General features: G+C 36.1%; 6 protein-coding genes and 1 long non-coding RNA gene across 9 annotated transcripts; 4 read left to right on the top strand and 3 right to left on the bottom strand.

The window, feature by feature from the left end:
- The first annotated feature begins 17,568 nt into the window (after positions 1 to 17,568).
- LOC116181839 lies at positions 17,569 to 18,816 on the top strand. The gene has a single exon (XM_031502266.1). It carries the CDS (start codon positions 17,569 to 17,571, stop codon positions 18,814 to 18,816), a length of 1,248 nt encoding a protein of 415 aa, XP_031358126.1.
- A 4,451-nt stretch (positions 18,817 to 23,267) lies between these two features.
- On the bottom strand, positions 23,268 to 24,908 carry LOC116181838. The gene has a single exon (XM_031502265.1). It carries the CDS (start codon positions 24,906 to 24,908, stop codon positions 23,268 to 23,270), a length of 1,641 nt encoding a protein of 546 aa, XP_031358125.1.
- Positions 24,909 to 27,205: 2,297 nt separating this feature from the next.
- Positions 27,206 to 28,285, top strand: LOC116181841. The gene is made up of 4 exons (XM_031502269.1): positions 27,206 to 27,558; positions 27,620 to 27,700; positions 27,776 to 27,847; positions 27,910 to 28,285. The coding sequence occupies exons 1-4, from the start codon at positions 27,227 to 27,229 to the stop codon at positions 28,220 to 28,222; spliced, it is 798 nt and encodes a 265-aa protein (XP_031358129.1). The 5' UTR covers positions 27,206 to 27,226; the 3' UTR covers positions 28,223 to 28,285.
- A 12,258-nt stretch (positions 28,286 to 40,543) lies between these two features.
- On the bottom strand, positions 40,544 to 41,480 carry LOC116181842. Its single transcript, XR_004147356.1, has 3 exons — positions 41,359 to 41,480; positions 41,061 to 41,166; positions 40,544 to 40,951 (listed from the first exon to the last, which is right to left on the bottom strand). It is a non-coding gene; the product is annotated as an uncharacterized LOC116181842 (long non-coding RNA).
- Positions 41,481 to 50,766: 9,286 nt separating this feature from the next.
- On the top strand, positions 50,767 to 53,662 carry LOC116181837. Its single transcript, XM_031502263.1, has 2 exons — positions 50,767 to 51,972; positions 52,065 to 53,662. Exons 1-2 carry the CDS (start codon positions 51,789 to 51,791, stop codon positions 53,660 to 53,662), a joined length of 1,782 nt encoding a protein of 593 aa, XP_031358123.1. The 5' UTR covers positions 50,767 to 51,788.
- A 4,274-nt stretch (positions 53,663 to 57,936) lies between these two features.
- On the bottom strand, positions 57,937 to 60,575 carry LOC116181843. Its single transcript, XM_031502271.1, has 2 exons — positions 59,890 to 60,575; positions 57,937 to 59,699 (listed from the first exon to the last, which is right to left on the bottom strand). The coding sequence occupies exons 1-2, from the start codon at positions 60,235 to 60,237 to the stop codon at positions 58,260 to 58,262; spliced, it is 1,788 nt and encodes a 595-aa protein (XP_031358131.1). The 5' UTR covers positions 60,238 to 60,575; the 3' UTR covers positions 57,937 to 58,259.
- Positions 60,576 to 69,849: 9,274 nt separating this feature from the next.
- LOC116181840 lies at positions 69,850 to 71,884 on the top strand. 3 transcript variants are annotated; one of them, XM_031502268.1, is made up of 5 exons: positions 69,850 to 70,154; positions 70,651 to 70,767; positions 70,819 to 70,980; positions 71,042 to 71,612; positions 71,673 to 71,884. In XM_031502268.1, the coding sequence occupies exons 1-4, from the start codon at positions 70,039 to 70,041 to the stop codon at positions 71,133 to 71,135; spliced, it is 489 nt and encodes a 162-aa protein (XP_031358128.1). In that variant the 5' UTR covers positions 69,850 to 70,038; the 3' UTR covers positions 71,136 to 71,612; positions 71,673 to 71,884. The 3 variants fall into 3 exon arrangements, 2 of the variants coding, with proteins under 2 accessions (XP_031358128.1, XP_031358127.1); XM_031502267.1 differs by having other exon boundaries at positions 69,855 to 70,154; positions 70,819 to 70,989; XR_004147355.1 differs by lacking the exon at positions 69,850 to 70,154 and adding an exon at positions 70,281 to 70,608 and having other exon boundaries at positions 70,819 to 70,989.
- The last annotated feature ends 205 nt before the right edge of the window (positions 71,885 to 72,089 follow it).

Below are 72,089 nucleotides of genomic sequence, written 5' to 3'. Positions count from 1 at the left end.
TGTAGGGTTTGGAGGTTCGCCCTCTCCCTCCGTTGACGGGACGGGCGAAATCTGTTTAAATTCTGAAAGCGTCGAAAGTTACTTGTTCCCTTCCCTTCTTTTTTATCTTTATTGTTGGCTGCCAAGGCCGGCGATTTAAACCCGGAAGTGGAAGCAATTGGTTTCATATCATTGCTGGCAGTTTGAACGGTTTTGGCTGCTTTGATCTTGTCGCATATATTTGGCCCAAAAAGAAGGTCCGTGGGAAGACACGTTTCGAGTAATTCTTTGGTCTTTCAGTACAGTTTAAGTAAAAGCTTAGGCTAAGTCAAGGCTTAAACCATATGGCGCGTATTTCAGTACCTAAGCTTCCACTTAAGTCAAGTAAAAACAGGGTTTACTTAAGCGGTCGACTAGCCACGGTTTAAGTGTTAAGTAATGGTTTAAGGTGTTTATATCTAACCTAAAATTTGGAAAAATTAATATTTAATCGTTCCATCCCCGTCAATTTATTTACAATGGGTGTTATTGATGTTCATGTTTATCCATCCAGTGATGAAGATGATGGAGAAATTGTAAATTTTGTTGAACATCTTGGGAGAAGAAGAAAACCTAGAGTCTTCAGAAACAGGATAATTTTGTGGTGTGGGACGAGCATGAATTTTATCAGCGTTTCAGGATATCGAAACGTTTAGCAAATATTGTTCTTGAGCTAGTTCAAAATGATATTGTATAACGTGAGGTTAGTTCGGCGCTGTAAAACTCAAACCCCGCCGCATAAACGGCCAGCTAGCTCAGATTCTTAATTAAAAGAAGGGCTCGAGATGAGAATCTTCCACAGCGGTTTGTTCGTTTGGGCATATAACATAAGTTTTTGATCTTTGGTAGTCACTAGAGATGATTAGTTGAGCGCCACCCAATTTTGCACAAATTCTGACCTCTCCTGTATAGAAATTGGGAAAACACAAGAGAGCCAAATAATAAATTCACTACGAGCAATTCTGATTTATTAATCCTGACAAAACGGTGCAGGATCGGCAAATAAAATGTATCTTCAATACGACAATAACAAATACTTTAAATGACAAAAATAATCCCCAAATAAATTCCTGAACACTTCCCTAATAATTACGTTACCAGACCCCTACAACAATGATCGAGCAAAAATGTAGTTAAGATTTCAATGGATTCAAAGATTGAATTAAGTTAACCCGAATAACAACTCATATAGGCAACACTGGGTACAAGTAAATTAAAAATCTTACCTTGAACACATACGCTGTCTTCTCCGAAAAAGAGCTCTCCTTCGAAGTTCCAGTTCTGTAACACAAAAACAAACCCCAAGCTACAACGCTCGGAACGATTATATGAGCCGGAAGGGCCAAAAAAAATAGCTTACTCGTAGCCGGCTCGTTTACCCATACGTTAAATACAGGTGCGTTGCTCTTGAAGAGAGCCACGACCTCAAACACTAGATGCGAACAAAATACAAAGCTCCAATCATAAATCGTCGGAAGGTTACACTAGATTAACGGTATTGAAGCAAATAAAAAAAGGTTGGGTCAAAGATCGTATCTTCCGAAAATTCCACAATCAGCTGGTCGCTCCCGGTATCGTTTAGGTGTTAGCGCTTATCTACTCGGTGGTACGCCGGATAGCTGCCGGCAATCAACAGGTGTTCGTACTCCGGAATATTCGCAAGATGCAAATTCATTTACATACAAGGATTCGTCTGTACAAGGATTGACCTACTACATGGATTGACCGGTACAAGAATTCATCTACTACATGGATTGATCGGTACAAGAATTCATCTACTACATGGATTGACCGGTACCATCTACTACATGGACCCCTAAAAGTAATGAAGATGTAACACTCCCTTAACGAGATTTTTAATAACATACCTGAAATCGTCAGGAGGGTAATGAAAAATACTTAAATCAATGAAATAGGGAAATTATCCAACCTCAAATTGTGAATCTGAAAGAATTTTAGATAACATAACGTAAAAGAAAGCCAACGCCATTTCACTTACATGTAGGTAGGGCGATGAACTTCTACCAGATATAGCCTCGCAATGGAGAAAACGGCTTCTGAGTTACTCTACTCGACAACGCCAATAAAAAGGTAAAATTGCCAGAGATTTTACGTGAATGATGGCAAATATTACCCACTGGTTTAAGAAGAATTCACAATGCCACGCTCTACAAGTACAACCTCGTTGGCTTTAAAACGGAAATGAAGTGAAAAATTAACGCGATTCTGCGCGAGGAAAGAAACACGCGTACAAGTGACGCCATCTCACCTATATCCTGCCTAACCTAGCAAGCGGTAATTTTGAAATTTGAATATGAATAAACTAAACTGTTACAATTGTAACAAGAACGAGATGGTAATATTTGTAGAGGTACTTATGGTAATTAAAAACTTTACAAATATACGTTTCAGGAATCATGCAGTACAACCCGTAACTGCATTGTTGCTAACACTTCGGTTCTTGGCAAGTGGTAGCATGCTGATTGTTGCTGGGGACTTTGTTGGTGTCCATAAATCGTCAGTGAGTAAATATATGTGGAAAGTATTGCGTGCAATTGCATCGCTACGTCTCAGATACGTGTATTTCCCAAATACAGAGGAAGAAGTGAGACAAATAAAAACTGATTTTTATGCGATAGCTCGCTTTCCAAAAGTCGTTGGGGCACTTGATTGTACACATGTGAAGATAATTTCACCTGGTAATAATTAGCTTTTGAGTGGATATAAAATAATAATAACATAATAGGAGGAGAGCAAGCTGAAATGTATCGGAATAGAAAGGGATTCTTCTCCTATAATGTTCAGGCCATATGCGATGCAAGATTAAAAATACGAGATGTGGTAGCTCGTTGGCCAGGTTCTGTTCATCATGCCACAATTTTTTCCCAATCGGCAATAAAGAATAGGCTCCAAAATAATCCAGGAGCCCTTGCTGACAGTGTACTTGTGGCAGATAGTGGATATGCAAATACAAATTATTGTACTTTTTACAAAACTACAAAACCCCACAACTGCAGCAGAAAATTTATTTAACGAATCATTGATTCGCACAAGAAATGCTGTGGAACGTTGCTATGGCGTGTGGAAACGACGGTTTCCAATTCTAGCACTAGGAATTAGATTAAATTTAGTTAAAGTGCAGTATGTAATAGTGGCAACAGCAGTTCTACATAACATGGCTGTTGATGAAAATTTATTGGAACCACCACTACTGAATGAAGAAGAAAATCAAGCAATACACTGAGAGAAATAATTATTTGCCATAAATATAAATACATTTCCATCAAATATACTCCCTATTTAAATATGGGACAAATATTGTAATTTATTTACGTTTAATAAACAAATATGTGCGAAAATAGTTATTTATATAACAAGAGCGCGAAGTTCAATTTCGCGCATTGAGACTGAAGGTGTTTTGACGAGGCGAAGCCGAGTTAAAATATCAGTCAAATGCGCGAAATAACTTCGCGCTAGCGTTATATACAATATTTTTTCTACAACTGAACCGATTGTTAATTAAATTTGCTGTTTAAGTTCAACTTTGTCACGTGCGCGAAATACTTTTTTTCACTGTTGACGATTTCGCGCACGTTGTCAAGAGCAACCTTACTTATTAATTAACCGTTTAAAAATCTAGTACTTCGCGTTTCGAAATCCGTCAGAAAATGACAGGTTTTTATGACAGTTGTAGAAAAAATATATTTGTGTTAAATACTCGCACCTATCAGAAAATCACTACACTTATCAGAGCAACACAAAACAATACAACTGAGTAAGTTAATATAATTACCGCAAATAAAAATTATATAACCTCACATATTTTTTTACTAGTGAGTAGTTATTAAAACATTACTTGCAAGTAACAAACATGCTTATTTTCAATATTCTGATTTCAATGCTTATTATTCTTACTATTTGCAGCAGATCACACAGATATTTGAGGTAATTATGAGGTATACTTAAGGTAAGTATTTGCTTTTGGTTGCGTCTATAATCCATAACGACTGTTGTAGATAAATGCGAATAGCTATACTAAATAGCCAGTAGTATTTGTCACAAGCCAATGAGGCATTTAGGAATAGAATACTATTCTACTTGTTCTTAATAATATTGTATAATGGCAATTAGCTATGGTATATTAAGTAATAGTTTACGCAGACTAGGTAAAATATTTACCATCTTTTTTCTGCAACATTAATTAATAAACCAAAACATGTTTTTATATGTCATCAAATAGGAAACTTATTGCCGATAAAATAATATTTAATTTGGACAGCAAATTCAACATAAAACTTCACTAAAATTGAGTTTTATGTTGTTTCTATTATATGTTTAGGATACGCAAAAAAAAACTAATATTGGTTCGGGAAAAATACGTATACAGGGTGTTTTTTTGGGAGCTTTAGTTAAAAGTTTCTGGGAAAGTAAAATAGGTAGGTTTTTGAAAATTTGTACTTAGGAGTTACTCTGAAGGCTGAATCGATGTAAAATATTTTCAAAATGGCCGCACTTCCGGAAACACCGGAAGTAGATAGTAACTTCGTTATTTTAAATGGCAACCCCTATTTTTTATTGCATTTTTCGATTCTATGTGAAATTTCAGTTCTTTTGATACCCATATGTCGATACCTGCCATTTATGGTTTTTAAGTTATTTTGACTGTAAGAAAAAAAATGGCGGATGCAGATGGTACCTTGATAATTGATTACTTGAAAACGGTTGTAGTCATGGCAACCTATTTTTATCAGTGCATAGAGAATGAATAGGGCTTTCTTTTAGTGCACTTAAAAAAAAGTTAAGTTGCGTACGACCGCCCCTATGAATATCCAAATTTATGAAACTTCAAAGACTAAAAACTCAGTTTTTTTTAATGGAATGACCCTGTTCTGACTATTCCATGAGATAGAGAATCGAAATTGGCATATTTTGACTATACATGTTCCTATAGCTATCTTTAACAGTTTCTGACTTATTCCCATTTTATTGAATTGACACTATTTTTTTCGGATTTTCTTTTTAGTAGTCGGCCATGATTCTATAACAATTGAATTTTAAACAAATCTAGTGACACTAATCCACCACCCACTGTTATAGGTTAACATAAGTTTTTCAAAAATCGAAAAATGACTCGCAGTGGTTTCACCTATTTTGGAATTTAATTGTTATTTATGGTGAAATGGGCAGAATCGCGGCGCGTGCTTTCCGTACATTCACTCAAAAACTGGAACGAAATTGTATGAATTTTGGAAATTTTGTACCCCTAATGCACTACAAACGGTTGAAGCACAAGTGATACAAAGCTCTACAAGAGAATATTTAAGAAAATGAATTGAATTGCAAATGCAAGATTAACATATTAAATTCAATGCAAAATATAAAAAAACTTCGTTGAAACATTTTTGGTATGGAATTGTTGCTAGAACAGATATCACATTACCTCTCTTAATTTCCAGACTTGTTTAAGAAATTCAGTTGAACGACTCTGTTCAGATTTTTCAAAAATTTTCCGTCCTATATCCTTAATAAATGAGTTATTTATTAATGAATTATTTAGACTAGAACTAGAATCAATGGTATTAAAGAATCCATTCCTTGATTTGTTTAAAATTCGATTGTTATAAAATCATGGCCAACTACTAAAAAGAAAATGCGAAAAAAATGGTATCAATTCCGAGATCAATTCAATGAAATGGGAATAAATCAGAAACTGTTAAAGATAGCTATAGGAACATGTATAGTCAAAATATGCCAATTTCGATTCTCTATCTCATGCAATATTAAGAACATGGTCATTCCATTTAAAAAAACTGAGTTTATAGACTTTGAAGTTTCTTAAATTTGGATCTCCATAGGTGCGGTTGTATGCAACTTAACTTTGTTTTAAGTGCACTAAAAGAAAGCCCTATTCATTCTCTATTCACTGATAAAAATAGGTTGCCATGACTAGAACCGTTTTCAAGTAATCAATTATCAAGGTACCATCTGCATCCGCCATTTTTTTTCTTAAAGTCAAAATAACTTAAAAACCATAAATGGCAGATATCGACATATGGGTATCAAAAGAACTAAAATTTCACGTAGAATCCAAAAATGCAATAAAAAATAGGGGTTGCCATTTAAAATAACGAAGTTACTATCTACTTCCGGTGTTTCCGGAAGTGCGGCCATTTTGAAAATATTTTACATCGATTCGGCCTTCAGAGTAACTCTTAAGTACAAATTTTCAAAAACCTACCTATTTTACTTTCCCAGAAACTTTTAACTAAAGCTCCCAAAAAAACACCCTGTATAATATCTCACAATTGTTACATACAAACGACTGACAAAAATTTATAAAAAAAAATAATAAAATGTAAAGAAACTAAAATGTTATTATTGGTTATAACAAAATTAATACGTATTATATAAAAGTTAACATAATTTAAATTTTAATGGTAAGTAACTATATTCTATAAGTAACACAAATGTAATATAATAAATCTAGAAATAATGTGTAAACAAACTAAACTATTTTGTTTTATATAAGTACTGTTAAATTTTAAAATATATAAGTAGGTACGCAAAACTACCAAATCTATAATTCTAAAGTCAAAGACGGCGTAATTAATCTATAAAAACATACTACAATTCCTAACATTTTTTCTAATCACTTATGATTTAAAATATGGCTACGTACTTTTTTCCCATGAAAAGTGTTTCTACTAAATGTGAACAGTATATCACATCATTAATATGTATGATTTTTTCTGTATCTAAATGAATAACTTCATATGCATACAAGTGCCTGTTAAAATCAAGTGACTTTACCTCTTTATACACCAAACAAAAGTTACCTTCCTGATTTTCTAATATATGTGTAACAATGCCAAATATAGGTTTAGATGAAGATTCTATTGATATTAGCATATTAATTTTAAAATCTACATTATTAATAGAAACTTTATTATGCAAAAAAATGTTTTCTAAGAAGTTATTAAAATTACCATTTGATACTATAGTTATATGATAAAAGTTAGGAATTATTGAATGAACGTTTGGTGGAGTACATGTCGTTTTTTTGCTTATTTTTCGATTAAAACCATTATTGTCTACAAACCTATACGATAGTTTTAATTGATGTTTAATAGCCAATGTTTTTGTCAAATTAATTCTTGATGAAACAACATTGGCCGATTTTTTAGCTTCCCGGTGCTTTGACTCATATTTTAAAGAATTAAAATAATGCACTGGTTCCACTTTGCTGATGACATATGGGTAATGAGTCAATATATGATGTTTAGGTTTTAATACTAATGAAAATAACTCCATATATAATGTATGATGTTCTTTTATTAACTTTGTAAGTTTTTCACAATCGTCTGAAGTAATTGATCGACGTAGCACAATGTCCAACACATCCCTAAGTAGCATGTATACATTCCAGACACTATTTTCCACAGGAATTTAGTCTCCAATCATGAGCCCAAAATATAACACAAAACATTTCATTTCAGCACATGACATTTTCATTTTTTTATTTTTTACGTTAGCTAAAGTAAAAAGAGGGGGTTTATTAACATTCTGAACACCATAATTAAAATATTTAACTCTTGAATTTAAAACGCTTATAGAAAACAGCTTTTGCACCACAATATATTGATAAAGTATCTCTGCCATATCAAAGGCCGCAATACCCTCAAAGATATCATGACTTAAATCTACTCCAAAATTTTCTGTGACATGATATGCTTTTAACGTGTTCCAGATACAATTTTCTTTGATGCCAGTTGAAGATATGTTGTCAATTAACAAATCCTTTGCGTAGTTATCTTTGTTACGAAGAGTAATGTCGTTATGAACAACCATTGTTGAAGCTTCATCTCTAGAACTTTTGCAAAATCTACAATAGTATGACGCTCTAAAACTTTCAGTGAACCCTAATAAAGTGTGTATTCCTAAATTATCCCCTAAAAACGAAGCGACAAGGAAGTATATTTGAAACTCTTGTTCCAATATGTTGACTGTTATACCCTTTAGTAGATAACATTTTCAAATCGTCTCGCAAATTTGAAAATATCATTTTAGTACCATATCGTTTTAAATCAGAACTATGAAATAATAATACCAAAAAAATATTTTCTAACTGTGACTGAAATTCATCTGGAAGTACAAGTACAGAAGAATATACAGCACCTAACTTATGTATTCCACTGTGGGATCCCAAGGGATTTCCAGTTTCGTATTCATCATAATATATACAAATTGGTAAAACTATATCAGATGATTTGTATTCACTTCTAATTTTTGTTTTCCAAAAATCAGTTTGAATAACATTACAAACTTTATTTTGAGAGTGTATAAGCTTTATATTTTTTAAAGTTTCTTGTAAAACGTTAGGTAACTGAAAGAGCATTTTAAAAGTTGATCCAAGTGGTATACGTTGATAAACATATTTTTGGGGCAGGATTGTTCCGTTCTTAGAGACTTTGTCTAAACCATACCCAATAACATGTTCAACAGGCAATACAAGATTGCCTACTTCCTGTAAATATTTAAAATTACAGTATTCACTTTGAAATTTAAGTAAAAAAGATTCTAACTCATTAAAATACTTATCAAGACTGGAGCCTATAATTTCAAATGTATTCAAATGACATTTAAGTACGTTTAATGGTTCTAATAATAAATTAGATATGCTTTTAACAATAACTTGAACATCTTTGCGTGAAAATGTAGAATCTGCATAAAATTGAGATAAAAATCGTAGCATGTTTTGATTTAATTTTTCCTGGAATATAACAAAACTATCAACTTCCACTTTTTCATCTTGCTTATTATTTAGTTCGCATATATTTTCAGTGGTATTATCATCTGAACATGTTGCAGTCACGTTTGAGGACACTTTTCGTGCTAAAGTTGGTAGTTTGGTTGAATATAAGTGTTCTCTTGTAACGTGTTTTTTAAATGAATTTAAGTTAGAATAATTTCTACTGCAATTACCGCAGCTATAATGACTACTTTCATTACAGTTATGAAAAACCTTTAAATGCAAAATAAGACTTTTCAGATTTGAAAATTTTTTATTACAGTGACAACAGAAAAGCATGATTTGTGGCAAATAATGGTTTTAAACAAAACGACGATATGTACGAATATGCAAATAAAAAGCAATCTTTTTCTTTGATTTTAAAACTAATTATCAGACTTTGATAAATGGTAAGTAATGTCTGTGATTACAGAGGAAGTACCACTAGATTTTGTGGTCAATTTTGTTTTGAACACCATTTCTTGAAGAAATTCCCATACCTGTTTACTTTCCACAGGATATTCTAAATTCATTCCGTGATATATTTTATAAAGTAGTTCAAGACACCGAACAGGGCCACCATCAACCTTGTACTGTACTTCGTTTAGAACAATATAATATTCAAACTGTTTTGAACCCACGGCACCAACCACCACACCAACTGGTTGAAATGGAAGCTTGTATTTTTCTAGCTTGCTACGAATGTGTTCAATTTTTTGTTCCAATTCTCCAAAGTTCTAAAATTGAAACGAATCATAAAATCACAAATATAAATAAAGAAGATGAATTTGCTCACCTCTACATGAAAAAAAAAACTTTCTTGCACCTCCACCCTTGTGGGACGGTAACTACCTGTACTTCCTTTCTTAACTGTTGTTGGTGAAAATAGGGTACTCAAGCATAACAACACTTCACAATCTTGATCTAAAGTTACAAAATTTATTATTATCATATAACTCCCTTCGTATTACCATTAAATTGTATCACTGAAACTCTTCTCTCTTTGAATTCAGTAGCAACTGCATTGCGCACTTGAGGCCATGTTGTTGATATTATGTCGGTTTTATCTTTTATCAGGATACATTCGATTGAAATCTGCTTCAATCTAATAACAAATAATTTAATTTTTAATTAGTTACAACTTCAGTTACTAACCAATTCTAAACCGTACTGACATTTTAATGCAGGAAATTTTTCAAAAACTGTGTCTAACGGTTCCTTTAAGTACTTTGCTCGTTTTGGAAAAGACTGCTCCCATAAGGAAAATACCTTGGATATAGGTTCAACATTTTTAGAAATAAAATTTAAATCATCGTCATCGCTGGCGCTGCTAGTAGTTGCAATTTCTACTTCACTGTCACATGAAAGTCTTTTTTCACTGCATACCAATCGTAAAGCGGCTTTCACATTAACATAACGAGAGTATAACATTCCTCGTGCAGGTTGCCTACGTAAACCTTGCTTTGGTGCACTGTAAGGTGTGTAGTATGTTCCTATTTCTTCTTGAGGGAAAAGCCTAACTATTTCTTCTGCAGCCTGTAAAAATTCACTTGCACGAATTCTGTAAATAATTAAAACAATATTTAAATCTCTTATCAGTAATTACTTACTCTTTTTTTCCACTCGCTTCAGCATTTGATATAAAGTAATTGATTACAATTTTTGAAATTTTGTGTCGTAGGTCATTAGATAATTTTCCTTTTTTTAATAATGCAATTTTTCCTTCAGGATTAGCTTTTAAAATTCCTTCTAAACCCTACAAATTTGAAGTTATTACAACATAAAAAAATTCACAAAGAATAATGTAATACAAACCTGATCGCCAAAAATACTTTTCAAGCTTGGAACTGGAGGACTTACTGAAATTGATTGATTCAGTGCCTGCTCCAATATATGAGTAAGCTCATCGTCAGGTTGATATGTCGTAACGTTGGACTCTGACAGTGTTACGGTTGAAGTAGAAGCTAGAGATATGGCATCCTCCTGGTAAAAACAATATTGGTAATATATTTGAATATACTTGTACTCAAAGGTATAATATCTAATTATAAGTATAGACTGTGTGCACGTAAGTTGGCGCCGTTTAAAAATGACATGCAGCGCACGAGGTGGCCAATTCCAGAATGATTGACCCGTTTTTGAATTGTCATTGTAGAAGTGTCAGTGTGATTTGTATTGCAATTGAAAAAGTAATCAGAGCAAAGTAAAAATTGAAATAAACGAACATACTACGAATGCATCTTCGCAAACATCAACTGGCACAAAAAAGCCTTCTATACGAATGTAATATATAATAAATCGAAGTATCACATAAATTCAATTACAAAATGAAATAATCAATAACTACACTTTCGTAAGTAATGAATTGCAACTAAAGAAAAGTGTTATAAGTGTTTAAATAATGTATATAAATAATGATTTAATGCAATTAAGAACATGAGAATTAAATATCGTACAATGTGTTTTTATCTTGCAAAAGTGATTTGACAACTTGTAGTTAAATGTGACTTTCATTATAAATTTACTGCGTTATCTATTAATAAATTATTTTAGTTTCATAATTAACATATCCTCCTATAGTTTGTTTTAGTTTTACTGAATAACATAATTTATAAAAAATAAAAAATTGAAAAGTAAGTAAAAAAGTATTTATGGTGTTTAGTTATACCAAGTATTATTTAAATGAATTAGTTTCTATTCTTTAATCATTTAGTGTAAAATTAGTCACTTACTTTCGTGAACTGTTTATTATAAGAGGGTTATTTGCAGAGTTTGTCAAATAACGCAACATTCAATTTTAGACTAATTCTCGATATGTTCCTCAAATCATCGAACATGCTTTACCGCTAAGGATGTTCGTTTGGTATTTGCCCTATTTACTTGTACACTGAACACAATTGAATATGTAACTTTATCTAAACCCGTACAAATATTCATATCATATTTTAGTAAGTAATGAAATTAAAAATTGTTCAACAAGGGATTTAAAAACGTCCAAAAACACAAAAAATTTAAAATAACTCATTAACCACACGCAAATTTGACGGGTCAACGTTTCCGTGTTCTGCCGCGAGAAGCGCCACATGGCTTCGTGCACACAGTCTATAACACAGCCGTGAAATTTTACATCAACAAACCTGAGAGATTTCAAGATGTGTAATGGAATTCAATCTTTTCCAGTCCTCAAATTTTCTTAGAAAAATTAGTCTGGGTCCAGCTTTAATAATGATTTCCTTTACAGTTGCGACATCTAGTAATTTAAAGCTTTCATCGTCAATGCCCTCATCTAAATAAAAATGATATATAACAGTAAACTATAATGCGAAATCAAAAGTGGGGTTTATTTACATATCTACTTTAAAATGACAAGTATGATTTTTATTAGCTACTGAATTCAAATTTAAAAATAATAATAGTTATTTGTGTACCCCAGGCCGTAAAAGTGATCTTTTTTGGCCGAAGCTGCTGTTTGTGGCCGAGGCCGCAATTCAGATGAGGCCTAACAAATCACTTTTGGCCAAGGTGCACACAACATTTTTTAGGCGATCATCAAAAAAGAATTCAAAAATTTGCTCATAAACATATTTTTTCTGAAAATCATAGTTATCTTAGACAATTAAAAACAAAGCATTTCCTGTCATATGTAATTATAATTAGCATCTTTGCGTGTGTTTTTTGCGTATCAAAATGGGTGATAGCGACAGTTCAGATACCCCAAATGAAATTTTGGAAGCTGCAAGCGTTGCGACCCTAAGTCATAGACTCATATATGATATAAGAGCAGGCGTTTGAGAGTAAAAGTACAATCGCAACTTCCTCCGTTGTACAAAATTTTAATAATGCAATAGGTCTTTCGTAACTGTGGCTTCCAAGACCTTATAGTTAACATGCTGTACAATTATTAGAAACCTGATTACCTACTTTGATGGTAGGTATAGGCAGCTACTTGTGTTCTCGGTTAATTGCTGGTGATTATTCGTATAATAATGTAAGCAATAACATCTTCCTCATGTTTTGGTTCAACACTTCAAAAAGGTCTGGCAAGCAGCAAAGATTGAAACGTCAAACTATAATTTTAAATGTGAACATTGTGATTATGCAAAATAGTGTGAAACATTCCTACAAGTCCGAAAATGGAAAAAACGCACGTGGATGGCCCAATCCTTGATGGGGCTAGACCAGATAGACGCTTTGTATCAAACAGATTACTGCTTCTCACACATCAGTTTCAAATAAGTAGGTACAGTTTGACAGATGTGTACAATAAAGTAAAGTTTGACAGAAGCGTACAATAAAGTTAAACTTTATGGCCGCAAAAGCGACTACAAAATCAACGTTTTTGTGATGATAGCCTAAAAAAATTTTTTTAATGTATAATTGGTCTAACAAATTAATTTGAATATTTTCGATAAGAATAAATAGAAATATAAAATACCAAGTACTAACCAATGAATTTTTGTAAAGGGTGTCCCAAAATTAACGCAAGATTTGAATTTGCCGCCATTTGTGCGGTAGGTATATCAGCAAATCTAGAAAGCAAAATATGCGAAAAATTGTGATAACTGTTAACGTTCCTGCCCCAGTTTAATTTACATAAGTAACAACAGTAGTAAGGTAGGGCCGATTCTAAATATGACCTTGAGCTGTGAAGGTCATTGAGCGTTATGGGTCATTAACCTTATTGTCCGGGGGAATGACCTTTTCTATTTAAAGGTCGTTCACCTTCAAGCCCCTGACCTTTTGATAAAAGGTTATTGACCTCGTTGTCTGTGCTTAAACCCTTTAGCTTAATGGTTTTGATCTCCGCTAATGGAATAGTGGGGCGCAGTAATTATATAGCCCGCTTGTCGTGTATATCAAATAATCATGGCATGGCTAGCGTATGCTGAGCAATCGTGGAGCAAGGCGAGAGATTTTGTAACAGCGGTAGAACGGCTTAAGCAAAAATTTTCGGCGTTAGCCGAACATGAAGCAATATATGGTAATGGTGAATATAGTGAGCAGGAGTGTCTGGCCATCGCCAAAAAATATGAGTTGGGCGAAGAGATATCTGAGAGTTATTTAAACAGTAAAATATGTGAGAAATGTGTAGTACGTAGATTGATAGAGGCCCAGTTAGAACAATTTATTAGTGAGTTAAGTGACTGGACTGAAAATGAAGAAGAGAGTTACAATTGACGAATCACGGAATGAAGTGTACATAATGGTAGCGTGGTCGTTTGCTTACGGTAAAGCACGAAGAGGTTCGTGGGAAACAGACGCGCTCGATAGATTTCGTTTCCGAAATAAAATCGAACAACTTAGTCGAGTTTTGTGTTCGGTATTAGAGAAAAGGCATCGGGACAAAGTCTATCGTGAACGATTCGCCTCCCCTCCACAACGTCAGCAATATAAGTGTAACTGCAGTAGTGCTTAAAATCATTCCGACACCGTACGCGAACTGGTTAAAATGGATCTTGATACACTGAACAATACCACTTTCTGTAAGCCGTTCAAAAATGTAAAAGACCTGGAGGTGGGGGAGAAATATCGAATCATCGGCATCGACACAATCAACACAAAATATGGTGACCGGGTAGTCGTGGAGACTGGAAACTTTAAATCTGTGCTTCCCTTACGTTTCTACAACTACTTTAAGGAGGATAATCGTTTACAAACATTCAAAGACTCCTTAGCCAATAAAGAGGTTTATATAACAAGTGCTGGATCTGCAGGGCAAACGACTAACTTAAAGTTTATGATGTAAATAAAAGATTTGTGTATTAGAAATGTAAATAAACATGATATATAAAATGGTTTTCATTTCATAAATATACTGTCCATCATAAAAAATACCTCAGTTTCATCGTGATCCTCAAGGTGTACTGTTCCTATGGACATGGATTCTAAAAATAGCTGCAATAATAACTACCTTACGTGTTCGTGTTGGTGTTGTAGTCACAGTGCTACACCTTCACCTCCCCAAGTAGATCATATGCATAATAAAGCGATCGAAGAACGCTTAATCGATTGTACCTCATACGATCTCTTGAATGGTCAATACATTGAAATCGGATATAGTACACATCTTAACCTTACACCAGTTTTAAGAATCGCAAGCTCTTCCGGCGGTGCTATAGTGATGGTGAAGGAAGATTGGGAAACGCTTCTCAAGTGGCAAGCATACCTTGAAATGAAATTTCTTCGATCTCATGAAGTTGAAAGTCGTATTAATTGGTCGAATGTCAAAGAAGAAGAAGATATCGAATATGATCAAAGTGAGGAATCGCTTAATATCAATATCACAGTTTACTACAATTGGGAATCGGTAAAGGATGCCGAGAAGATGTTGAAAAGTGTAACAATTAAACGTGGCAACCACTTTTGCACAATGAATAAGAACGACATTGAAGAATTTTTCAACTTAAAAGATATAATCAATTATCGACTAGAATTATTGGAAACTTACGCGCTGCCCTGTTTCTATCAAAACATCATTGAAGAGGTGAATAACTACCGACACTTTCGGAGAATGGAATTTGGCGACGATGGGGACAACGATGACATCTATCGCGATATTGAGAATGTGTTAAATTATAAGTACAATGTAAATTCACACAATACAGTTTGCATGATGGAAATCCTACACTATCGACCTACTTATTTAATGTATCACATATATCAACCTCAATAAAGTTTGTTATTTTATTAGAGTGTTTTCATTTGATGGACGATTACCTATAAATACGCCAACTAATTGCCACACTCCAACAATGTTGAATCGGAAGCGGAAGTGTACGGGTGGGTCTGGCTTGGTTAATACTCTCATAAACAAACTTCCAGTTGAATTACATATTCCCGGCTATCAGTATTGCGGACCTGGTACTAAATTAGACAAAAGGCTAAGGCGAGGAGATCCCGGTATAAACCCACTAGACGCTCAGTGTAGGGAGCACGACATTAGCTATAGGGATAACCAAGACTTGGAAAATCGACATCAAGCTGATCGGGTTTTAGAACGCAAAGCTTGGGAACGGTTAAAAGCTTCCGACGCAAAGTTTGGGGAAAAAGCAGCGGCTCTCACAGTAGGCACAATCATGAAGGTGAAACGAAAGTTAGGGATGGGAGTTAAGGGGAAAAAAAGCAGTTTATTGAACCTGCGTAGAACGATTTCTAAGAAAATGAGGAAAAGTGGGAATACCGCTGACGTAATAAAGTCAGCTGTTACGGCCGCAAATTTGGCCGTTAGAAGATTAGGGGGTAGACGAAATGTGAGCTTACCTAGAATTATTCCCATACCAAAAGAGGGCGGCTTTTTACCATTTCTGATACCCTTGTTCGCAGGTTTATCAGCAGTAGGGGCATTGGCAGGTGGTGCCGCAGGCATTGCTAAAGCAGTGAATGCTTCTCGTGATGCCCGTAAAATGCTGGATGAAACCTCGCGTCATAACCGTACGATGGAATCGATAGCTATAGGAAATAAAAGCGGCGGGGCGCTGTACTTGAAACCTTACAAATCTGGGGGTAGTCTGGCTTTGCATTAAAAAAAAAAAACTTCAAAAATTGCCGAACAGGCCGTTGACCGATGTAGATCTACGTAAGCATGCAAAAGGGTGGGTGCCATACTTTAGGGACGTGTTTATGCGAGATCATATGCCTACAGCGCCATGGAAAAATGAAGCCGGTGTTATTAATTTAGATAGCCAAAGTGGGCGTGGCACTCATTGGGTCTCTTACAAAAAACGCGGCGGGCGAGTTTGGTACTATGATAGTTTCGGTAATATTTCACCACCACGAGAAGTGATCGAGTATTTCCGCGACTGTAAGATCTATTATAATTACGGGCAAGAGCAACAATTCGGAACAACGAATTGCGGCCATCTGTGCTTAAAATTTCTGTATAAATAACACGCATATTATCTCGGTGTCTGTAGTCACAATGTCGACAACCTTCAGCATAGAGGGCGTTGGAAATACAGCTAGTCATGATTTTTATCCACCCATAGAACTTGCTTCGGAGAAATTGTACGTAATCGGAGTGGTCGGTTTCTATGGCTGTAACAGTATTAGAAATATTCACGCGGGAAACGATAAATTCTATTATAGAAGAGGTGATAATTCACACGGAATAGCAATTCCGCACGGTGCATACGAGTTGGAAGAACTAAGCGCGTATATAAAAGCTCGCATTCCAACAAATCGCTTTAGTTTACGTGCAAATAACAATACGCTCAAGTGCGAACTTAGCTGCGACTTTGATATAGATTTTACTCCAAGAGACTGCATAGGGCGCATGCTCGGTTTCGAATCGAAGATATTAGAAGCGAACGTTCTACATACATCTGCTTTAGATATACAATTCATTAAACATACCAACATTCACATAGAGTGCAATCTCATCACGGGATCCTATCGAAACGGAAATCCCGCTAAAGTCCTTTACGAAATAGACGTTTCTGTTCCACCAGGTTACCGCTTAGATAAAATTCCCAGTAATACTCAATATTTGGAAGTAAATACCAGTAGAATTAGTAATATAACCATAAAGTTGACAAATCAAAAGGGGGAACCAATCGATTTCGGGGAAAGTGAGCCATTTACAGTACGATTAGAGTTAAAAGAATATGGGGTTACGTATTAATCAAGGTCCAGTGCCATCCTTCCTCAACACATAAATAAACGAAGCAACCGGAAATCGAGTTATTCTCAATCGGGACAGGGCCCGGGCACACTAACGCCAGCAGAAAAATATTTCTTGGAATCCATTGGACTGAAAGTGGGAAATGTCGGCGGCTGCAGACTCGTTAAACGTCTTTCAAAGCGCACGTTTTGATGAGACCGTAATCAAGTCCGATATTCACACCTATCTCCCATACGGAGGATCTTCGAACTTTGGACTTTCCAGTGAAATCCGTATATTAATTCAAAATCAAGAACTGATAACCGCCACATACGATAGCTTCTTGTACATAGAGGGAAAAATTGAATGGAGTCAGTCGCAAGGAGAGGGTGCCATTGCAAAAACGTGCACCCTAACAAACAATTTCGCGCCATTTCTCTTTGAAGAAATTCGCTACGAGTTGGGAGGACAAAAAGTGGACGTGTCTAGGAATCCTGGAATTACATCCTCACTCAAAGGATACGTATCGTATACGTTTACCGAAAGCAAAGGTATGCAGCATTTGGGATGGTCACCCACAAACGAATCCGTTCAAGTAGATTACAACAAGAGCAACAAAGAAAAACATTTCGCTGTCTGTATACCGCTCAAACATTTATTCGGAAGCATGGAGGATTACCGCCAAGTTATCGTGAACATGCGACAAGAATTGGTGCTAATCCGTTCTAGAAGCGGCTCCGATTGTTACATGGGAACCGCCGACGATGCAGTAATAACGTTATCAAAAATTCAATGGAAAGTTCCGCACGTGACGGTTAGCGACAGTGCCAAAATTGGCCTTTACGAACGGATCAATAAGGGTGCAACAATTACAATACCTTTTCGGCAGTGGGAACTGTACGAATTACCCGCATTGAAACAGGCACAGTCGGATGTATGGCCAATCAAGACCTCAACTCAATTAGAAAAACCGCGATGGGCAATTGTGGCATTACAACGTAGCGGGAAGAAGTTTTCGCACGAGGCGAGAGTGGGCGATTTCGATAACGTGAAAATTCGAAATCTAAAACTGCATCTCAACTCTGAAAGTTATCCGTACGAAGCGATGCATTTAGATTTTAATGCAAACAAGTACATAACGGCATACCAAAACTATGTAAACTTTCGACGAGATTATTATGCCAAGGATGAGCAAGACGCTCTGTTTGACTATTTGTATTTTAAAAGTTGCCCAATCTTTGTGCTGGACTGTTCGAAACAAAACGAATCTCTGAAGCATTCGACTGTAGATGTTAAGCTGGAAATGGAGTCGATGGAGGCCTTCGAGGCGGGAACGGTTGCTTATTGCCTGATCCTGCACGACGCACTAGTTCAATACAATCCTCTGACCGGGGAAGTGAAAAAACTATAAGTTGTATTTTTTTTAATGTATAAATAAAATGTAATGATGAAAATGCTGGTAGTTTTATTACAACCGTCTAAAATGAAGGTGGTGACGCAGGAGCATAAGCTGCCCATTCAAAATCTAGATACTTTTATAACGTCAAATGTGAAGCACAAAAAACATGGCGAGTTACTTCCAAATAGCATAAGATGCTTAATCTGTGGACCTTCAAATTGCGGTAAAACAAATACGATGCTCAGTCTGCTTACTGAGCTCAACGGTCTACGCTTTAAACACGTGTACGTCTATTCTAAATCGCTGAATCAGGACAAATATAGGCTTTTGGGGGAAATTCTGAAGCCGATGAAGGATATTGGCTTCTTCACATTTAGCGAGAATGCTGACATCATGGAACCAAATGCGGCTAACCCTAATTCAGTTTTTATATTTGATGATATCGCTTGTGAAAAACAGGATAACATTAGAGCGTACTTTTCAATGGGGAGGCATAACGCCGTCGACTGTTTCTACTTGGGTCAGACGTATTCTAAAATTCCTAAACAATTGATTCGAGATAATGCTAACTTAATTGTCTTATTCGAACAGGACGATTTGAATTTGCGACACATTTATGAAGATCACGTCGCTCCCATCATAACAATGCAGCTCTTCCGAGAGATGTGCTCGGAAAGTTGGCGAATTCCATATGGCTTTATGGTGATAAATAAGGATGCGGATGTGCCAAACGGTCGTTTCAGGAAAGGTTTCGATCACTATATAATACCATGAGAACGTGTTTATTATTCAGTTGGAAATAAACAGCTATCAAGGCAACAGCTTCCAAAAAATAAACAGCTTATTGAGAAACAGACCCCTGTTCCAGTGTATCTGTTCTCTTGTTTTTTATCTGTTTACCTGTTCCGTTGATCATGGATAATAAGGAGATGGCCTTGAAACGACGAATAGTTCAGGCTCGTAAAGCGATACAGCAAAAGTACAATCGTCTCAAAACGGATCGTTTTATTAAAGAAGTGGAGTTTGTACGAACGTATAAACCACTAATTCAACCGCTTTCACAGATCGTAAAGAAAATCGAACCGCTGTCATCATCATCGCTTATTGAGACGAAAAAGGAGGAGCCAGAGGACGAAGTATTTACATCACCCTCTAAAAAACCTCATTCTCCTGCAAAAAGAAAGTCACCACAACAACGTACGACCCCTGCAATACCTTATTACTCGCGACTGAGACGAAGGCCCTCTTCCCTTACCGAGATCAGTCCGCTGGCTAGACTTCCCTACTTTCAAAAATATCCACCAACCGATATTAGTCCCATGGTTAGACCTTTTCACCCCACGGCTACTCCATCATTGAGACAGCCGCCATCATTTCTACAGAGTACAGTAATAGGAGAACATCAACCGGAGGAAGAAGAAGAAGAGTCCTCTATCGCATCATCATCATCTGTATCATTACTTGATACGCAAGCCTCGCGAGAGTTTTTGGAACAATACAAACACCTACCGCGTATATACGTCGAGCGCATGATAAGAGATACGAGTAATGCAATTGACACGACCTTTGGAATTCATTATAATGTTGAGACGGATAAGTGGACGATGGGCAACACACCTGTGATAATTGATGGTGACGATTTGATGATTAACGGCGTTCAATATAAGGGTACAGCAGGCCTATACGAACTTATCATCATGAATGAACCGGATGAATCGCTAGTATCCAAGCAGGATAGAAGTAACTATAAGCAGATAATAATAGCAACTCATGTCGCACGGCGCAATTACGACCCCACCGAACAGATTCGTGGTAATAAGAGCAAAAAGTATACGCTCATAATAAAGCCTCTACTAAAGGAGGAGGAAGCGGCGAATAGGGGGCGTGCGAAATCGGGTAGCGGTATTACTCTATTCAAGGAACTCGACCGACCGATCGAATACAAATACTGGAATAGCGTGCATGAACTGATTAGGGATTTAGAGGTTTTATGGGGTGAAAAAATGGCAGGAAACACTGGAGTAAATAATGACGTAATATCAATCGTGGAAGAGATGTACGAGGAGGGTTACATAGAAAAGCCCACGCAGCGATTTTTACGTCAATTAGTATAAATACTCCTTTTCCCTCTTTTTTGGTTACATTCGCCATGGATAAATTCGGACGTTCGCATACCCATGCCCAATTTGGAAAACTGCTAAAGACAAAATTTTCCATTACTGATGATACTATAAATGTGAAACGTAAAAGACTAAGTAACGTTGAGGATCCTATTGAGCGCCATGATGCTCTAACCTTACAACACTATCGATCAACAAGACTGGATCTGAATGGAAATCGGTTGATGAATGTGGCCGATCCAGTAGACGATGGCGATGCCATAAATAAAGGATACTTTATATATTATATGCAGATCGCTAAAGCACCTGTAGATGGTCTTCGCAATTACGTGGAAGTACTAGAGAAAGATTTGAAAGCTGTCAAAGAAACCTTGCATAACCTAATAGAGGATGCAGCAGGTGGTAAACGAGCTACATAAAGCGGCACGCAAAAACTTCCCACGTAGACATACCATCATTAAGGGATTTGATGATCTTTGGCAAGCTGATTTGGCCGAATTTATACCTTACGCTAAACAAAATCGCGGTCATAAATACATATTGGTGGTTATCGACTGTTACTCCAAATATCTATGGACGAAAGGGTTGAAAACCAAAACTGGTGAAGAAGTAACAAAAGCCATACAGGATATTTTCAAGACTACCAAACGTAGACCGAAAAATCTACAGACCGATGCTGGGAAAGAATTTTATAACAAGCCATTTGACAAAGTGATGACTCTACTACATATTAATCACTATTCCACGTACAGTACAAAAAAGGCTGCCATAGCCGAAAGAGTAATTAGAACGATCAAAAACTCTTTGTACAAACAATTTAGTCTACGTGGAAAGTATCAATGGATAGATGTAATAGAATCAATCACGAACGAGTACAATAATCGTAAACATCGAACAACAGGAATGAAACCGATCGAAGTCAAGGCCGATACACAGCTGAAGGTCTACAGCCACATCAAGCTCTTCAACAAAAAATATCGTTTTAATGCTGGTGATGTAGTACGAATTAGTAAATTTAAATCCATATTTGCGAAGGGCTACACACCCAACTGGTCTAGCGAACTATTCAAAATCGTAAAAGTACGAATAACCAATCCGGTCACGTATTTGTTGGAAGACATGAAAGGTAAACCGATATTGGGCGGATTTTACGAGCAAGAGCTGCAAAAGGCCAAGTATTCAGATGTATATTTGGTTGAAAAGATACTGCGATGGAAGAAAGACAAAGTTTACGTCAAGTGGTGGGGATTAGAAGAAAAATCTTGGATTGATAAAAATAATATAATGTAATAAATATTGTTTTATAAATAAAACACAATAAACGATTTTGATCTTTTTATTTTCTCTACTTTTACCATACAACGTATTGATATTTTTTTCTAGTAAAACAATCTCTATTAATTAGCCTTTCGAGTATCTCTAATGTTTTTTCGTAATCACTTAGCAGCGTTGAGGGCCATATGCAGCTATCGGGACCACATCTCCAGCCAAGAAGGGCATTCGAATCTTGCGTGCCAATTCTAATATTATCCAGTAACAATTCGTAAATCTTTTTATGACGAGGGTCTTGGCGTGAATTAAACTCGTACTTAATATTCGACTCTTTGCAAACATCAATAAATGTTTCCAAAGCATTACAGTTTGCATATTGTGCAGCTGTACATATGGCATCGTTAGTTACATACAAAATATCCTTATAGGTACTACTAATAACATTATTTACACTATTGGCTTCTAAATCTCCTATAAACATTTTAAAATACAACGGTGCAGTAGAAGCAGTAGTAGCAGCGGTAGTAAAACGATCCCAGTTTACATGCGCATAATATTTCATCAAATTGTCCAGTTCAATCTTTTTATGCACTAATAATTTAATAATTTCCTTGCACACATTTTTAGATTTACCGCACCAAATAAAACAATCATCCGGAATAACAATATTTTGTAAAATGTTATTGATCAGGAAGTAGATGTCGATAGAGAAAGTAGTCGTGTTGAACACAACATATTTCAAATGTTCAACATATGTGGCGTGGGACGCCCGACAGACATCTTGTTCCAATTTTCGATCGTTACTTCCACTACTACCATTGCTCATCTTGATTGTACCCCTGAAAATATACACACACAAAATGAAAATACAAGCATGGCGAAGAGGAATTTATACAGATTCATTAAGTGGGAGGGGGGATGTTATATCCCCAAGGACGAGTATTGATACGATCTAAACAAATTACTCGTTTATCGTCGTGCGGGCTCAGCACCACTTTGTTCTGCTTGATGGTGAATACTGCATGCTCTTGTGATCTTATTAAATGCTGAGGTCGTTTTACAATCTCGTCGTTAAAGAGGCAATTTTTGTAATCTTCTATAGTTATTTCTCGAATACTGGCCGAGGTTGCGCCTTTGGTTGGTTTTTAATACTTTACCGTCTACTTGGTAAGCGTACATCTTGGCTCGCAGGCCCACAAACTCCAACATTATCTTACCATTATTCTGATCTTTCATCAGACCCGGGACTTTTTTGTTAAGGAGAGGTATGCCGTAAACGTTATCTGGATTATAACCTGATGTATCAAATTTGTCACAATTGGTTTTTATGGATTGATAAATGTCGGGAACTGAAAAAGAGTATATCAAACTGTCCGTGTCGGTGTATAAGAGCTTTGCACGTTCCTTGAACTCCTCCAAAACAAAATTATAGTGAAAGCCATAAAGAAAAGTTTTTGAAACGTCTAATACCGCTAAACCTGCATAAATGGGTTTGTTAAGCAACACCTCTAAACGGTTCATTTCTATGTTTGCAATATCTTGGTTGTCACCAAAAACGGTACAACTGTTAAAATTTGGTTTGGAGATATACGCACGGGCGCCGTAACGGCCTTCCCATGCCGTCACCAAATGTACATCTTTATATTTTCTGACGTTTTCCATCAATTTCCCAAACACGTTATTTACCATTTGCTTATAAAAGTTTATTTCAAAGTCATTTTGAGATTGTTGCCTCATTTGGGTATTAAGGTCGATATACTTTTTTAGCCAGGGCGATTGCCGAAAACGTAACACACGGTTAATTTTAACAAGTCGCAATCCATGTTTTATATACAACTTTAAATTTCGATAGTGCAACACATAGTTTTGTTTTGGGTATAAAGTAAGCATTAATTTTTTTATTTTAGAAGCAGGGGGGGTCATGTGTTCGGGTGCCAGGGGTAGATCGGAGTGGCTGTCGTGCAATTCTCTGGGATAATCAAGATCACAATCCAAAATGTATCCGATATCATCATCATCAGGATGGTTTACAATATCTAACGTATCAAAATGATCTAAAAAGCAGAACTCTCCATACGGCAAAAATTCGCACATTGTAGCCCCATAAAGAGCATTGACGTCAAAATAAACTAAATAGATCGATTCAAGGTCGGGACGGTAGCCTTCGTTCATATATTTGTTATTGGCCTTCGCGTATCTAGTGGAGCATTGAGTGATGCCTCCTCTAATACCCTTCTCAACGAACATAACCTGATCGATGTCTGTTAGAAGTTCCAATTTAACCTCAGTAATTTTAAGCATTGCATCGAATGCTAATCCCGGAGCTGTGTAGTAATGTAGGGGATCGAGTTTGTAGGTTTGTTGGCAAGTATAGCGAAAATTTTCAAAAATATCTGCCAAAAGAAGCACATCCGTTTTTAAATACAAGTCCGAATATTGACCAAGGGTTTTAATCGAAAACGAGTTCCATACATTTAAAGCGTGCTTATAATCTTGGTCACTTACACCGTCGTTGGTTAAGAAACTAAAAAAATGATGTTGAGCTGGCAACTGAGCTTCATCTAACTTTTCCCAAGAGTCGATATACTCGTATGGAAAAACACCCTTTCGCGTGAGCAAATTGAACTCAGTTTCGTTTCCAGTTTGCGATCTCGTTATGGTTTTCTTATCATTTCCTAAGTACGACGACAATTTTTCTATGCTACTGCTCATGAACCTAAAGGAGTCGATAAATCTAAAGTTTACATTTGTATTCTCTACATATTTAGTAAAGGAAATGTATTTCTCTTTGTTTAAAGGTAAAATTTTAATTTGACCTGGCATACCGGTCGCTAGTTCGCTAATAAGGAAATGTGCATCGTACCCGCTAAGGTTATGAAACACCACAGGAATTACATGAGTGTCCTTGTAGTTTACGTTGCATTTTTGGTGGCTTGGGCCCCGGTACTGAGAACTGAAATGGCAGTGGTCGTGACAACGAATCTCATTAGCTAAAAATGGTTTTTCACATATGTGACAATGAGTGGCATTTTCGAAATCTAGGAGTTGAGCCGCGCTTAATTGTTCCATAGGTAGGGGATTATTAAAAATGTTATCGGCCCAAATCGCTATGGACCGTAGCTGATTAATAAACCAAGTAACACAATCGGCGCCTCTGTACAATAAAAATTTGGATAAGGAATCATCATAAGCACATTTAAGATAAAAAGCAATACTGAAAGGTATATGCTTTTGAAACAATTTAGTGTTTCTATTTTCATCGGAAAGGCCATCACATTTCATCAAAATACTTTCAATATCAGCGTAAATGGCAAACGGCACCTTTATCTTATTAGAGTAGTGGGAAAACTGCAAGACATTTTCGTCTTGACTAGGTAATCTGACTGCACATTTATTCACCTGATGACAACGAACGGTGTGCTTATCTAAGAGCATATTAGAATAGAAATGGTTCAAGCAAATGTTACAGAAAAATTTTGTGTGACCTTTATTTGACAATTGCGCGGACAATAAACGCGATAAATTTTTAATCCAAGCAAAATGATAATTTGTACGACTAGCAGAGCGAGTAGCACCATTTTCGGTGTAATCCGATGACAACACCAACAAATTTATTGTTACAGTCGCGTTCTCGTGGTTGGTGCTTAACATGAAGGGGAGTACGTTTCTCCTATCCAAACAATATAAATTAATGGCAAGGTTATTTAATCGCTCAAATTTTTTTATATCTGCCAGTTTAATCGGAAATTGAATAGATCCACGATTCAAGACTTCATCAAAATGAGGATAATTATAAGTTTTATCAGCATTCGATTGCGCTGGGTACAGGGCCGAGACCACGGACCATAAAAAACAATATTGATCGTTATTCCTAACATTAATAATTGCTTTTTTAAGAGCGAGAAAACGAGGTAATTTTACATAAGTGGACTTTCCTACTCTAATAGGAACGTATCTATTTAGGTTCACTTTTAAATAGAGAATTTGGCTTAAGGCCCACCCAGAACCACATTCGGCGAATGATCCAAGCTTCTCTTGTAATTTATCAATAACCTCAGACCCGTACCATTCTCGCAAATTGGTCCCAATATCTATGACGGAGTTTCTAGTCGAAAAAGTTTTTAAATTCACATTAAGGTTTTGAGGATTAATAAAATCGCAAGCAAGTAGTACGTTAACTTTCAGCATTGATCGCTTCAATTGCTCACGCACTTTTCGTAGGACACTGTCATAGGCACGTTGTAAAAAAATTAAAGGATCTTTGTAGCCTAAATTGACAATAATTCCAGTAAGAATTCTACCCTGAAAACAGGAATTTAATTGATGCCAAACGAGATCAGGAAAATGGGGGGCACGATCGGTGGCACTAACGCCACAACCCCGTTTTTGGGAAACACTTTGTAATTTATGATGCAACAGAGTGAAATAAAATTTGAGTAGCCCTAAATTAGCTTCAAGCCTAATTGGGTTTTCATTGGGGCTATCTAAATGAATCTTATTGGTGATTGCGTTTTCTACTATACTTATATTTTTATGTAAGATCGAAAGGTGTTTAGAGATCTCCGATTTGCTTTTTATTAATTTGACAGCGTCTCGAGTCAGGCGAACTATGTCACTGCTAAGGGACGCCGCAGATGTGGTCGAAGCCCTCGACATACTTACACAAAAATTATCCAAGTGAAAAAATATGATTAAGTTGGAATTGATTGGCGATCACCGATACTGCACGGAATTGCTTGTGAATACGAACACCACCAACAACAAGCAATGTATTCCGCAGAAATCGTGAGACGCAATTATTCGATTTACCGACAACCAAGTCCTTTTATATACAGCAGGTGCTCTTGATGAAGGACAAAGCCAAGAGGTCAAACAACCTTAATGAATGCTACGTTGCATTTTGTTATCTATTCCAGAGAACATGCGCTGTCTCTCTCATTCCCACGGCTTCTGCAAACGTTAGCAAAAATTTTATAATAAATAGGTAGTAGAAATGGCAGCCGTTAGTTAATTGCATCGCGAACGTTAACATGGCAAGTTCAAGTAAAATGCCCAAGCTGTCCTTATCAATGAAAAAGAAGCCAGTGCCGTCCACCAGTATTAACAATAATGGGAAAGCTAAAGTTCGTTGCGCAGTGCCGTCCACAAGTGGGAAAGCTAAAGTTCTTAGCGACATAAGGATTGCACCACCAAAACCACCACAAGATCCTAGGTGTGCAGTGCAGTGCAAACATTCGACGCATCCACCACCGCCGCTAATACCTATCGCGAGTGCGCCATCCCTTCCGCTCCTAGATGACCAATATTCGGTCATCACGATCAACTCAGACGATGAGTCTGGGGGTCGAACAGCACAAATACGGTAAATATTTTCTTTTGATGTTTCAACAACCACTGTGTGAACTAAAATTTCATTATTATAGTACGGAGCCGACTGTCGATGCGCAGCTTGCGGAGCTGTTGGATGCGATTGAGGGTAGCGGGTCATCATGCACCCAAAATCGGTAAATATATTACTTAAAAATACAATTCATATAATGAGAGAGAACATGATTATGAATGATCAATTTTTTTTACAGAATTTACCCGCCATTAATAAGGTCACCGTCGCCGGCTCCTCCACTTCTGCCAGCTGGAGATCAGCATGTATAGTAAGTTTATTTGAAATGTTTGTTAAATCGGTAATGTCATATCTCTCTTTTCTTGTGTGCAGTACCACCACAACAACTATGGCGGTGCTTCCAAGGGGTGGAAAAAACCTGGACCAAATGCTTCAGCTTTATGGAGTTGGTGGAGGAGACCCTTGCGGCGGCAACTGGAATGGGAGCCCATCAACGCCGAAACAGGTGGCTGAGGCGACCTACGCGAGCCTCCTTAAGATGGCTCCCGAGTATGAAAAAAAGCTGCTTGATGCCCGGGCCAAGGTGTCCAAATTGGTCCTCGACCTCGAAGAAGCGCGGGAGGAAGAAAGAGCCATAGATCAAGATGTAAAATATCTCAACAATCTCATTCAATGTCATTTTTAACGCACAATTTGTAAAAATAAATGTAATAAAAACGCTCAAACGTCGTTGCTCCTTAAAATTCAAATTTTCGTGGTTTCTTTTATGAAAAAAATATTTTTGGGATGGAATTCGGAAAGTGTATGTCGTCTACCATCGAATGATATAAACAAATAGTGTAATATTTGGACGAATTTCCTCCAAAAGGAGTAATTACAGTTGTTTGTATGCGCTTTCGTGTATTTTGGGAAAAAGAAGTAAATAATTCCGGTACAAAAATGAGTGTTGCTTTCATATAGGTAGGTACGTACATATTTTCTGCTAATTGATAAATTGGGAAATGCATTATTACGTTTATTAAAGTGTAAGTACATAATTTTTCACAATTTGCAGGTGATAAGCTCTATACTTAGAATCGCGCGCTCGTAATTGCAGGTGCTGTTCAGTAACCTCTTATCTCAGAAAGAATTTTTCCTCGTTCTTGGAACTTTGACTTCCTTATTCTTTATAAAAAATGCAGTTTATGTTCACATCGCGTAATTAGCAAAATCTGTTTATCGACATTATATAGTTTTTAACCAAATGGTAAACTTAATAATTGAGTATAATGAATGCAATCACATTTCATTTACCAACGGATCAATCAAAAAGGTCGATAAGCGACTATTTGGAAAAGTTTCATGCAGCACCACCCCCCCAAACTGTAACAATAAATACGGCTAATAAAAATGCAGTGCCCCGTATTTAGCGAAATTATCGGCGGTATAAATATTTTTAAACTAATCCTTAATTTGATTGGCATAATATTAATGCTTTTACGTATAATGAATACATTTCACCCCAATCGAACTCGTTTAATAATGGAGCGATCGAAACGATCGATAAATAATCGATACATATCGCAGTAATTCTTCTACAGAGAAATATACCTCACATTTATAAATTAATTTTAAGAATAAAACACTTACAGCGCTGCTCTTTATTATATTAATACAAAAATATTAGAGAATACATATTTGCTCCTTCCTAGCCCAGTTGGACAGTTTTTAGTTTTCGCTGTACTCCCAAAACTTCTAGATCCCATTTGAGTTTTTTTTATTTCTATCAGCAAATCTTCTACACTGAGAAAAATATTTTTTAACCGAGCACCGTTTTTGGTCGGTTGATGACGAACCGGTAGAATGTACGGTTAAAAAAGTTGCATGTACTAATCGAAAATGTTAAAAAGACCTAATGTCGTCGTTAAATCAACCTATACGCTGGGGTTAACAATATAAAAGCATAAAATGCGTTGATTTAATCGAGAGAAAAGTTGTTTCAACAGTTTCAGATTCGTGGGGTTTGATTAACCGTTCTTTCCACCGTTGTTTTTACAGTTTTACCGTATACATCAAAAACAACTGAAACTCCTAAGTAATTTTGACCCATCAAAAGGTAGCTTCAACTGTTATGCCAAAACGTAATATTAACTGACCTACTGAACGTCAATTAAACTTTTCTAAACAGTAACAACATGATATTAGGAACCGAATGATTCGGTTAATTGTACTTTCTTTGACCATTGTTTTTCATTCTTGTTTTGAGTTTATAAAAACTCAATAGGGACATACAGGCACATTTTATGGATGCGGTATTACTAGAATTAGATACAACTTCCATTATCCTTCCATAATCCACGAAAATATAGGTACCATACTTATACGATTTGCAAGTGTAGCCTTGATTAAATGACTTGGATGCAATTTAAAAAAAAAATAGAAGCGCGTGTAATGGCGTAAAGCCGTAAACCAACACCATCGAATCAACCGTTTGCACAGTAAATTCTACTGCTTAATATTATATACTTTGACCGTTTTCTACGTAAGAAAATATAATGTAGGTTGAAGTTACGCTTAAAAGTGTTAAAGTAACCTGTACGAGGAGTTAAATCAGCTTTTGTAAACTGCAAGAACAACCTTCTGATAGCGTTGCGTATCGTTTTCAGCAAGCCTGGCAAGCCTTGAATAGAAATTAATGTGACGCTTGTTAGCAGGTATAGGCAGTTACCATTGTTGCTGTAATCAGTGTAATCTGTCGGGATAGTAGATTCTATAAAATATTTTCAAAGTGTTGTGTTTTGTGCACGTTTGTTGTTATGGCAGATGACGAGACGGTGCTAAAACTAGAAGAATGGGAATTGTCTATGTACAAAGACATTTTCAAAGGTAAGTAAGTTTGATAAAATACCTACATAGGTACGTTATAAGTTATATACCTATTTTTCTGCTGTTTTATAGTTCGTATTAATTCATTCGTGTTTTCTCACTCCTTTCTGAGCAACAGTTGTGTTTTCCGAAAAGCTTTTTTAACGTAACACATCGAATTTGCGATAACGCTTATTGCTCAATTTTACGTCGTCTGTCTGTCTGTCGTCTGTCCGTCTGTCTCTTACATTATTATTAATTACATAGGTTAATGAATGGATGGTATAGGATGGACGGACGGACGGATGGACTGACAGGTGTGTGTGCGCGTGTCTGCGTGACCATTTCATAAGAACTTTGAATGAAAATAATGCCAAAAAACACATTTTTTTCAGTACCTACAGCAAAAAATAACTGCATGTTATGTATCCCCTATTACTAACACATCACAGACTACGTTTTAAAGCTAAGTCATGAAATTTTAAATGTCTTAAAATGATTAATCCCCCTAAGAAGTGTAATACCGTATTTTCTGTTTAGCCAACGACATCGACTTAATTGCACTTTCAAATTTGGATAAAAGTAATTATCTCGAGCGCTTGGTCCCATCAATAGGCCATCAAATCAAATTTCGTTTGAGGCTTGAAGAATTTCGGAAGGCCAACGAGCTCACCCGGGAGGATCAATCATTTGTACGTCCTATTTCTTTTAATAATACAGTAATACACCGTCATTTATTACACTTTCAACTAATTTTAAGATGTGTAATATTATCTCCCATGGAATAATTCGCCTTTCTTTTTTAGACTGCGACGTCAAACCAAGATATTTCAAAAATTTTGTTTAATTTGGATACCGAAGCATCAATCATAGCTCCGTCTGATAGTTCCCCTGTACAGGATAGCCAGTACATACCAAATCTAGGCTTTCAGGCAGAATATATCGTGCATCCGGCCCAACCTGGGGTTGAACTTTCACCGGCTCCAGCCATCAACCCGTTACAAAGATCAAACGGTGGCGAAGAATATTTAAGAAACGTCACGTCCACCCCTACCACATCAAAGGGCGCATCAAGAGATTTTTCGCCCGAGCCGGAGATCTTAAAACCGGTTAGTATATGATCTCAATCCACTTCCTCAGATAACGTTAATAATCATATGTTTTAATGTTTGTTATAAAGTTTTTTTCTACAACAGTTGAAGAATGCACACATTTTTCAACCGAGTTAGTGGGAAAAAGAGATACTTTTAATCCCTAGAGAAAAGAGTTATTACGAGAGACAGTTAGTTTCTCTCTCTCTCTCTCTCTCTCTCTAGTGAGAGAAAGTAAAATCAATGTTACCCTATTTTGGTGCTTTCGCTAAATCAAATGGAAGACTAACATCGCCGTAGCCTCTACTTGTATTTATTTCACACCTTCCCTAAGTAGAAAAAATTTAATATTGAACGCGAGAAAAAAGACTTTTTCAGCTCTCGTTCTATTGTCACACTCGCTGCGCTGGTGTGGGCAAGCCCAGTATTACGCTCGTGTGGGGAACATCCAGAACTCGAGTGTGAGAAAGTATCACTTTATTCTCAAGTTTAATAAATAACTATTTTTGTACAAATTACGGGTTGTTTATTCTAATGCGTTATTTATATTCAGTATAGGAAACATTTATATAATGTATTATTTGTTTGGAAGGATCTTCGCGCTTTGCTGTTGCGCACTGTAGAAGGCCGAAGCTTACTGGAGAAGAATCTCACGGAGTCGTCAAGGCAGCAGTTATGCCAAGTAATATCAAAGGAGATTCTTCGAGATGATGATCAAAGGCCTGTCACGTGCTTTGTTTACCAATATTGGGCAAAGCAAATTGTAGAAAACTTTCCGAGAGAGTCGGCTGAAACATACTTTCACACTGCAGTCATAAACTGTCAGAAAAAATCCTTGGGGAAGTTGTTTCATTGTGTAGGCAACCTGAAGAAGAGATACAGAGCTCAGGGAATTATAATCCCTAGGGAGAAGTCTGCAAGCGGAAGTGAAAAATCTTACAAATCGCAACAGCTGAGGCCGATACCTGCGGCACTTAATACAAATTCGCCAAAGGAAAACCTAGAAGAAGACCTTCAGTGGTTGAGAACATCAACGGAACAGCGGACGTAGTGTTAACTAAGTGGCGGTTAACCGCGAAAGAAAGATTGCGCCGCGTTCTCGCAAACGACGGGCCTAGTATTGCAGATTATATGGAAGAATTTCCTTGTATGAAAAAAAGTTACGCCCCAAGGCTTGTGAGTATAAAACTTTCCATTCATATTTGCATGTGGCATCTATTGAAATAATTATTGTGATTTTCGTTTGTTCCAGTACAGATTTTTCTACTTATTTATTTTTGTTGTAGATTGCAGCAGACTTTGAGGTAGCTTTTCCAAACCTTCAGAACAAGCTTTATGAAAAGTTTCCAACAATCACAGCAAAGCTGTACGAACTTGGAAAACGGAAGAAGAGTAAAGACAAACTACTGCCTTCACTTTTCGAATTGATTAACGGTACGTTTTAAAATCTGCTTATAAAAGGACAGTAGGTAGTGCATTTGCAGATTTGGTGTATTATTAAATAGTTTTTAATCTATTTTCGTTTTATAATGCCATTATTATGACACCTCTGTCAAACACAAAAATCAAAATTTAGAGGCAAGTACCTACCTAACTAGAAAAAATGTTGTATGTATCTCTTGCATAAAATACTTTTTTTTTAAAACAGTTTCGAATGCACACATTTTTTCAACTGAAATTAGTGAAATAAAATTGGCTGTCCGGCTGAGATCTCAGCAATTACTTACAATAAATAGAGGCTTCAAGTTTTTACTAAAAGCTTTCTGCTATAGTGTAGATGTGCAGGCTCTAGTCTATTTTGAATTAGATTACTCGTGAAATTAGGTAAAAAAGGACAAATTTTATTTGAATTTCATAAAGAAGGCTTTTAATAAAAGTATGATTTAACGTTTTGAACTTTGCTAATAAAGTACTGATCTGTATAATACCAAAAATGCGCTGTAATCACGCATTATGCTGATTTTATCATACTTGTTTATTATACTTCACTAATAAATTTGTATATTTCCAGAATCAGAAGACGCATCTAATCTGGGTGCATTTCTCCTCATCCCCTATCTTCTAAATGTTCACACAGTAAGATCGTCGCATAAGAAATGGCGGCTTTCACATGTAGAGGTGCGTGATAATTTTATCGGCATAGTCTCCGACGACCTTCACGTGGAGGAAGAACTGAAAACTAGGCAAAGTATAAAAGAAAGTAAGAAACTAACATTACAACCTTACATTTTGGCTGTTGGGCCTAAATTAAAAAATATAAATAGATACATCGTTGTAATAAACGATATTACATACTCTTTTGACACTGTTTTGCAAGCAGTTGATAATTGTTTTAAAGCGATTTGGGTGATGAATGCTGCATATGCCCCCGAATCTAAATTTGTGTGGACTTTTATTCAAAAATTTTGTTACGAACTAAACTCTCCTCACGATGAAGTCTCTAACTGTATTTTAAGTCTCCTCACAGACGTAGAACAAGAGTAAATAATGCCTGTTTGTTTTCTTTGTAACTCGGACGTAATCTTAAAGAATCTGCGCGATCATTTCAATTTGCGACATAGTGACCATGTTTTTACACGATACCAATGCTTGGAAGATGGTTGCAGTAGATTTTTCAACTTGTATTTCTCATTCAAGAGACATTTGCTCAAAAATCATGTTCAAAAAGGTTCTTGTAGTCAGCCGGAAAGTACTTCTCGTACAACGTTGTCTGTTTCCTCCTTGCCACCTGATGTAGTGGAAACTGTTTCTACAGATTCAAACATTCCACATCCCCCACAACCTTTTATTTGTGATGTTGATAGGTCATTTGCTCTTTTTATTGCATCTCTTTATGCAAACTCTACCTTGCCGCGTGGTATTACTCAAACAGTTGTTGGTGGATTGAATGCTTTTATGTCTACTTCATTGATGCCGTCATTGCAAAACATTATTGAAAAATTCATTTCAAGGGGCGTTATTATCTCTGATATTAAACATGAAATACTTACTGATGTGTTGGCAGTATTACTTTCTCCGTTTGAGAAGTTAAAAACCGAACACGCAAGATTAAAGTACTTTCAGGAACTGGGAACCTACACTGCACCTGAGCCTTCAAGAGTGGGTGAACGCATGGATAGAGTCAAACATAAAGGTGTTGTAAGGATGAAAAATGTACCTTGCTACGAATACGTTATCCCACTCCGAAAAGTTCTACAATCATTTTTCTCTCTTGAAAGTGTGCTTTTAGAAACACTACAATACATAAAAAAGTTAAATTCTCAGGAAGGCTACATTGGCAATTTTATACAGGGCTCGTTTTGGAAGTCGAGAGTAAGTCGTTATGGCAACCGTGTAGTCTTGCCGTTATTTTTATTCTTTGACGATTTTGAGACCGGCAATGTCTTAGGTTCCCGATCTGGTGTCCATAAGTTAGGTGCAATGTATGTTTCAGTACCTTGTCTCCCTCCATGGCGAGTGTCAGTTTTATCCAATATCTTTCTTGCTCTGCTGTTTCATTCTTCTGACAGGGTTTCTTTTGGAAACCGTGTCATTTTTCAACCGCTTATAGATGAATTCAATTACCTCAGTGAGAACGGTATAGATTTGGAGGTACCTGGCTTTAAGGGCACAATTTACTTCGAGTTCGGGCTTATTTTAGGCGACAACTTGGGAATTCACAGCTTAATTGGATTTGTAGAAAGTTTTTCGAGTAATTTTCCGTGTAGAGTATGTAAGGTGAAAAAGGAGGTGATGTGGTCGCAATGTCGCGAGGATACATCTTTATTAAGAAATATTTCTAATTATAATGCTGACCTCATTGCAAGTAATCCGTCAAATTCTGGTATCAAAGAGAGGTGTGTGTGGTTAGACGTTAAAGGTTTTGATCTCTTTCAGCAGGTAGGCTGTGATGTCATGCATGACGTTCTGGAGGGTGTTGGGAAATATGTTGTGAGCTTCGTACTAACTGAGTTAACTACCAAAAAGAAATACTTTTCTCTTGAAAACTTTAATAAAAAGCTATCAACATTTTCTTATGGGCCTGATGCGAAAAATAAGCCTTTCCAATTGTCTAGAGAGCATCTCATGGCAGGAAATATTCGTTTGTCGGCTTCGGAAATGTTGACACTCATTAGGTATTTACCATTGCTTGTGGGACATGAAGTTCCAAGAGAAGATCAAGTCTGGAAGTTGTATCTGTCTTTGAGACAAGTTGTCGAGATTTTATTGAGTCCAATTTTGTTGAACGGGACTGCTCTTTACTTGCAAACATTGGTAGACGAGTTGAATGAAATTTATTTGGAAGTGACAAAAACCAAGTTGAAACCAAAATTTCATAATCTCGTTCACTACCATTCAGCTATATCGAAATATGGTCCTGTCGTTCATTTATGGTCAATGAGATTCGAGGCGAAACATAGGCTATCTAAAATGGCTGCTAGGGCCTCTAGTAACAGAATAAATATAACCTTATCTTTAGCTATGAAACAACAACTTGCATTGAATGAAATTTTTATGAAAGGGAAACTTAGCAACGTACTTTCGACAGGGCCCAAACACAATGATTTGTCACTGTTCGACAAAGTTTTCTTGACAAGGGAGTTATCTTTAGACAACAGTAAGTTATTGCAACGGATAAATTGGGCTGCAATGTCATCAGTACGTTATGATAAAGGCTGTATACTTGTCTATGATTCCAAACCACAAGGCGACTATGATGACGTAATTTTCACGGTTGTTGACAAATTATACCTTTATGATTCCACTCAGTTAATTACACAGGGGAACAAAAAAAATAAAAATGTCTGCGGCACTAATTTTATTAATGAATTTTATAAACACTGGTATTTGATATACACTATATGCATTTAGTTTTTTTGGATTGATTCTGGTTCTTGGGATAAACGAAACGTAATAAATCAATGCAAAATTTTAAACTACCCTTCTAAAGTTGTATTTATTTGAATATTTCCAACTAAGTTTGGTTATCTATTTATGGATTTAGTAGTAAACATTTCACTGATCAGCTATTAGACCGAAATTATCAGTTCGTCTTATTTGCATTGGAGTAAAAAGGATTAGCCTTTGCGCGAAAAAGGTAGGAAAATCATATGTGATTCATGAACCACTGCTAAACCGAAAAAATATCCTTTTTCCACCACTTCACATCAAGCTCAGGCTAATGAAACAGTTCATCAAAGCCCTTGATAAGACGGGTGACTGTTTTAAGTATGTGTGTAAAAAATTTCCAGCGCTAAGTATGGAAAAGTTGAAAGCGGGCATCTTCGATGGACCTCAAATCCGAACACTTATAAAAGACACTGAATTCGTGAACTATATGACACAAATTGAATCTGAGGCATGGTTAAGCTTTGTTTTAGTAATCAAAAATTTCTTAGGGAATCATAAAGCTCCAGACTATGCAAAACTAGTCACTAAAATGCTTCAAAATTTTAACAAATTAGGAGCTAATATGAGCATTAAAGTGCACTTTTTGCATTGTCATTTAGATAGATTCCCGATAATGTGGGCGATTACAGCGAGGAACAAGGAGAACGGTTCCACCAGGACATTAGGGTCATGGAAGAAAGATACCAAGGTCGATGGGACCGCCACATGATGGCAGACTACTGCTGGACCTTAGTAAGGGATTGTCTTGAGCAGAACCATGGCAGAAAATAGAAAATTAAATTTCGTCAGATATTTTTGTTTTTGTTTCATTCCTAAAGATCAACTTAATAAAAGTATTTTTTCAGTGCAAATTGGTATTTTTACTAAAATTTTTTGATTTAAATAGTTAATAGTTTTTATCTCAAAAACTGGAGCCAATTTTACAAATCTGATATTTTTCCAGTATTCAGCACACTAGTCTGATACAGAATTGACTTCAATCTGCCATGCCGCAAAATTACTGTTCCCCAGTGTTATCAGTGGTGTTACATTAGATACTATTGAATTTGATGATCATTTATGTACATTCAAAGTTAAGAGACCGCATATAGATAACAACATTGCTATTTTCTATGACAGTCTTCCATCACAAACTCCACACACTTTAAATATTCATTCCGATGGCAATTATTATGTAACCTTACGAAGTCCTTTGTGAAATTAAATAAATTAAGGAAGTTTGAGTTAACGTAGTTATTTAATACTTTTCTTTTGGCGAGTATTAAATTTAAATAACAAGGTTAACTCCAACTTCGTTGATTTATTTAATCAACAATATTTAATGGAGAAATATATATAACATATCCTTTGTGAAATTTGTTATAATTATAATGTTGTATTGTAAATCATAATTTAATATAGGAATATTATGTAAGTTTTTGATATAAAATAATTACTTTTAGGTATACTACTAAAAAATTTAATTAAAAATGTGTGTTAAGGAAATATTTTATTTTGGAATTTTTCTTTATTCTATTTTATTTACATTTTAAATTTCACAATTTATTATAGGAATATTACCTATGTATAAGTTTTTGATTTTAGGTACTCTTCTAACAAATATAATTTAAGTTTTGTGTTAAGGAATATTTTATTTCGGCATTTTTGTGTGCATATTTTTATACTTATTTTATTTCATTTTTAATTAGTTTTGTTTAAGTTTTTTATGCACATTACAAATAAACGCTCCATAATGACATTAGATATTCTATTTGTTTTTTGCGTCGCCCATACGTTTTCCATTAAACCTATTCTTCTCTTCTGCTCATTTACATGTTATTCCGGCTATTTTATTTCACTGTTGGTATTTTCTCACTGACGTATGATTGAATAATTCGCCAATGAGAAAATACCAAGTAGAGAAATGAGAAAGCTGGAATAACAGAGGAAAAGAGTTGAATCAACTGATTTAAGAACTACTGTTAACCAAAAGAGACTGTTAAATTAACTGATAATAGCAGTAGAATTTACCTTACTAAACATTTAAAGTAACCTAGCGAGGCACGTTGATATAACTACCAAAAAGTAAAATCTACCTTACTAAACAGTTAAAGTAGCCTAGCGAGACACGCTGGTATAACTACCAAAAAGTAGAATCTACCTTACTGAACAGTTAAAGTAACGTAGCGCGACAAGTTGTTATAACTATCAACAAGTAGAAGCGACGATTGCGATAGGTTAAAGTAACTTAGGAAATAAGCAGAAACCAACTATTAAAAGGTTGATTCAACTGACATTAATGGTGATATAACCCTGCACTTTACGTAACTATACCCTTTTAATACGTTGATACAAGTAGATCACTTCACCGGTTGATGTAACCCTGAAACGGTAGCATCTACTGTTTTGATGTAACTGATTTGAAGTAGTTGTATTAACGAAGATAAAGGTAGGTGCCATAATAACCTAGTCAAGCAGTTAAAATACATGTTTTTTCGGTAGTTTTAACCTACTATTTTTCTCAGTGTAATCGTTTTCGCCTCTGATGCATATTGGCCGGTGCAGCTGTATGTCTTCTTATAGGTGCTTTTGTCATCTTGCTTGTTAATGGAATGAAGCTTCATCCAGACGAGCACTTTATATATGTTCATTAGCCAAACTGCAAATCCTCATCTTGTTCGCAAACCCTTAACGGTCAACAACCCATTAAGAGCAATAATCGTTAGCAGCAACGAGACGAGGTTAATACCCCTTTAGTAGCTCAGCTTTGAGTTTAACGACCTGCAATAGCAGCAGAGAGCAATACCCTTTTAGTCATCACGTCGATTGAGTGATGGCCAGACATTCCTGCTCACTATATTCACCATTGCCATATATTGCTTCATGTTCTGCGTCAAATACTAACGCTGAAAACTTTTGCTTGAGCCGTTCTACCGCTGTTACAAAATCTCTCGCCTTCATCCACGATTGCTCAGCATACTCTAGCCATGCCATGATTATTTGATATACACGACGAGCGGGCTATATAATCACTGCGCCCCATTATGCAATTAGCGGAGATCAAAACCATTAAGCTAAAGGGTTTTAGAACAGACAACGAGGTCAATAACCTTTTTATCAAAAGGTCATTCCCCCCGGACAATAAAGTTAATGACCTTCACAGCTCAAGGTCATATTTAGAATCGGCCCTACCTTACTACTAACAACCGAGTGGTTTATAAAAATTACTTGCTTTGAAGGCATTTTTCAAATGCGGACAGATATGAGATAAGTATGAGTCAACTTATGAAACTTAAAACGTTCGTTTAGTATAGAAATGGTATAGAGGCGTTGAGTGAAACTTTAGCTATAATGAAACGTTTCATTCGAACGGTAGAAATATAATTCGAATTTTTTATACCGGTGCTTGTGCGTAATATTTTTTTAATACGTAATTTAATTTGTTACCTGAATTATATCCATATTGCTTGCAATACACAATATATGGACCTACCTCACCTACCTATTGCATTCATATACGAACAAGCACTTTTATTAACATTTTAGAAAGAGCAAAGAAGTAAACATCACACTTCATTCACGATTATAATTAATAAGTAATAATTGTATTTGGATACTTACTGACAGTAAACGCTGCAAATGAAGACGGCGCCGACGGTGGTAACGTAACAATAGGTACTTTAACACCAACAATGTGCAAAATGGACACTCGCGTCAAGACGGAGACTGATGGTACAATGGCGTATGAAATGCAACTTTGCAACTTAGCACATATCAAAATGCGTCGACATTTTCTTAATACATTATGTCATTCCCTTAGCTAAGTATTTTTTTGTTTGTAGTATTCGAAGCATCTCATGTTGCTAAAGAGATTATTACCAGAAGACAACTATTATTTGTACTGAATACGCTCAACTTTTACAAATTAGGCAGTAGTTAGTAATATACGTTTTAATTGTCACAATAATAAAATATATTAACTAAAGTTTAGTAAATAAATATTTGTCTTTAGTATGTGACAATATTTGTAAGTATTAATAAAGATATGTGATATAAATGTATATTTTGAAATACCGCTGGTTTGTTGTCAGACATTGCTGCAATTATTATAGTAATAATGTGTACATTTATTGTAACTAAATATTCAATTTCCACAACTACATAAACTTTAAATAAAAAGTCTAATTGTGCCATTTTTCTCAGTGTAGTAGCCGTTAATGACATTCCTGTACAACAACATCCAGGGAATCGAAATATGCAAAATAATATCACAAGATTAAACATAATAAACAATCATTTTGCACATATGCAATAATTGGGAGTATTTAATAAGTATTTATAAGTTTAAAACAATGTTTACTGGTACAATATAAATATATACAAATAATATTATTTAGCGAGTCGTTTTTGTAATAGCTTTAATTCCAGTTTCGAAATTTCCAATCTAACTGCTTTTTCCTCTATTTCTAATTCCAGTTTTTTTTTGTTCAATGCTTGTTCCTTTTTCAAGCCTTCGATTTGGAGTCGAACCAATTCTTCTTTGCTATCAGCAAGTCGAGACCATTTTTCGTTAGTGACTGTGCCTGTCACGGGGCGTTTACGTTTGAAATCTGCAATAATAGAGCATTTATTAGTCATTAACCTAACACACATACATGCTTTACAAAATTTCATTAATAAAAACAAAAAAGTTATCAAGACGTTAATGGATTAACTCACCACTGACTGCTTTTTTACCATTTGAATGAGATGCACTGCGATTCTCTACAGGTGCACTATTTTGTGCAAAAGCTGCACCATTTATTCGTTCTGCAGTTTCGGATTCCTATAAAATGAGTTTCATTGTTACAGGTAACTGGCCAAACTATAGGTAATAACTAATATTTATATTGATTTATTAAAGAGTGTTTTCTATTTAATCGAGTTTTCATGTAAAACGCGTTTAGTTAACCGAGAGTTTTGATATAAAAAAGCAAAGAAAATAATATGTTCTATTTAGTAAATGAAATTAAATTACCATCGGCGTTACATGCTGATCCTCACTAATTACCAGCTGTGGAGCCCGTGGTGATTGTAGCATAGATGGTGTGTAATCATCCCATATCCTGCTTTGTTTGGAATTTTCCATACACGAATCTATCTAATAAAAAATAATGTTTTATATAAATAACTAATAAAGTCAACAAACCTTGAGTTACTATAACTACAGTGTCCGAATCTACTACTGCAGGCAGTCCGGTAGCATGTGTTGACAATATTTCTAAAACATCACTATCGATCTTCGTGTCAACACATCCACCTCCACCAGTTCCAAGAACATAGTTTTTTCTGCTGCATACTGCTGTTTTGTCAGTTTTTTAATATTGTCCCATTTTTTCTTTAATACTGCAGTAGATCGTACACCAGCTCCACTTTGTGCATTGAACACCGTAGTTAAATCATCCCAGCACTGATTTTTTTGTTTAAGGCTAACAGTGTCCGATTTTTTGCACTCCAACACGTGTCTCCTTTCTTTTACGAGCTCTTTCAATAATGCTACCTCACCATTACTGAAGTTAGCTGATCGTTTTTGAGGTATATCGACCTATAAAAATGTTTACATAATATAAGTAAAAATAGAGCAAGAATCGCTAAAGTACTTACGTTTGAACATGATGATGTCCCGGCCATTATCAACAAGTCACAGTTAAATTTGTCAGAAACCAACTAAATACACCTCGAAATACACTTATTTAACATGTGAAATGTGCACGTAAAATAAGGTTATAAAATGCATCAGCTGTTATTTACAAATAATTACCGCGCAAGCGTACACACGCAATCAGAATAGCCAACATTAACATCTACCGCTCATTCCTCCCTTAACTAAGACTACGTTACACGGTGACCTAACGCCTGAGTTATAACTCCTAATTTTAGTAAAACCGGAGTTATGCGTCGTGTAAATAGTCATATAAACTGGTTTTATAACGTCGGTTTTATAACTCTACACCGCTCGTGGCACAGGCGTGACGTTATAAAGCCGGTGTTATTATGCGTGTAAACTACGAGTTTTATAAATCCTATTTGCTAGTGCTACAGCGCCGGATTAAGCTAAAATGCGCCCAGGGGCATTTTCATAGACGCGCCCCACACGCACACCCATCTCCCAACTCACCTAACCATGCATAGTACCTTTATAAAAAAATTAATACAGCGAAAATATTTAAATTTATATTTCTTTGCACGTTTATTGTGATAGGGGAGTAATAAACAAGTTATCAATTACACAATCACAAGATCGTAAATTTTTATTGAAAACATCACAAATCATCCAAAATCATACATTAAACTACTTTTCTCTTTTTGTTTGACAAAAATCTTTCTATTATCACATCAGTATCTAAACTAGTCATTATTTCACTTTCTATAGATAGTAAGGACAAATTAGTAGTTTTATCTTGACTCATGCTATTTCTTAAGTAATTTTTTATCCGTTTAAGGACCGAGAACGATCTTTCGGCAGTGACATTCGTGCAGGGCAAAGTTAATAAAATTCTTAAAGCGACGTCAATATTAGGAAACGTCGCAACTAAGTTTTCTTTCCTAATGAGGGGCAACATATCAAAGATATTAACAGCACTAGAATCAACGCAAACAGATTGAATAAAATATTTAAAATGAACACACTCTTCTGGAAAATTACTATCCAAATCGGATTTGTAAATATCAAGTAATTTGGCAGACATTTCCCGGATAGATGAATCCGTGAGCGTGGTTAAATTTTTTAGGAAATCAAACGGAGCAGTGACACCATTGTATGCTTTCTTTCTTTTATCCAGTTCCGAGACAAGTTTATCGATTATAACATAATAAACATTATACAGCATATGTTCTTTTCCTGTGAAAACGATTTCATTCATTTTGGATTCATCTGGACGGGATTTTCTCATCTTGGGCCTTTTTGTGTCCGCTTCATAGATGCAATCTCCGCACAAAGCTTCAGCATTTTTCTCAAACATTTCGAAACTTTCAATATTTCTGAGTGAGGTTATATATTTTATCAAAGAGTCATATAAATTTAGTACTGTTGTAATATTTAATATTTCTTTTTGCAGCGTTTTATTGGTACTGTTAATTTTAGTTAGCAATTCGTCCCAAAAGCAAATCATAAAACAGGTTTCAAACTTCTTTAAATTTTTTAATATTCCAGATGCTTGTACTCCCACTCGAGGATTGTGACCGTTATCGCCATTTATGATCTCCAAAGCTTTAATAATTTCGTGAAATCCTTCATGCAGAGCCTTGCTAGCATCAGCTCGAGCAGACCATCTTGTAGTTGAGAGTTGCTTTGGCACATTCTTAGGATTATCTTTATTTTCGCGAAGACAGTTTTTCAAAATCGTCCACCGTGCTGTCGAAGAAGAAAAAAAAACATAAACTTCGGTGACCACCATAAAAAAATTAACACCAAATGAGCACGATTCGGCAGCACTTTTACCAACCAAATTTAAAGAATGGGCTGCACAGGGAATGAAGAATACCAAATCGTTCAACTCTTTTATGCGTGCTTGTAGTCCACTATATGGACCAGACATATTGGCCGCATTATCGTATGACTGGCCTCTACAGTCCTTGATATCCAGAGAAAATGAATTTAAAGTTTCCAAGGCAGCTTTCTCCATTTCGGCAGCTTTATGACCAACGTTCCCTAGAAATGTTAAGAAGCGTTCTACGATCGTGCCAGATTCCGAAATATACCGTACTACAAAGCTTAGCTGGTCGGTGTGTGAAACGTCCGGAGTGGAATCAATGATAATGGAATAATACTTTGACTATTCAATTCATCTAACATTTGTCACATTTCAACCAGTGAAATGTCTCGATTTCAAATTGCTGCGCCAATGGGAACGAATTATAGTGATAATTGCACGTGTGGTATTTCAGCGACAATTGAATGCGATTATTCAATGACATTTGTCAAACTTCCACCAGTGAAATGACGCGAAATTTTGTCGTATTAATCGGAACATTCTTCTTAGTTTGTTAATCAATTTCGACAACCGACTTATCACCACATCTTTTAATTTAATCACTCATAACGAATTAGCTTGGAGCACAAAAGTTCGAATAGAATCAATAGCAAAATGAAAAGCAACTTCCATAATTTATTTTGACGTTTATTGTTGTCATGGAAATACATTCGCGTGGGTAATTATGCTTAATTTTTCTTTTGATTCATTGAATAGTCCTCCGAATACCATTCGTAGTCGAAGTATTTGTAGATTATTTTTGAGCTGCTGCTCCACTCATGCTAGTTACGCTTTTTAATACCACTCGCGCAAGCGCTCGTGGTATTAATCAGCGTAACTAGCATTCGTGACAGCACCTCAAAAATATTCGACAATACTTCGACTACTTATGGTATTATATATGACAATTTTATTTCTGATACAATTTTTTCCTGCACCATTGTGGTTAGAAGGTCGATAATTTCGTTGCATATGGTTTTCGATATGTATGAGACGTTACCTCTTCCCTTATTACTTTTGGATTCTAGATGTGTCTTTAGAAAAGGGTCAAATTTTGACAATAGTTCCAATGCAGATAAAAAATTTCCACTACTGCTTTCGCCTAACTTTTCAACAGTGCCACGTAATGCTAAGCCTTGTTTCGTCAAAAACTTGATAACTTCCACAATCCTTTGTAACACGTTTTTCCAATATTGCCTTTCTTCTGAATATTGCTTTTCAACAGCACTATCCACCCTACTCGATAAAGTAGCGCGACTTACATATACTTTTACACTGTGTCTGTGCTCTTCACAACGTTCGTGTTCACCAAGCCTTTCTGCGTGTTTCCAGTCATTCCAGCCATTTACATAAAACGAGTCTCGCGAAGTACTACATAATGTGCAATGCAAACAAAAAACTTTATAAATGGAGGCGGAGTAAAGTAACCAGTCTCGACGAATTGTTTCTCCATTAATATGTTTTGTAAAAAATAAATCTTTTGAAGCGTATCTAGCCGTTGTAGAATATTGCCGTTTCGATTTCTTAAAGTCAAAGTAATCTAAATTTTGTTTTGGTGGGTGTCGCAATATTCCTTCTATGAATTCATTATTATTTAATTTTAAATTCCATGTAGCCGGATCATCTACTACTATAGTACTATTTTCTAATACGGTTTCATACGGAAATATGTTTTCGGAACTCTCAGTTTCAGAATCATTTTTTGTATGATCTTGATCCGCTGCGAAATACCCATGCTAAGTATAATAAACAAATAGGAAAAAGACATACCTTTTAAATGAGTTTGATCTACACCAACTTCGACTACATTATCAGGATTATTAGCAGCAGCATCATCTCCCAGGATGGCTGCTGTAGATGTTGAATTTGAAGGAGCCCCTGCATCCTCGTTTGAAAAGAAAGCACTTAATGTAGGCACTTTAACAAGAAATTTTTCTAATTTATCACGTTTGTCTTTTGCAAGTTTACGCCGTTTAGCACCACTCATATTATGCAAACTCATTTCGCTAGCCGTTGATTTAGCTCGGATTATATGTCTATAAATTTAGAACTTTTAGAACCAAATTATAATTCCACGACTGTACCGGTACGCGTTAAAACTTTAAAAGAACGAAAAGGACGAATTGGTTGCCTTGCCATGTAGAGTGATGTGATGTAGGACTTATAAAATAATTCTAACTCGCTGTGTAAGAAGAAAATCGAATGTTTTGCTGATTTCGTCGGTCATTTTCAAAACAAAGGCGCATTCATTAGCGTCTGGCGACATTTGATACATAATACGTGTTATTTTTTATAAATGTGTCATGTATGTGTGCTGAGCGTGCGAGACTAGTCAGTACTTCAGTAGCCAGGTTTAAATTTCAAGTTTAATGTTTAATAAGAATTGAAAATTGATATGACTGATATGAGGCATTTAAATGTTTATTAGCTACCTAATATAGTTAACACTATTTGTTCCAATCCAAATGTTGCGCCCCTTTTCAAAATGCGCCCTGGGGCAAGTGCCCCATTGTTAATCCGGCGCTGTAGTGCTACCAACTGCGATTGCAGTCAGGCAGGCGGGAAAACTGCAAAATATCATAACCTAACAAACTTACCTTACCTTCACAAATCGTATGTGATTTGTGCTTACCTTCTATTTACGAAATTGGTTGAAAATGTGCTCGAATAAAAATAAGCGCGATGCATGGGAAGTAGAAGAAACTCGTTACTTTTTACGACTGGTTAACGAGAAAAAAATTATAAGATGTTTAGATGGGAAAAAATTTAGAGCACTGGAAGTGTTTGAACAATTGGTGGAGCCTATGCATAACTCTGGTTATTTAAAAACCGCAAAACAAATGCAAACCAGGTTCAAAACATTAAAGAGTAAGTATAGGATTTACCAATGCATTTTATAGTCAACCCAAGTACTACGTGAAGTATACACACGGAGTAATCAGAGTTTTCAGTAACTGTAATGCCCAGGCATTTTATGATACTTATTTCTTATAGTGCAATACAACCAATGTAAACGAGATCTAACAAAAAGTGGAGAAGGAAATTCCAGGCCTCACTTTCCATACTTCGATGAAATGGAAGTATTATTAAGCAATCGTCCAATTGCAAACCTTGATGGTGTTGATTCTGCTTCGTCTACATCTACCCAAGGTAAATTCCGATTGTTGCCGGTACGATTCGCTAACAGAACGTGCATATACTTAGTTACATTAAAAGTCAAAGTTTTTTCGTGGTGATACCGCAAAATGTCGCTCCCGGAACATATTGGTCCGTGTTGTATAATGTAAATTAACCTTATGACTTGTTCTTAAGAGTCCAATTCTTCACAGGTACAAATGAAGAGGAAACGGAACTTGATGACACATTGGTAGAACCAACATCACCAAGTAATGAAAGTGTGACCGAGGAACCAGAACTTCAAACCCCACCTTCAAAAAGGTTGAGAATTGCTGAAAGAACGGGCAGGAAATCTGATCAACAATGTTTAAGTAATTTTGCGGAAACATCTAAGAAAAATGCAATGGAACTTCAAAATGACTTGCTTAAAACACAGTTAGCCCAGATGAATGAACAGTTTGCAAAACAAAGGGAATTTGAAATGTGTTCATGGAGCACGAAAAGGAAGTGGTTCAAGAAGCAACTACTACATTATTACATGGCTTCAGAAACATTTTCAGTCCTTACATAATGAATATGCCATCAACAAGTCGCGGACCAATTCCTCAACAGCATGTTCAAGGGTGTCTGTGTGTACAATGCACCAATGCATATCAATAAAATAAATTTCATATATTTATTGAATAATACTATAATATACGTGTGCAATATTAATTAGGAATAAAGAGTTTTGCGAAGCGGAAAATTTACTTCGAGATAATCTGCAATTGCATTTCTAATTTGATGTCCTGTTAAATTTTGCCGTTCACGAATTACATTAGCATTGGGCTGAGGGAAAGTAAGTTCTGCTTCTTCTACTGCTGTTGTCCATTGTGCTACAAATGATTCCTTTTTTGATTCCACGATATTGTGTAGAATACAACATGTAGTTACAAGATGTGGTACGAAGGTGTAATGTACATCAAGTCGCTTTAAAAGGCATCTCCAACGAGATTTCAATCGTCCAAATGCAATTTCTACACTAACTCGGCCACCATTTAAATGTACATTAAATGATTCCTCCTTTGGGGACAGTTTTGCTGATTTTGTATACCCTTTTATCAGCCACGGTAATAAAGGATATGCAGGATCTCCCATTATCATGTAGGGAATTTGTACACCCTTAATAAGTTTCAATTTCTGTAAAACAGATTCATTTACGTGTGTTGAGACTTTAAAAGTGTTTACCTTTGGAATTAAAGCATCACAATCATTAAATAAGGCGGACTGTCGAAAGACTGCGGCATCGTGACATGATCCTGGGGCTTTGCAATTAATATTGCGAAACCTAGAATGCAAGTAGATAAAATTATTCTTGACTAATATACAAATAAACAGACCGAAAAGTATGATCAACAACTGCTTGCAGTATAATTACACGATCAAACGAACTCACCTGTGAAGTTCGATCGTAATTATATGAGACATCCAATCCGAAGACATTTATAGAATACTAAGTAGTTCGCCTCGCTCGAACTCCAGCCACGAGTTTAAAAGTACTTATATAATTTAAAAAGAAAAACTTTTTACCCCCAATTACCCTAAACGGTCTCCGCCACTGTCGTGATGTCAGTCCCCGTTAGGAATGAGTATCTAACCTCATTTAGTTCAAAGATAAATCAACTGGTAAACCCTTCGAAAATGTGCTGGAAAACGACAGGAGTGGGGGGGTGGGTTTGAATGTCTTCGGATTGGATGTCTCATATAATTACGATCGAACTTCACAGGTGAGTTCGTTTGATCGTGTAATTATAATTCGACATCCAATCCGAAGACATTTATAGAATACTAAGTAGATGTTTAGAGACAGTGGTTTTCCACATGAACCCAGATAAAAAACAAATAACAGTCGAAGGGTACTATCACTATCATATAATTCAAAAAAGAAAACTAAAAGCTATGGTGAAACAATAATCTTAAATGAAATATCCACATAATGTCAACATCTGACTAACATAAGTGTTATTCTCTATAATAGAAGATGTATTATATATACATTATAATGATAATATGGCTTTTGATAGTGTGCCAACCTGAGAAATAGGTCTGTTATAAAACTGACAGAAGGTTTTCGAGTTTGTTGACCACCCCGCTGTTTGCCGAATTACTTCTAATGGTACACCTAAATCAAAGGCTTTAGATGTCGAAGCATGGCGAGTGGAGTGAGCCTTAAAGATTCTCGTATCTATACCTGCTTCTTCCAACGTATCCTTCACCCATCTACTAAGGGACTGCTTGCTTGCAGTGCGGTACGGTTTCTTATAGGTTAAAAATAGGAAGTCTCTAACTGACGTGCGCCTTCCCTTGGTAGCAGTCAAATATTGTTTTAGAGCTGTAGCGACACAAAGCTTTGGGTTTTCTGTAAAGTATGGAAGGTGTAGACACGGTTGGGTTCTACCTATCCCTGATGTCTTGATCTTATCTTCAATCAAAATTTGAAATCCGTTTCCCGATTCTATAATATTCTCTATTCGAATTAACGAAAAAGTTTGTATTCGGTGAGCAGTTGTAAGTGCTAAAAGAGTTATTAGCTTCTCGGACAATGCTTTTAACGAATCCATTGCGAGCCGCTCCAAGTACGCTAAAACTACTTGTGGGTCCCACACTACATTGTATCTGGGTCTTGACGGTCGAAGTTTTGCTATACCCTTTAAAAATCTGCATAAGACTGGATGACTCGACAAATCTGTTGACGTGATCAGCGATAGTGCTGAGCGATGAGAATTAAATGTTCCGTAGGCATTTTCTTCCGTATCAAAAAGATGTTGTAAAAAACTCATCACTAAAGAAGGTGTGCCCTCATACGGATTCACCCCCCTATCTGCACAGAAAGGTAACCAGCGTTTGTACGTTGCTCCATATTGTTTGACAGTTGCTTCGGACAGTGACTTAAGGATAGTTTCCACAACGTTATTCGGTAAGGACATCAACTTGAACGCCTCCCTGATAGTCTGGCTGCCAACAAAGAGAGCTTGTCCGCCAACGGGTGAGGTGATGGACTGTGAGGTAAAAACAACAAGTCATTAGTAGGCTTCAAATAAATAGGGTCTTGTACTAATAAATTCGAAAAAATTGGGAACCAAGGTTGATTTTCCCAATTTGGAACACTAAGAATGCCCTCGGCCTTATCATTAATTATTTTTTGTATTACTCTTAAAATTAGGGCAAAGGGGGGGAACGCATAGAAGTAAGAACCCTCCCAAGACCTCGTAAAAGCATCAATGTAAAGAGCCTGTGGGTCTTGAAACCAAGACACATAAACGTCACATTTATGATTATCTTTGGAAGCGAAGAGATCAATGTCAGGGACTCCCAGTCTTCGTGTCACAAGATCAAACGCCTCTGCTGACAGGCACCACTCTGTGTCTGACGGTAAGCTTCTTGATTCCAGATCAGCTTCCCAGTTTTCTTTAGAGCTTATATAGGAAGTCAACAGCCACAGGTCCTTTCCCTCACACCACTTCCAAAGTTTCTTTGCTAAAGCAGACAAGGCTGGGTGTTGCACACTACCCATTCTATTGACATAAGATACTGCAGTAGTATTATCACACCTTAGTAAAATGTTACTGTGAGAGATGGAACCCGCAAAATGTTTGACCCCAAAAAAGATTGCCAAGAGTTCCAAAAAATTAATGTGAAATAATTTTTCCTCAGCAGTCCACCACCCTCGAATCTTGTTATTCCCACAACAAGCCCCCCAACCTGTCAGTGAAGCGTCTGTAAAAATTTCTAACTCAAACCGATCTTTAATAATATCATTATAAGCTAAGTCGATTGACTTTAACCACCATTCAAAATCTGGTTTAAGCTCTAAAGGGAGAGTAACTGAAGCAGAGTAACACAAGTTATTTTTAACCAGAGCTAAAAACTTATGTCGCTCAAAAAGTTTGGTGTACATCCACCCATACTTAACTCCCTGGCAAACTGAAATCAAGTAGCCTATGTACTGAGCTAGATCACGTATTTTGCAACGTCGTTTATTTAAGAAATACCTAGTTCGCCTTTTTATAAGCTCTTTTTTCTCTGCAGGTACTGAAATTCTAAGCTGTTTAGAATCAAGGATGAAACCTAGAAACCTAACGTAATTGTTAGGGGTTAAATGACTCTTTTCAAAGTTGATTGTAAAACCTAGGGACTGCAAGAATTCTACTGTAAAAATGGTGGACTTCTGACAACCTTCCAATGTAGAATCCACAATTAGCAGGTCGTCTAAGTAACATACACATGTGATATTCCTGGTTCGCACCCAATGAGTTACTGGTTTCATCAACTTAGTAAAGACATAAGGCGCTGATGACAAACCAAAAGGTAAACACGTAAACTGGTACAAGACATTGTCATACTCAAACCTTAAAAACTTTCTATGATCTGGGTGGATATTTACGTGGAAATAAGCATCTTTCAGGTCAATTAAAGTAAAAAAACAATCCTTTTTAATGAGTCTCAATGCAGTGCGAATGTCTTCCATTTTAAAATGAGGCACTTCTAAATACGTATTTAAATACTTAAGATTTAAAATAAAACGTTTTTGTCCATTTGGTTTGTCTACTAAAAAAATATTAGAGATGTATTGACCCTGGCAAGGCGAGCATTTAGATATTGCTCCTTGGTTCAACAACTTGTTGATTTCATATGAGAATGCCTTCCTTTCTGCTAAAGAGAGAGCTTTAATTTTAGGGAAAGTAAATTGTACAGGTGAAGAAGAAAAGGGGAGGCTGTAACCCTTAATCCATTGAAGAATGACCAGGTTATCAGTTATCTGCCACCCATACTTGATCAGATGGAAGTGCAACACCAGCAGTCACTAGTACCAGTAACTGTTCTTAAAACTCGAATTAGACGAAAAAGATCAACACCTGCTACCTGGAATTGTAATATAAATAAAACTAAACGTTCAAAGGGATTACCATACCAAGGAAAAAAGAAAATAGGGAATACTTGGAACTACCAAATGAACAAACCAGGTAAATTTTTTATCATTTTAAATTACTAATTTTGTTTTGACAATAATATATTATTACTCACAGATTTTTTATTAATTTTTTTTTATTTTCAGGAAAATTTTTGCAAAATCCTTGTGGGTGTACACTCGGCAAAAAAAAATCTACTATTCAATGTGACAAATTAACAGAAGAAGAACGAATTCTCATATTTAGAACATTCTGGAACAAACTAAATTGGGCGGAACGAAAGATGCACGTAAAGACCTTAGTCGAAGTTCACGGTGTCAAAAGAAGAAGGGGAGAGCAAGAAATATTATCCAAAAGAAATTTTTCTATGAAATACTTTCTAAAATTCGACACCAAGAAAGTTAGAGTTTGCAAAAGAATGTTTGGGGGGACATTGGGGTTAAAGGAAACAATGGTTTTAAATTGGGTAAAAGATGTGGACAATCAGAATGTCAATTTTGAATCTCCTGAAGTTAATCCAAAAAGTGAAATAAGAAAGATTAAATTTGCTGAAAAGAACGCCGGCATTTGCGAATTTTTAAATATGCTACCAAAACTCGAAAGTCACTATTGCCGAGCATCTTCAAAAAAACAATACCTTGAACCTCTTTGGCGGTCACGTGCTGAGTTATATAAATTTTATAAAACTGAATTTTGTGTCGAGCATAATTTGGCACCAGCAAGTACAACTCTGTTTTTTAATAAATTTGAGGAGCTAAACCTATCACTCTATAAACCAAAAAAAGATTTGTGTGATTCCTGTGAAGCATTCAAAACAAAAAATTTATCAGAGACAGATTATACCTTGCACCAGACTTTAAAAAAAGATGCGCGTCAAGAAAAAGAAAATGACAAAACAAAGACTGAAGCTACAGTAAATGTCTATACAATGGACTTGGAGTGCGTATTATTGTCCCCGAAATCAACAGTATCTTCTATGTACTATAAGACAAAACTTATAGTACATAATTTCACCATTTTCAACTTAAAAACCAAAGAAGGTTTCTGCTATCTTTGGAACGAAAGTGAAGGGGGGATAACGGCGAATGAATTTTCGTCAATTCTTTCCTATTTCGTGGAACAAGAAGTAAAAAATAAAAATCCAAGCGAAATGATTTTTTACAGCGATGGGTGTACAGGGCAAAATCGAAACGCCATACTGGCCAATGCATTCCTAAATGCAGCAATTCAAAATAATATTATTATAACACAGAAATATTTGCTTAAAGGACACACACAGATGGAGGTGGATGCAATGCATTCTGCCATAGAACGTCAAATTCGCGACCGTAAAATAAATCTCCCTGCAGATTATGTGGGCTATTGTCAAAAGGCTAGATCGGTTCCTTTTCCGTATTCAGCAAAATACATTGATTACTCCTTTTTTAAGAATTTTGAAGGTTTAAAATTTTATTCATCCATACGCCCTGGAAGAACCGTTGGCGATCCCGTTGTTACGGACCTAAAAGCCCTAAGATATTTGCCCAACTGTGAAATAATGTTTAAATTAAGACACACAGATACATGGAATGTCCTGAACCAAAGACTTAACAAAAAAATTATTTCATGTAAATTTGTGGATTTGCCAGTCCTGTACAATGAACGTCGAAAAATCAAGAAAGAAAAGTACGACCACTTACAAGCTTTAAAATCGACTATATTACCTGATTATCATAAATTTTACGATGACTTGTTATACGAGTGAATTTTTTAGTTTAAGGATCTATTAATGTAGATTTTAGTTTTGCAACCACTGTTTCGTTTGTTGTTATTAGGTAAGCGTTTTCAAAGAAATTTAATACTTTTTTATACCTAGTTACCTTCAAAATGATCTAGGATTCAGTTCATTTTTATTTTTTTAATAAATATTTAGTTTTTCTTTCAATTTTTAGATTCTTCTAGTAGTTTTTTTATAACTGGAAAAGCACCTATATCCAAAATTACACAGATTTTTTTGACGGAAAATCGCGTAACTCCATTTAATACTAGAAAACAATATTTTTTTAAGTTTTCCCTTTACATGGTAAAAACAAAGTATTTTTACTCATATTTAAGGTTTTAACAATTGTTTTATATTAAAAAAGGAAAATAGGAAACAGTTTTTCTTGTCTCCTGTAAAATTCCCCAAAATGGAGTTACGCGGTTTTCTCATTTGGCCGACGCGTAGTTGCTTAAATGGGTTTCTTTAACAGGTGCTTTCGTAAATCCGCCAGCAGCAGAAATCCCGCGCGGAAACAAAAGTAACGCCGGCGTGGTCGCGCAACGGTCAGTAGCCAGTCGACTTCGACGTAACGCAACAGGTTGTTTTGGTTAATTTTTTCAGTGACAGTGGCATTTTGAAATGTGCAGCAAATCTTTTAGTGATGAAGAAACTGAACTATTGATAGATTTAGTGAGAAAATATCCAGTGCTGTATAACTTAAGAGTCTTCTTTACCTAAGCACCACTTTTTTACATTATAGTGTATAGATGACTATAGCTGCAAGAGATAAGATGATATTCTTGCTTTGTCAACTCCTGTCTTGGTCCTTAGTTAGTTCCCACCGACACTGTGCAGCGGCGCCACTTGTTACACTCAAATTGTTGATTTAACGCCCGCCAAGATAGACTTTATTTACAAAAATGATGATTTCATTTTTTGGGGTCATGTTTAGAAGTAACTTATCTAAAAAACTGTCGGTTTACTTTTTCCATAAATCGTCTTGATCGAGAGTAAAAAAATAAAACAGATTAGCGCAATAATCGGTGCGAAACACCTAATCTTTAAACAATCGGTATTAAGTTGCTATAAACATTAAAAAAAAATAGTCCGAACATTTTGTAGATAAAGGTCTAAATTTATAAAATAGTTCTTAAAAAACATGGTTTTTGGAAAAACAAATAGAGTTTTTATGGCGGGCGCTCTTATGGAAATTTACATTGGATGCCGTGGGTACAGAAGACTCTTAAAGGATAAAAATTATTTTAATAATACTATCAAGGAAAATGCATGGAATAAAAGTGGTAAGTAACTATCAAACATGTATTTTTAATTAGTTCTTGTAATATGATTCAATTGCCAAACCAATTGCCCTTCTCTACTACAGAAATAATTCTTAAAGTTATTTCTAACCTCAAAAGCTTCGAAGGTAGCATTTGCGCCAAATCTTGCCATCTGAATCATATTTTCCCTAGGTAGTACTACTAGATCATCTTCTAAATGTTTATCTTCTCCTGGGTACGGAATGCGTTCTTCGCGAAGTAAGTTGTGAAGGATGCATGCCCCAGTTACCAAATAATCCGCTACTTCTGGTGCGATGGCAATTGGTGTATAAAAAACGCGGAAATATAGGCACATAATACCAAATGCATTTTCACTTGTTCTACGAGCTCTGCTGTGACGGTAATTGTATATCGCTTTTTTCTGATCAGCATTAGATTGCTCCTTACGATAAGGTCTCATCATGTGGGCAGTTAATTTAAATGCTTCATCCCCTAAAATAACAAATGGCATTGGAACTCCATTTTCGGTTATTTCCTTTGCGGAAGGGAATGGGAATAAGTTTTCTGTTATACACTTTTCCATCTCTGATTTTGAAAATAGTTCCGCGTCACCTTCTTTCCCATATCCACCTACATCTATTGCCAAAAATTTGTAGTTTGCATCTACAAGGGCCAATAATACTTGCAGAGAGCCGGTATTATTAGGGCAAACCATTCGTATATGCTTACCATCAATGGAAGCACAACAGTTTGGATAGTTCCATTTTGCCCTATAACTTTGCGCAGATTTTTCCAGTATCTCTGCGTTTGGCTTTGGTATAGTAATGTGTAGTAAGTTATCACATATTGCTTTTAACACTTCTCTTACTATAGTAGATATCCAACTGTTTGAAATTCGATAAGTGAATGCCAATGATCGAAAACTTTCTCCTGTTGCCAAGTATCTGAAATTATATCATTTAATTATTTTGCATTACAGTAACCGATTGCAAGACAAGATGGAAAACCGTCAGGGATTCATTTCGAAAAAACAACAAGAAAGCTGGATCAGGATCGGCGGCAACGTCAAAGTCTAAATATGTAACAGAGAAGCTGAGTTTTCTGAATTGCGTAGAAGCTCATAGGCCGTAAGTCCTTTGGCATTAGGTAAGCAAATTCTTAATAAAGATATTATAGAACAAAAAGCAGCATAGAGGATGATGAACCATTAATAGAACCCACCGAAGAAGTTAATTCCGAGGAAGTACCCCAAGCTGAAACATCGACCGATACTACTGTATCAGTACAGATTGAAGAGGCGTCTCGTTTTTCGGAGAATAAAATCATGACTATGAAGCGAAAACCGCGCTCTGATGGTTTAGCAGAAGAAATAAAGAAAAGCAGACTTCAAAGGGAAAAAATTATGGAAAAACTGTTACACCAACCAGATACCAATACGCATCCCATTGATACATTTTTTTCAAAGTATAGCAGCCACGGTGAAGACCTTACCTCAACATTAATCGTTGAAGCAAAATTAGCTGTTAATAAAGTAATCACAGATCTCGAGCTCAGAGCTATTAATCAACATAATGTCAGACGTGATTTCTGTCTATCGGATTATTCCACCTCGTCTTGTTCCTCTGCTCAATTACTCAGCCCCGTAAGCGAAGAATTGGAATATACGGAACTATAAACCAATATTTGAAAAGGTCCCTTATTTTTTCAATATATAATGTAATAATATATAATATAAAACAAATTGTTGTATTCTTACCTCAGAGTTAGGCAAAGTTTCTCTTCAGGGGTTATTGGTTTGGGAACACGGTTACATGGTTGCTTCTCAATATCGTTTTTTATGTGAAATAGAATATAATTGTATATACTCCTTGAAACTCTAAAATACTCCCGAAACTTTCGCTCATCCCCATTCAGGTATTTTTTAACCAATAATGTGTATTGTCCCTCTTCAGTTCTCTTTCTAAACATTTGATGTCCAGAATTACGTTTCGTGTAAGATTCGGCGATCATCAACTCTTCGTTAATTTCTTCAAGAATTGTGTATAATATCGCATTATTTTTATTTATATCCATCATTTCACTCCAATACCTTTATTTACTTTGCGACTACTAGGAAAGCACTAAAGACGTAACGTGATCGTCTTCCGATCGCACTCACCGACCCGTCGTGACGTAACACTGCGCGCGCGACCCGCGTTCCGCTACCTTGGAAAGCGTACCTTTAATTTATCGTCCTCTGTACCAGGTAAAGACGTAATCGAATTACGCCGACGTTGCCGAGAGGAAGTCGAAAAAAGAGACGAAGATCGCGCGTGGCGACTAGCAAGCGACCAATCTCCGCGCCCCGCACGGGAGCGCGAGCGAGATCGACGACGTCGTTTATATTATCCTCGCCATTAGAGATTGCCGGTACGTCATAGTTCACAATCGTATGGTTTAATATGAAAAATATGAGTCAAATTACTTCCGTAATAATGCCAACTTGATTAGCAAATATACTCCGAGATGGCGACAGCTGTCATTTATTGGATGTTTATTTGAAGGTGCAAAACTGTCAAATCGCAGAAAGTATCGTTAGTCGATTTTGGTTTTTAATTATGGTATAAAATATAACATAATAAAGACGGTGAGAAAACAAAATCCTTGTAATCTAACAGGTCATTAATGCGTTATTTTTACAGGGCATATGGTAAGATAAACCCATTGTTGTAAGCTGCCTCATTACAATGGAATTTTTCCAAAAATGTGAACATTTAGTAATTACGCTACGTCAGAATTCTTACAATAGTCGGGTCTTGCATTCATAAGTGAGTTTGCCGATAAAGAATTATAAATTCACAATTAGAGCATTCAATTTATAGGTTATACGATTTTCATACACCCAGCTGCACATTGCAAGACTACCACTTTTCAAAGTTACTCACTGTTACTTATGATGGCTTACAATAAGGATAAATTCAAAATGATACACTAAATGGATATTATAATTGAGGAGCAGACTTGCAAAACGCGTTTTGTCCAAAATTGTAAATTTTCAGGAATGACAAAAAACTACTACGTACAATACGAGTTACTTACGGACTTGCGTTTGGTATTAAAAAATCTATTAAAAATAGCATGAGAAATTACTAAATTTGCAGACTGGAAAAAGCCAAAGTGGCTTTACTATTTCAAAAAAACTGTTGGACAAAATGCTATTTGCAGGTCACTAGTTGACAAACAGCATTTTGATTGTCCATCCAACAGATCACTGGGTATAATAAATTTGGAAATGAAACAAACATATTGTCGATAACGTTTACTTGTATTATTTACAAACTTTAAATGAAATTAACCTCTTCCATGTCGTTACATTCACATTCTTCATTTGCTTCTATTTCCCCATCTTCACGTTGTTCTTCAAAAATTGGAACTAACCATGCCAGTTCTGGATCATTGTTCCACTTTTCTCCAGATAATGATTCTAATAATTTTTTTAAACTGTCTATTTTTTTTTTCTTTATCTGATGTCCCAAAGGTAGCCATGGCACGACTACCTGGTCGAATCGTGTGCGTGGTTTTAGTAAAGATTGGAATTTGTTTGTATCAGTGCGATAGAGTACTTCACTTTTCACTAAAATATTGTTGGCGGAAACATTCTTTTTAATAAAAAATCTTCGGCAAGAACTTATGCCATTCACTTTTTTGAGCCACTGCAGCATATTTTTTACATCAAGCAGATTCCAATCAGACCCAAGTTTTCGTACCTCGCCCACTTTAGTGTACAATTCCCAATATGCGTCTGGAGTTTTTATGAGACTGTGGGACCTTAATATTTTTTCGATGCGTCCAAAGATTCGATCGGCAGGAAGATAAGAGTGACCTCTGATCGGAAATATAATTTCTATTTCCTTTATTTTTTCGCCTGACGTATGGAGCCAAAACATCAAAGCATGTATGACGTGACTATTTTTGTTTTGCCCCCCACAGCCGTCGGCAAAAAAACGGATCTTCGTCGCATCTTCAGGAAATTCAGTTCTTTTTAAAAAATCAATAATGGCAGATGATGTCTCAGTAGCCCCCCTTCCTGCTTGGTGTTCCATCCACGTGTAAAATATTGGTTCTTGACAATTGAGTTTGGTAACGCAAAAAAAATATATTGACAGCTGTTGAGCGTAAAATGCCTCTTGAATAGGTACTTTTGGCAATACCTGAACTTGCTGTAAGTCGAAGCAGTACGAAACTGTATTAGGCACTTCAGTTTTCATTAACTTATGGAATTGTGTGGCACGAAATTTGTGTACTTTCAGTTCAGTGGATATTTTCTGCTTTTCAGAAGAGCTTTGAGACATACTTATTTTGGTTTGTGTTCTTACACAATAGCTACAAACATCAGTAGCAGGACTGCCGAATCCAATATTGAAATATTTACTGAACACCCGACTGAAGTACTTGTAATTCACTTTTAAACCTTCTGGTGAGTTTTTGTTATATAACTGCCAAAGAATAGAAATGTTGTACTCCGAAGATATGTAGATCCGTCGAGACTTCTGTCTTCCATAGTGGCTCTCTTTTCCTTGTAATTGACTAATGAACGACTTTACAGCATCCAATTTGTCTACAAACTTAAAAGCTCGTCTATCGCCTCCTCTTTTTTCTTTTATAATTTCCTCCCCAGCCTGGAGTTTCTTGCAAATTGTGTTTAGTCTCCTTTGACAAACGTTGTATACAGCCATTACAAACTTTTGACAAATTTGTACTTTTTGTCGACTGATATATACCTGTAAAAATTCGAATATAACACACCTACTAAGTGAAAAAAGCAGTAAAAGATCAACAAAAGCTCGAGAACTTTAATATTCTTTCCAACATAAAAAATGGTTGCACCAAATTGTTGATGAAACACGACGTATGTAAGACTCAAAACATGGAGTCTTTTATCAAAAACGACGTATGTACTTTTATACTTACATGATATTTTGCAGACAAGGAGTGCGGTTTTCCATCAGATTTGCGAGCTCTTTTTCGTTTAGGGATATCCAACTCAATGTTACTGGCTAATATTCCATCTTGAATAACTTTATTGGGATTTTTGTAAAAAACTTCCCGAAGTTTAAGTATATCATCTCGCCCTACTTGCCCACACTGCAGTTTTGGATTATTCTTATGATTACAAACTATATTAAATTGTTGTAAATCAGGATCATGGTTTGAATATCTGACTTGCTTCTTTCTCTCCCTGGATGTTAAATTTGCTTGTCGTTTCCGGCTACCACGGTCACAATCACCAACAATATGCTCCCCATCTGCAGATTCCATTGTAATTGAAACGTTGCGAAAAAGATGCAAACTAAACACACAATACTGCAAAATAAACCGAAACGACACTAAGAGCAGTAACCTAACTGTTAGGTTATAAAAACAGCGTGTTTACGGCTGGACTGAATGCGTTTTGTTCGTCTCACGGACAAAATGCTATTTGTTTGTCTAATGTCGATGGACTAAATGCATTTTGCATGTCCAAGTGAATTTCACAACACATTTCAAGTGGGACATAATGCGATTTGGACATCCAATATTATATGAAACGATAGAGATTCAAGTGTATATTGCAACGCCACCTTCAGTTGAAAAATTTAAAATTTGGACAAACTGCGTTTTGCAAGTCTGCTCCTCAATTATGTTCAAAATATATTATAATATACGACTGTCACTATCACTCTACTTCTATTTCATATTTTTACTTTTTTTACATTTTTAGCACAATGTTAGATTACTAGGAATCAGAAATGAGAAATAAGCAGCCTCTCAACTGGATCCTGATGTTGATACTCCTTCTACCCTACGCAGTATAGAACGTGTGTAGAAATGTTTTAGCGAAACAGGTCATATTTGGCTCTCTTGCGGGGCCGTTTCTTACCCGGGCTTTCCAAAACAGGGTTAGAAGCCGCTCTTGTCTTGATGCTTCGCACTGTCCTCTCAGATATACCCAAAGCCTTGGCCACTCGCTATAATTGTGTGTTTGTACTAAATGAAAATATAAGTAAATATAATCACACTTACTTCTTGAACAGCAGATACGGGTATCAATGGACCACCGTTTTCTTTCTCCTTCTCAAAATGTTGCACTAAGTTTAACACAAGCTGTTGTGCTTCTGTATGCAAAGTTTTACCCTTTGCAGACATGGGAATTCGTAGAGAGAGATTAAAGTGATTAATAGGATACACGTAAGTGACGGATTAGTTCTCAAAAGAACTGATTGAAAAGTGCGTAACCGATGATTTAAAGTGCGTGACAGGTAAACAATTAAAAATCACAACTGTCAAACAAATATACGGAAGAACTATTTTAGTCAAATGAGAGCACAGAATACGGCCTTCTCAGAATAGAAACAGCAATGTTACAAATTTGTATGGTATTTTGGCGGAGCCTGGTGGGTGTACTGTGAACTAAAGCATCGATATCAGAGAAGCGCCATCTGGTGACCAGCTTCTAAAGTCATGAAGTAATTTCCCAAATTCGTTATAAATCATAAATATCGATAAAGAATACACAGTTGTTAAATTAAAGTGTATTTAGATACAAACACATTACATTATTTAACACAGAGAACTTAAATTACATGTTTACAAACTACATATAAAACTCAGAAGTGAGTGGAACTTACGGTTTGTAGATGTTAACACTTTGAAGAAAGATCCTTACATAACGATTTGTCGTACGAAATATTTGGTTTTAATTGCTGTTTGGACTACATATTTTTGTTAAAAAATATCTTTAGAACTAAATTTTTTGTTCCAAGAGGTAATAAAACCGTTTCAGCAAATTGTCACACAAGTTTTTGACAACAAATGTTAACTTGATCCTGGTGCTTACTTGTTACTTGAGAAGCGAGGGTGGAAGTTGTTGAATTATCTAAAACGTATTTTGTATTCATTGTCTAAAAGGAATTACAATATAAGTATCTACGTCTATATAAATATAAAACTCAAGTCTACACCCTTTAGCGTCTCTACCGTTGGTAATTTATAAATTCCATACCTTGCATAAATAGGAGAGAAATAACAGCACATTTCAATCCTCTTCGCGTTTCAAGCACAAAACAATCTGTTTCAAAATATGGGAAACGATGCCTTTTTGATATTTTATCGTTACAATCCGCCACACAACACTTTTTACGGCCACATAACTTGTTCATATTTTAAATCTTTCAAAAGTCAAAATTGACATGTACGTATAAAATCGACGGTAATAGTATTTTACATTATTAGCCAGGTGAGTTTTTACTGGCGATAGGAGAAGTTGACTAGCGAGCCGTTAGGCGAGCTTGTCATCTCCTAGAGCCAGTAAAAACTATTACCTGGCGTATAATGTACAATATTTTATTTGTTACTCATTTGTAAACAATAGTAAACGTAAATAATTAGTTCTTAAATTAATCTTGAAGAAATGTCTAAAATATCATGTTATCCATGTAACAGAGACTTCGCATTAATTCTGGCCAATGAAATTACTAGATTACTAACTTGTAAAATTTTTACAGGTCTGCTGTCAGTTTTACAGGTCTGCTGTCAGTTTTACAAGTCAGTAGCGTTTAAAGACGACGTTTACCCGTTTGCGTTTTGTCTTGTTAATCAACGTTTACAACTGAGTAACAAATAATAGTTATAATATTTCCTGTAACGAACAAAATTACAGATTTTGCAAAAAAATATTTGAGTCTGCGATATATAGTTCTCCGTACAACCACGGGAAACGCTGTAATCAGTGACAATTTAGCGCCATTTATGTTTCTGTTCTGTGAAGGTCTTAAGGCGAATTTTGGCGACGAACGTGGTTTATCACTTTATAAACACGGTTAAAGCTGTGACGTCATCAACAACTGTCCTCGCCAAAATGAATTTTTCATGTTTGATGTTTGTTGTTTGAACTTTGAAGTTTAAAATTTTGTGGTTATGTTTATTGTTTATGTTCTTATTTAATGCAATGAATCAGGAACAGAAATTACTTGTATTAGCAAGTCATTTACTTTTTGATGATGACAATAGCATCATTTTACAGTTATTGCATAACACAATTAATAATTATGGCATATGGGAAAATATATTGTTATGTGTCAGTAGACTAAGGGAAACGCACATCCGACCAGATGGATATTATGAAGATTGGCTACCTCATTATCTAGAAACAGATTTTTTTAGAATGTTTCGTAGGTATGTCACATACCACATTTGAGCAGCTGTTAAAGAAAGTATCTGTAAAAGTTCAAAAAAAGCATTTTCATGGAGGACATATCGATATCGCTCATTCGAAACAACAATGACATAATTCAAAAAACAAAGTTTTTCAGAAATCACATTTTAACTTTTCAATAATCTTTGTAGGAAATAATGACTCTATAATTAAAATTTTGCGAACACCTTTATAAGAAAATTTAAAAGAGCTTGGTAAATATATAAACCTCTACCGAAGATTTTAATTTTTTTTTTTCGAATTAAGTTTTTTTGGCTATTTAAAAACAAAAAATTTGACTTGTGACATTATTTCTTTAAATTTTAAGTGCAAAATACGAAATGAAACACCTATTAAATTTAATGTTTATTAACACAACTGAAATAAAATGTGGAAATATTTTATAAACTGTAAGTTAACCTATAGATTCGAGTAATAGTCCTTATAAATTTTTGGAACAGCAGTGTTTTTATTTTTTGTCTTTTCTTGAAATAATGAAAGTAAACTTTTCTTTTTGTTCTCTGTAATGCCAATCTTATTTTTATAGGCTTTTACCAAATTATTATTTCTTACTCGACCGCTTGAATTCCTTGCTTTCTCAAATTCGACTTCTTTAAATTCTGTTTGATCAAACGAGTCTTTATAAAAAATCTTGTTTGGATATTCTTTCATGAATTTAAGTATTTGTATCTCTGATATTTTAAGTTTTAAGGAAGGCCCTATTCCCATTGACACCGATAGTGCTTTAAGGTCAAAAAAATCATCATAATTTAGTTCTTCGACTTTGTAGGGTACCCCAGACTTTTTAGCAGTTCTTATTAGGGTAACATACTGCTCAGGAAGATAAATTGGTCCAGATCTCAGAGCACGTTTTATGTTTCTTTCTATTAAAGAATGCGCGTTGTCCCCTTCGTTTTGCGTGTGTCCTGTAATAAGGTATTTATGCGTAATGCTGTTAATGTTCGGCAAAACTCGTACTGCATGAAGATACATTGAGAGCAAAAATTTGTTTTTTTGTTGTCCGGCGCAATTGTCCGAATAAAAAATAACATTTTTTGGACTATCAAAACTATCGTTTAAATTTTGCAATTCCCGTAGGACACACGAACCAATTTCGTTAGCGCCTCTGTGGCCTTGGCCCTCATGCCAGACGTAGCAAGTCACCGAGTTTGTTTTTATATCATAAATTGTGAAATTAAACACATTCAACTTTGAAACATAGTAAAAACTGGACGTACTGCCCCTTGGGCAAGGTAAAACCGCCTGCAGATCATACACTCCAACATAGTCCTCAGTTTCTTTATCTGATTGTTTTTCGATACGGGATAGATCCTTCTGGTGTAAATGCTCCTCATAGCTTAATTTAATTTCCGCTTTCTCAGACTCACTTCCGTTTTTAAACGCTGCACAAAGTTCGCACTCGTCTTTTTTTGGAGTAAAAAAAGAAATATTATACTCTTCGTTGAAAATTTTGTTATACATAGCATAATTAACAAAAGGTTTATTATTTCCATCCCTTAATTTTTTATAATCACGATAGAGTTCTGCAATAGACAAACCACCTTCAATAAATTCTTTATTTGTATGTGCCCGACAATAGTGACTTGGAATTCGAGGGATGGAATTGATGTGGTTCTTGACACTTTCTTTTAACTCATCGGTAATTTTGTGATGGTTTGCGTGTTTACCACGCAAATCGCTTGTTACAAATTGCGGATGATCAGGATCTTTCTTTTTTAGGACAGTTCTGATTGGTCGGTCAGTAATGCACAATGTATTTTTTAAAAATTTTTTGCAGACACGAACTCTATTTTTTTCCTTGTTTTCGAAGTAAAAGGCATTATTTGGTTGGCGGTGGCTACCTTCCCTTACATACCTATACTTTGGTTTTATAGCTGTCATACTGTTGCAAATAAAATCACGTTGTCTTTGGACACATCCAAGTGCCCAATACTTACTAAATATTTGTCCCCGTTCTTCATCGGAAAATTTTTCATAGCATTTAAGCTTACACTTTTCATCGCAAGGGGGTTTCATTTTTCTCTCAGCATAACTTTTCCTGTTTTTAGGATTCTTATAGGCTTTTCCAGTATTTCTTAGTCGCTTAGCCAAATTCTTCTTCCAATTTTCAGGTGCGCGCTTTCTTTTTCTGGTTATTTTCTTTGGGTTTTCGTTCTCGCAAATATTTTCTTTCTCTATATCGCGGGTAGAGGCATCAGATGATGAACTTTCCGATGAACTTTCGGATGACGACTCGCTAGAGGAAGTACTGTGAACATAGTCTTTGTCCTTTACCGAATCGTCCGAGTCGTCATGATAGCTTCCTTCATTCCCTAAAAATTAAATAATTTGTGTTTAGTAGAAAAGTCACAGATACTACTGATACATAGTAATAACAGTACCTACACAATAAAAAACATTTGCACTGATGGAATAAGTTATAGTACCTTTTGCAACTCTCTCGTCCGAGCTCTCTTCTTCCGATATAGGAACCATTGTTTCTATCGGGTTGTCCATTACAGTAAGTCCCTCGGTTTCATTATTTATTGTTACATCACTGCCTAAAATTGTCGATTAAAAAAAAACACTTTAAAAATTGCACTAAAATACCACATACTAGTTATTTGCCCACCTTGCAAGACTGCAATATCTGTTTCCCGATCTCTTGGGATCAAATGGGCCATTATTCGAACTGTTCTGGATGATAATATTTCTAAAAATGAGTAAATGTAACAATCCCAGGTTCATACAAAACCTTGTACAAAACTAAATTTTTAGTCGACAATGGCATAATTATCAGAAAGTACACCTTTAAAAAAAATTTAGACAATATTTTTCTTCAACAGTGTCACATCTCTAAAAGCTTCCATAAAATCTTTCCGTATTTTTTATTCAAAATGGACATAACGCGAAATGTTACCTTTATCAGTCAATAAAATATCAAAAAGGATTATTAATTTTAATTAAATAATGACACAATACAAAATGTGACAATATTGGTTAAAAAAACAGTATCGATCATAATTTAAAACATAATATAAATAATGACACAATGTGAGTTGTGTCGCTGCTGCCCTAAACATTTTTGCTTTTCTACTTACCAGCGTGTTGTTTTTTGAGTTGTGCCATTGTTGAATTAAAAGTAATGACTTTTCACTAAGAACACTGCACCATCACTGAATATGTCGTTGTTGATCTCTCTTGTTTTATGATTTTACGCTAACGCGCCGGTGACACTTGTGACATCTAACAGCTGTTTGTTGATGTGCACTTATGTCGCTGTTCCACAAAACGCTTTATCATTTTTGGCAGCAGTTGCACCAAAAACCTCATTTTACCCAAATTTTGAGTTGTGTCATTGTTGTTTTGAATGAGCGTATACCAGTGTCCCACAAGGAAAGTGCTTATTAATCACGTTATGGTACCTAGGGAAAGCAGAAACATTTGTTTCTATTGCTGACAAATTTAATGTAAGCGAATCCACTGCGTTACATATTACTGAAACTTACATAACGGCTGTGGCAAGTTTAGCATCGGAATATATTACATGGCCTAATGCTGCAGAAGCTGTTGTTACAGAGCAACAATTTAGAGCAATGGCTGGATATCCTGGTAAGGTGATTTAGGTATATCTCTATAACTACTTACTTATCGACCTTTATGTTCAATTGATAGGAGTTATTGGAGCAATAGATGGATCCCATATCCCTTGTAAAGTGCCAGAAAAACATCAACTGAGCTATTTAAATAGGAAACATTCCCATTCCATAATACTTCAGGGAATCTGCAATGCAAATTGTATGTTTACCAATATTTTTGTTGGATTTCCTGGATCGGCTCATGATTCTAGAGTAAATAATTTTGCGTGGAAATTATACCTATAAAAACCTGACATTTTATAGGTATTTCAAAATAGCAGTTTCTACAAAAATTTAGAAGAGCTCGGGCCAAATACTTATTTTTATAACAAGTATCATTTACTTGGAGATTCTGCATATTTCTTGAGGGACTGGTTAATTACTCCTTACATGTATGTTACGGTAATTTTTGTAAGAACTGATTTATTAGTCCTAACGTTTCAGTGATAATGGTCGGCTAACCAGAGCAGAATCAAATCATAACACAATTCATAGTCGTACAAGAGTAGTAATTGAAAATACATTTGGGAGACTAAAAGGAAGGTGGAGGATCCTTCAATATGTCAACGTATACAGGGTGATTCCTATAGTACCTGCCACCGTTTGGGAGCGTATAGGGGGTGCCTAGGGGAAGTCTTTTCATATAGGACACTGGGGTCGGAAATCCAAAATAAGGGCGCCAGAACCAAATTTATCTTCTGGAATTTCACGCCTGTATGTAGGCAACCCAACCGACCGACGTTTCGCGCGGAGCGATGCAGAGCGAGTTAGCGCGAGGAAGCGACATGGGAGGGAAGGAGGGAAAACGACAGTCAAAAGCAATAACGTTTACAAGTGTTCAACGTGGCCACCGTTGTTCTCAATGCACTTCCTACATCTAGCCAACCACTCCCTCGAACTCGCGTGAAGACTCCTATGTCCTGGCGAACAGCCTCTCCGGCCATGACGACGCGCGCAATTAAGTCCTCTTCGGATTCGACGGGAGTCTCGTAGACGTGCGCTTCCATCACACCCACAAGTAAAAATCTAATGGGGTGATGTCGGGCGAGCGGGCAGGCCACTCCACCGCACCTCCACGGCGATCCATCGTCCGGATAGGTTTGGTCCAAGTGTTCCCTCACCTGCCGCCCGTAGTGAGCAGGGCACCCGTCGTGCTGGAACCAGTGTCCCATTACAAGTTCACTGGAAATCCATTAAAAGTTCTGTAGCACCTCGCGCAGGAAAATCAGGTAATTATGGGCATTTAGACGCGGAGGGAGGATGTAAGGCCCCAGTAGGTTGTCCCCAGGATGGCCAACGAAACTGTTAAAGAAACTTGTCCTGGTATCCTCGCGTAAACGTTTCATGAGGATTGTGCTCCGCCAGTAGTGGCTGTTACGAGGATTGAAGGTCCCCTCTCTGAGAATCCTTTCTCGTCAGTAACTAGCACGCTCCTCAGAAAGTTCGGATTAGCTTCTTCCTCCTGGACGACTAAGTTGCAGAATTCCAGCCTCCTTTCATGTCACCCGGCCGTAACTCTTGCACTTTCTTAAACTTATAGGGGTGTAAGTTGTTGTTGTTGGCGATGTTCCACACTGTGTGTTGACTACAACCCACCTGATCTGCTACAAGTCGAGTGCTAGTACGCGGGTTTGCCTCGAAACGTTCCAACACATCCTCCTCTAAGGCATTTACCAACGGGCGATCGCGATCACGGGCGCGTGGGCTGCGAAATAGGAGGAGGTCGGTGTAAACAAACACAACTTTTCGAAATGGGTGCTTAAATGACCCAAGTATCGATGTGCATCACGAATCTGTGTGTAAAGTTAAGCCTCCGTCAGCTTACCTGCAATTGCCCTGTCTCGCACAGTCGGAAGTGAACTTCTGAAAGACCTGTCTGCAGGGTAACTGACGGTTTGGATACCGCTCAGCGTACGCTCGTCGTGCAGCTCGGTGCGTTACCATTTGCCAATCCGTACATGAAGTGCATGTCCGCGTATTCCGTGTTAGTAAAACGTGCCATAGTGTTTATTCACTTGATACGCGTCGTTGCGACGGGATTTCGTGGGTTAAACAAAATTCTGATCACAGTGTCAGCCACACATCGCCGCCTGAGATCGCTCCGTGTGCACCCCGGCCGGTTGGGTTGCCTACCTACAGGCGCGAAATTCCAAAGGTAAATTGGCTCTGGCACCCTTATTTAGATTTCCGACCCCAAGTCCTATATCAAAATACTCCCTACGCACCACCTACACGCTCCCAAACGGTGGCAGGTACTATAGGAATCACCCTGTATAGTGTTAAAAAGTAGTTCTAATAACTACAGCATGCTGTGTGTACATAATTTTACATACTTGTCTAAAGATCACATATGGCCTAAACCCCATGTTGAGGACGATACATTTTATGCTAACAGTAGACCTGAAAAAAGTTCATTACAAAGCAATATGAAACGTAATTCCATAAAAGATTTATTAATGAGTAATGTCTAACACGAATACTTAACTATGAAACTTATGTATAAATTTTGATTTTTTTAATAAACTTGACATTGATTTTAATCTGATTCAGACGATTCACGTTTTCTTTTCTTTTTCCCTTCAACTATTTTCTTGAATAATGATAGAAATTCTTTCTTGTATTGATTTTGTTCCTTCAATAAATTTTCGATAGATTCGAAATTACGTTGGTTGCTTTCTTGCTGTTGTTTGTGCAATGCTTCTATTGATGACAGAATTCTATCTGAATTACTTTTAGGCTTTAGTTTAGATGGACGGGCAGTGGGTGTTGAAGTCCCACTTGTGGAAGGGGTGGAAGGACCAGATTTTGTTTCTTCTTGTATTTCAATATTCTCTTCACTGTTATTTTCGTTTTCCTGTTCACCAGTCAATGAGTCTACAGTGTATGTCGGATTAACACTGTGTTTTGTGCCATACAACTTGTGCATAAGGCTGCGTTCTTGGCCCTCGGCGGTAAAAATTGTAATTAATCTGAAAAATAACTATTTTTAAAATAATAGATGGCGTTGGCGAGGAGAATTATATTTATTTTGTTAATGATTCATTGATGTACCTAATTAGCTTTCTAATACGTAATGAATTACCCTCTGGGCACACATTTATCCGACCTTGCATTTTGAATGGCATTTTTGTTTCATTCGCAGATTCACTGTGCAGTGTGAGTGGTGTATTGTAATTTGTGTACCTACCTAATAATTTTTTGAATACGTTCGGAACATTATTACTTAATTTTTTATTGTAACCACCAATTATGGGTAAAGGACGTCTTTCTTACAAATTTAATAAAAGAAACAAGAAATCTAAGGCAAGAAAGCGAGAATGGCAAAACAGAAACAAACTTAAAGAAGAAAAAAGAGAGGAGTATAGGTGAGATCATTGGTTTTCTTTAGTGATATGAAACCATATTCACAATGAGGTTCATTGTAAGTACTGGTTTGTATCTCTAACTATGGTCATTGATTATATACGTTTACTTATATACTTCGTAGTATATAATCAATGCTATGGTAGTATTGAGGAAAGAAGTCGTTTACGTCATAACACATTTTATCAAGTTATTACAACCCAGAATCATTACTTCTTTGTTGGATTGAAAGCATAAGACAGAGATACACAATACTTACTCTGCTTCGTGAACTTCATGGGTGACGTATTCGAATTCTTTCTTGAATGCTAGACTATATACTACAACGAATATTATGCCGAAGAAAAAAGGAGATAGTAGTTAGTTCTATCTTCGGTTATTCCACAGAGTAAAGTGCGTGCTTTGTAATGCGTACTTTTTTCTTTGAATGTGGAATGTCAGCTGTTGAATTTAGAGGTTAGGTTATGTTATGAAAGCAAAATTACTTTTTGTTTTTAGGGAAAATGTTCATCATGATCACAACTATTTTCATAAGGATGTGAACTCAAGAATTTCAATTGAGCCTCCCAATCCGGTTGCAAATCCTACATCACATGATATTGATGTACAGTCAAAGTAAGAACGTTTTTCCGGAATTGTATAATTTCACTAAATTTTTTTATTTAGAAGTGTGGCCCTTGATCATGATTATGATGGTAATGGGTTAGGAAATAAGTCGCCACAAGATTTGTCGTTGGAAGCAACACCAGGTACTGAGACAATTCAAGCTCACCCAGAATCTGACTCGCTAGAGGTGCTTCATGAATTCTCATTTATAGATAAAGAAGAGTATGATGAGTAATATTTTAAACTACGATAAGAGCTAGATCTAATCAAATTTCTGTTTTAGTGTTTTGTTGCATGAAATGGAGGTCGAGATTCATCCTAAACCTTCTATAATAACAGGACATAGAATTGTTGATTTGCAACACGTTTTAAATTAGGCATTGCATTTACAAGTTGACCATTCAAAGAAATGTACCGGAGGTCAATTGGAACCGATACTAGAAGAGAGAAACGGCTTGGTTAGCACAATAACCTTTAAATGCAATTATTGCGGTTTTGAAATAAAGCGGTGCACACATCCTGGAAGAAATTACGCAGTTCAAAACATTAATACGGCAGCTGTGTGGTCAACCATTTCTGCTGGAAATACTTTCAGTAACTTGCAGGAACGTCTAGCAATTATGAATATTCCTCCATTGACCTATAGTATGTTCCAAAAAATTGAATGCTTTTTAAGCAAAGAGTGGGAAGATCGTCTGTGGATTTCTATTGAAAAAGCAGGCATAGAGGAGTATGATATAGCTATTTCAAAAGGACAAGTGGACGAAAATGGTTTGGCATGGGTTGTCGTGTACACAGATTGCGGCTGGAGTCAACGGTCTTATGGGCATAGTTACAATGCTTCGTCAGGAGTCGTAAGTAAAAAACACTATGTACCGTATTTTATTTCTATGTAAACCGTTTGTCATTTATAGGCTGTAATAATTGGGAAAGCAACTGGTAAAATTTTATTCTTGGGCGTGAGAAATAAATATTGCTCAGTATGTGCAAGAGCTAAGAAGGAAGATGAAATTAAAGAACACATCTGTTACAAAAACTGGACGGCATCATCGGGGGCGATGGAATCTGATATTATTGTCGAAGGGTTCAATCACAGCATTTCTATGCACAAAATTAAATATTTAAAGTTTATAGCAGCTTATTTTCTTCCACAATAAAAGGCAGCGGCAATCTTGTAATTATTGCTTGCTAATTGGTAGCTTTGACAAAGACTGTTTTGTAAAACCAAAAGATGTAGGCAAATGGTTGTGGAAACCGGAAATAAACGTTTCGAAAGGGAGGTGGCAGGAGAGTTAGATTTAGAGGTTATGGTTAGTATTGGTTCAGCTTTA

This window comes from Photinus pyralis, unplaced genomic scaffold, assembly GCF_008802855.1.
Source record: "Photinus pyralis isolate 1611_PpyrPB1 unplaced genomic scaffold, Ppyr1.3 Ppyr1.4_unclustered_Scaffold2490, whole genome shotgun sequence".
Lineage (NCBI taxonomy): Eukaryota > Metazoa > Arthropoda > Insecta > Coleoptera > Lampyridae > Photinus > Photinus pyralis.
The sequence above is the reverse complement of the archived record's forward strand: the minus strand, read 5'-3'. Positions and strand labels throughout refer to the sequence as shown.

What these genes read in the sequence shown, in the direction of transcription:
- LOC116181839 (XM_031502266.1), top strand. Translation starts at nt 17,569, where the DNA reads ATGTCGGCGGCTGCAGACTCGTTAAACGTCTTTCAAAGCGCACGTTTT.
- LOC116181838 (XM_031502265.1), bottom strand. Translation starts at nt 24,908, where the DNA reads ATGAGCAGTAGCATAGAAAAATTGTCGTCGTACTTAGGAAATGATAAG.
- LOC116181841 (XM_031502269.1), top strand. Translation starts at nt 27,227, where the DNA reads ATGGCAAGTTCAAGTAAAATGCCCAAGCTGTCCTTATCAATGAAAAAG. An exon ending in TCATCATGCACCCAAAATCG is followed by an intron (nt 27,701 to 27,775) that starts GTAAATATATTA and finishes TTTTTTTTACAG; the next exon opens with AATTTACCCGCCATTAATAA. An exon ending in GCTGGAGATCAGCATGTATA is followed by an intron (nt 27,848 to 27,909) that starts GTAAGTTTATTT and finishes TCTTGTGTGCAG; the next exon opens with TACCACCACAACAACTATGG.
- LOC116181837 (XM_031502263.1), top strand. Translation starts at nt 51,789, where the DNA reads ATGGAAGTGCAACACCAGCAGTCACTAGTACCAGTAACTGTTCTTAAA. An exon ending in CTACCAAATGAACAAACCAG is followed by an intron (nt 51,973 to 52,064) that starts GTAAATTTTTTA and finishes TTTTATTTTCAG; the next exon opens with GAAAATTTTTGCAAAATCCT.
- LOC116181843 (XM_031502271.1), bottom strand. Translation starts at nt 60,237, where the DNA reads ATGGAATCTGCAGATGGGGAGCATATTGTTGGTGATTGTGACCGTGGT. An exon ending in CCTTGTCTGCAAAATATCAT is followed by an intron (nt 59,700 to 59,889) that starts GTAAGTATAAAA and finishes GAATTTTTACAG; the next exon opens with GTATATATCAGTCGACAAAA.
- LOC116181840 (XM_031502267.1), top strand. Translation starts at nt 70,039, where the DNA reads ATGGGTAAAGGACGTCTTTCTTACAAATTTAATAAAAGAAACAAGAAA. An exon ending in GAAAAAAGAGAGGAGTATAG is followed by an intron (nt 70,155 to 70,650) that starts GTGAGATCATTG and finishes TTTTGTTTTTAG; the next exon opens with GGAAAATGTTCATCATGATC. An exon ending in GATAAAGAAGAGTATGATGA is followed by an intron (nt 70,990 to 71,041) that starts GTAATATTTTAA and finishes TTTCTGTTTTAG; the next exon opens with TGTTTTGTTGCATGAAATGG.